The 72,089-nt window shown below is 40.7% G+C and overlaps 3 protein-coding genes across 5 annotated transcripts in view; 2 read left to right on the top strand and 1 right to left on the bottom strand.

The window, feature by feature from the left end:
- The window catches only part of LOC140186188 (spermatogenesis-associated protein 2-like), a 19,540-nt gene extending 8,428 nt beyond the window's left edge, over window positions 1–11,112 (bottom strand). The window contains exons 1-2 of one of the 3 annotated variants that reach the window (XM_072240151.1): window positions 11,030–11,112; window positions 8,841–9,266 (exon numbers count right to left, since the gene is read on the bottom strand). In XM_072240151.1, the coding sequence (XP_072096252.1) occupies window positions 8,841–9,149 (309 nt within the window). In that variant the 5' untranslated portion in view covers window positions 9,150–9,266; window positions 11,030–11,112. Of the gene's footprint in view, window positions 1–6,377; window positions 6,425–8,840; window positions 9,267–10,919 lie in introns of those variants that run through there. The other 2 variants (XM_072240143.1, XM_072240160.1) reach the window with 2 other exon arrangements.
- A 9,566-nt stretch (window positions 11,113–20,678) lies between these two features.
- Window positions 20,679–33,690, top strand: rnf114 (ring finger protein 114). The gene is made up of 6 exons (XM_072240128.1): window positions 20,679–20,849; window positions 23,435–23,585; window positions 26,484–26,590; window positions 27,551–27,662; window positions 32,091–32,198; window positions 33,278–33,690. The coding sequence occupies exons 1-6, from the start codon at window positions 20,722–20,724 to the stop codon at window positions 33,353–33,355; spliced, it is 684 nt and encodes a 227-aa protein (XP_072096229.1). The 5' UTR covers window positions 20,679–20,721; the 3' UTR covers window positions 33,356–33,690.
- A 10,192-nt stretch (window positions 33,691–43,882) lies between these two features.
- Window positions 43,883–47,890, top strand: LOC140208279 (protein snail homolog Sna-like). Its single transcript, XM_072276857.1, has 3 exons — window positions 43,883–44,760; window positions 45,049–45,585; window positions 46,994–47,890. Exons 1-3 carry the CDS (start codon window positions 44,682–44,684, stop codon window positions 47,173–47,175), a joined length of 798 nt encoding a protein of 265 aa, XP_072132958.1. The 5' UTR covers window positions 43,883–44,681; the 3' UTR covers window positions 47,176–47,890.
- The last annotated feature ends 24,199 nt before the right edge of the window (window positions 47,891–72,089 follow it).

Below are 72,089 nucleotides of genomic sequence, written 5' to 3'. Positions count from 1 at the left end.
CATAATAGTGAATAAGAGAATATTAAATTTGAGTAGAACTTGTAATTAGGATGTGTTACAAATACAGCTTCATACAAAATAAACTGATACCAACAAACTCAAACACGAGGAAATCTGCAGATGCTGGAAATTCAAGCAACACGCAGCAGGCCAGGCAGCATCTATAGGAAGAGGTACAGTCAACGTTTCGGGCCAAGACCCTTCATCAGGACTAACTGAAAGGAGAGGTAGTAAGAGATTTGAAAGTGGGAGGAGGAGAGGGAGATACAAAATGATAGGAGAAGACAGGAGGGGGAGGGATGGAGCTAAGAGCTGAAAAGTTGATTGGCAAAAGGGATACGAGAGGCTAGAGAAGGGAGAGGATCATGGGACGGGAGGCCTAGGATGAAAGAAAGGGGGGAGGGGGAATCCCAGAGGATGAGAGGGAGCGAGGGAGAAAAGAGTGAAAAAAAGGGGAAGGAAAGAAAGAAAAGTAGTAAATAAATAAATAAATAAGGGATGGGGTACAAAGGGGAGGTGGGGCATTAATGAAAGTTAGAGGATTCAATGTTCATGCCATCAGGTTGGAAGCAACCCAGACGGAATACAAGGTGTTGTTCCTCCAACCTGAGTGTGGCTTCATATTTAGTAGAGGCCATGGATAGACATATCAGAATGGGAATGGGATGTGGAATTAAAATGTGTGGCCGCTGGGAGATCCTGCTTTCTCTGGTGGACACAGCGTAGGTGTTCAGCGAAACGACCTCCCAGCCTACGTTGGGTCTCGCCAATATATAGAAGGCCGCATTGGGAGCACCGGATGCAGTATATCACCCCAGCCGACTCACAGGTGAAGTGTCGCCTCACCTGGAAGTACTGTCTGGGGCCCTGAATGGTGGTGAGGAAGCATAAGGGCATGTGTAGCATTTGTTCCACTTACAAGGATAAGTGCCAGGAGGGAGATCGGTGGGAAGGGATGGGGGGGGGGGGGGGGGGAAACGAATGGACAAAGGAGTCGCACAGGGAGCGATCCCTGCAGAAAGCAGAAAATGGGGGGGGGGGTGGAGAGAAGATGTGCTTAGTTGTGGGATCCCATTGGAGGTGGCAGAAGTTACGGAAAAAGGAGGACATCTCCTTCGTCCTGGAATGAAATGATCCACAAGATCATTTTGGAGAACAGTGCAATAGTTCACCCAAAAAAAGACAGAATACTTGGATGAGAAAGAGCTGAAGAAAGGGTTAAGCCAAACTTAAGAGATAAAGGAATGAGCTTCTGACATTTTTCAGTGAAGATTAACAAATCTATCATGGTCAGGTAGGATGATACGACTGCAAACAATGATTCTCAGTGAAACTAAAGGGCAAATTAGTAGCAATAGTAGTTGTAGTGCAGGTAAACCTTTACATATTGGTACCAATGACATAGGTAGGAAAAGGAAGGAGGTCCTGAAAACAGACTACAGGGAGTTAAGGAGTAAGTTGAGAAGCACAACCTCAAAGGTAATAATCTCTGGATTACTGCCTGTGCCACGCGACAGTGAGTATAGGGATAGAGTGAGGTGGAAGATAAATGCATGGCGGAGGTATTGGAGTAGGGGGCAGTTATTCAGGTTTCCGGATCATTGGGACCTCTTTTGGGGCAGACACAACCTGTACAAAAAGGACGGGTTACACTTGAATCCAAGGGGGACCAATATCCTGGCAGGGAAGTTTGCTAAGGCTATTGGGAAGAGTTTAAACTAGAATTGCTGGAAGGTGGGAACCGAACTGAAGAGACGGAGGAAGGGGCTGTTGGCTCACAAATCGAGAAAGCTTGGAGACAGTGCAAGAGGGAGGATAGGCAGGTGATAGAAAATATATACGCTCAGACTGATGGTTTGAGATTTGTCTATTTTAATGCAAGAAGCATCATGAACAAAGCAGATGAGCTTAGAGCCTGGATCAGTACTTGGAGCTAATATGCTGTGGCCATTACAGAGAATTGGATGGCTCAGGGGCAAGAATGGTTACTTAGAGTGCCAGGCTTTAGATGTTTCCGAAAGGACAGGGAGGAAGGCAAGAGATGGCACTGCTAATCAGAGATAGTGGCATGGCTGCAGAAAAGGAGGAAGTCATGAGGGGGATTGTCTACTGAGTCTCTGTGGGTGGAAGTTAGAAAACGGAAGAGACAAAAAGGTAATGGAGTAGCTATTGCATTGCTTTTGAGTTGTTGGACTGGGCCATGTTCAAGAACTCATTTGTAGATTTGAATGAATACACCATGATTATCACAGACTGTAACAGTTGTAGATGACTGTGTCCCCATAAAATCATTTAGAGTCTTTCTCAAACAGTAACCCTGGATGAACCATGAGATCAACAATCTGCTAATAGCCAGATCAGAGGATTTCAAGTCTGGTGACCAAGAAAGTTACAAGAGGTCCAGGTACGATCGCTGGAAAACCATCTCATGGGCGAAGTGGCAATCCTGGACTAAACTTGAATCAATGAAGGATGATCAACAGTTGTGGCAGGGGTTGAACCTCATACAAAGTGAAATCTAGTGATATAGGCAACAAAAGGGCTTCGCTTCCAGATGAGCTCAGTACTTGCTATGCTTGCTTTGACTGTCAAAACATGGAGGAATCGTCACAAACTGTGCAGGCACGTGGATGTCAGCGAGTTAGACAGGTGGGAAGAATTTAAAAAGACGACAGCTTTATGGAGTGGGTGTCAGAGAAGTGGATGACAGAGTACAGGGAGTCAGAGTAGGAGGGCTTTGGCTCAACGGAGCTCTGACAATAATGGGTCAAGGAGAGGTAAGTTACTTCCTGTTCTTAACAAATATGTCTGTGAGGCCGGTATTCTGTACCAGGTATCGGATGTGGGATGTCCAGGAGACTCCCAGCCTCCCAGATGGCCACATCTGTGCCAGGTGCATCGAGCTGCAGCTCCTTAGGGACGGTGTTAGGGAACAGGCGATGCAGCTCGATGACCTTCATCTGGTCAGGGAAAGTGAAGAAGTGATAGAGGGGAGCTATAGGCAAGTAGTCACACCGGGGCCTTGGGAGACAGATAAGTGGGTAACAATCAGAAGAGGGAAGGGGAAGAGTCAGGTACTAGAGAGTAACTCTGTGGCTGTCCGCCTCAACCATAAGTACTCCTGTTTGAGTACTGTTTGGGGTGGGGGACAGACGATTGACCTGGGAGAAGCAACAGCGGTCGTGCCTCTGGCACAGAGTCCGGCCCTGTGGCTCAGAAGGGTAGGGAAAGGAAGAGGAAGAGGATGGCAGCAGTGATACGGGACTCCATAGTTAGGGGGTCAGACATGCGATTCTGTGGACGCAGGAAAGAAACACAGATGGTAGTTTGCCTCCCAGGTGCCAGGGTCTGGGATGCTTCTGATCGCATCCACGATATCCTGAAGTAGGAAAGTGAACAGCCAGAGGTCCTGGTACATATTGGTACCAATGACATAGGCAGGAAAATGGAGGAGGTCCTGAAAACAGACTATAGGGAGTTAGGAAAGAAGCTGAGAAGCAGGACTGCAAAGGTAGTAATATCGGGATTACCGCCTGTGCCACACGACAGTGAATATAGGAATAGAGTGAGGTGGAGGATCTATGTGTGGCTGAGGGATTGGAGCAGGGGGCAGGGGTTCAGATTTCTGGATCATTGGGACCTATTTTCGGGCAAGTGTAACCTGTACAAAAAGGTCAGGTTGCACTTGAATCGGAAGGGGGACCAATATCCAAGCAGGGAGGTTTGCTAAGGTTATTGGGGAGAGTTTAAACAATAACAGAGTTGTCATGGTGGGAGATTTTAATTTCCCCAATATTGACTGGCATCTCCCTAAAGCAAGGGGTTTAGATGGGGCGGTGTTTGTTAGGTGTATTCAGGAAGATCTCCTGACACAATATGTGGATAAGCCTACAAGAGGAGAGGCTGTACTTGATCTGGTATTGAGAAATGAACCTGGTCAGGTGTCAGGTCTCAGTGGGAGAGCATGTTGGAGATAGTAATCACAATTCTATCTCCTTTACGATTGCATTGGAAAGGGATAGGAACAGACAAGTTAGGAAAGTGTTTAATTGGAGTGGGGGGAAATATGAAGCTATCAGGCAGTTACTTGGAAGCATAAATCGGGAACAAATATTCTCAGGGAAGTGCAAGGTAGAAATGTGGCAAACATTCAGGGGATATTTGTGTGACATTCTGCATAGGTACATTCCAATGAGACAGGGAAAGGATGGTAGGAAACAGGAACCATGGTGTACAAAGGCTGTTGAAAATCTAGTCAAGAAGAAAAGAAAACCTTACAAAAGGTTCAAAAAAAAAAAAAAAACTAGGTAATGATAGAGATCAAGAAAATTATAAGGCTAGCAGGAAGGAGCTTAAGAATGAAATTAAGAGAGCCAGAAGGGGACATGAGAAGGCCTTGGCAAGCAGGATTAAGGAAAACCCCAAGGCATTCTACAAGAATGTGAAGAGCAAGAGGATAAGATAAGTGTGTATGGAAATAGCAGAGGCACTTAATGAATACTTTGCTTCAGTATTCACCACAGAAAAGGACCTTGGCTATTGTAGGGATAACTTACAGTGGACTGAAAAGCTTCAGCATTTAGACATTAAGAAAGAGGATATGCTGGAGCTTTTGGAAAGCATCAAGTTGGATAAGTCGCTGGGACTGGATGAGAAAAACTCCAAGCTACTGCGGGAGGCGAGGGAGATTACTGAGCCTCTGGCAATTATCTTTCCATGATCAATGGGGACGGAAGAGGTTCTGGAGGATTAGCGGGTTGAAAACGTTGTTCCCGTATTCAAGAAAGGGAGTAGAGATAGCCCAGGAAATTATAGACCAGTGAGTCTTACTTCAGTGGTTGGTAAGTTGATGGAGAAGATCATGAGAGGCAGGATTTATGAACATTCGGAGAGGCATAATATGATCAGGAATAGTCAGCATGGCTTTGTCAAAGGCAGGCCTTACGAGCCTGACGGAATTTTTTGAGGATGTGACTAAACACATTGATGAAGGTAGAGAAGTAGATGTAGTGTACAGTGGCATCGGAAAGTTTGGGCATCCCAGTCAAAATTTCTGTTACTATGAATAGTTAAGTGAGTAGAACATGAACTGATCTCCAAAAGTCAAAGATGAAATATTCTTTTCAACATTTTAAGCAAGATTAGTATATTATTTTTGTTTTGTACAATTTTGGAGTAAAAAAAGGAAAGGCGCACCATGCAAAAGTTTGGGCACCCCAAGAGATTTGAGCTCTCAGATAACTTTTACCAAGGTCTCAGACCTTAATTAGCTTCTTAGGGCTATGGCTTGTTCACAATCATCATTAGGAAAGCCCAGGTGATGCAAATTTCAAAGCTTTCTAAATACCCTGACTCCTCAAACCTTGTCCCAACAATCAGCAGCCATGGGCTGCCTAGCACTCTGAAATTAAATAAATGATGCCCACAAAGCAGAAGACTAAGAAGATAGCAAAGCGTTTTCAGGTAGCCATTTCCTCAGTTCGTAATGTAATTAAGAAATGGCAGTTAACAGGAACGGTGGAGGTCAAGTTGAGGTCTGCAAGACCAAGAAAACTTTCCAAGAGAACTGCCCGTAGGATTGCTAGAAAGGCAAATCAACACCCCCATTTGACTGCAAAAGACCTTCAGGAAGATTTAGCAGACTCTGGAGTGGTGGTGCACTCTTCTACTGTGCAGCGACACCTGCACAAATATGACCTTCATGGAAGAGTCATCAGAAGAAAACCTTTCTCTCGTCCTCACCACAAAATTCAGCTTCAGAAGTTTGCAAAAGAACATCTAAACAAGCCTGATGCATTTTGGAAACAAGTCCTGTGGACTGACGTACTTAAAATAGAACTTTTTGGCCGCAATGTTTGGAGAAAAAAGGGTACAGGATTTCATGAAAAGAACACCTCTCCATCTGTTAAGCACGGGGGTGGATCGATCATGCTTTGGGCTTCTGTTGCAGCCAGTGGCACAGGGAACATTTCACTGGTAGAGGGAAGAATGAATTCAATTAAATAACAGCAAATTCTGGAAGCAAACATCACACCATCTGTAAAGAAAGCTGAAGATGAAAAGAGGATGGCTTCTACAACAGGATAATGATCCTAAACACACCTCAAAATCCACAATGGACTACCTCAAGAGGCGCAAGCCGAAGGTTTTGCCATGGCCCTCACAGTCCCCCGACCTAAACATCATTGAAAATCTGTGGATAGACCTCAAAAGAGCAGTGCATGCAAGACGGCCCAAGAATCTCACAGAACTAGAAGCCTTTTGCAAGAAAGAATGGGTGAAAATCCCCCAAACAAGAAGTGAAAGACTCTTAGCTGGCTACAGAAAGCGTTTACAAGCTGTGATACTTGCCAGAGGGGGTATTACTAAATACTGACCATGCAGGGTGCCCAACTTTTGCTTTGGGCCCTTTTCCTTTTCTGTTATTTTGAAACTGTAAAAGATGGAAATAAAAAAGTAATCTTGCTTAAAATATTAAAGAAATGTGTCATCTTTAACTTTATGCCTTTTGGAAATCAGGTCATCTTTTATTCGCTTAGCTATTCACAGTAACAGAAATTTTGACTAGGGTTGCCCAAACTTAAGCATGCCACTGTATATGGTTTTCAGCAAGGCATTTGAGAAGGTACCCCATGCAAGGCTTATTAAGAGGGCTGTCAGAGGTTACAGCAGGAAATCGATAGGATGCAAAACTGGGCTGAGAAGTAGTAGATGGAGTTCACCTCAGATAACTGTGAGGTGGTTCACTTTGGTAGGTCAAATATGATGGCAGAATATAGTATTAATGGTAAGACTCTTGGCAGTGTGGAGGATCAGAGGGATCCTGGGGCTCAAGTCCATAGGACACTCAAAGCTGCTGCGCAGGATGACGACATGGTTAAGAAGGCATACGGTGCATGGCCACCATCAACCGTGGGATTGCATTTAAGAGCCGAGAGGTAATGTTACAGCTATATAGAACCCTGGTCAGACCCCATTTGGAGTTCTGGTCACCTCACTACAGGAAGGATGTGGAAACTACAGAAAGGATGCAGAGGAGATTTACAAGGATGTTGCTTGGATTGGGGAGCATCCCTTATGAAAATAGGTTGAGTGAACTCGGCCTTTTCTCCTTAGAACGGTGGAGGATGAGAGGTGACCTGGTAGAGGTGTACAAGATGATGAGAGGCACTGATCATGTCGAGAGTCAGAGGCTTTTTCCCCAGGGTTGAAATGGCTAACCTGAGAGGGCACAGTCTTAAAGTGCTTCAAAGTCGGTATAGGGGTAAGTTGCTGTTGTTTTTTTTTAAAAAAACACAGAGAGTGGTGAGTGCTTGGAATAGGCTGCCAGCGACGGTGGTAGAGGCGGGTACGATAGGGTCTTTTAAGGGACTCCTGGATAGATACATGGAGCTTTAAAAAATAAGAGGGCTATGGGTAACCGTAGGTAATTTCTAAAGTAAAGATAGATAGATATATTTTATTGATCCCGAGGGAAATTGGGTTTCGTTACAGCCGCACCAACCAAGCACATGTCCGGCACAGCATTGTGGGCCAAAGGGCCTGTACTGTGCTGAAGGTTTTCTACGTTTCTATAAAAATCTTTTATACTGTTTAACTGGACGATTATACAGATGTTAAACAAACAAACTCACAGCATAGAAACAGTGATGGGATGTTGAACTCTGCCATTTGTACATATACAAATCCTTGCCCTATGTTTTTCTAGTTATGTTAACAAAGGGATATAGCAACAAAAGAAGAGGGATAGATCACTGGGAAATATAGAATAAAAAAATCACTGGGATGGAAGACATGATTGAATAGGTCATATGAAATTAAATTAAAGGAAGGCAGTTTCACCAAAACGGACAATGGAAAGAAGCATTAGAGACAACCAGTATGTTCGACAGTGCCAAAGGGCTTCAGCGGAGTAAGAAGAATGCTCGATGCACATGAAGTTGTCTTTTATGATTGAGGTGCATAATTCTAATCCTAAGAGAGATCAGAATACCCAGGGGTTTCAAACAAAGGCACGGAAAATCCGTGATGGATATTGGTTTTATCTAAGAGGTTAAAAGGGCTGATCTCAGGCAACAGTTTGTAGTGAACAGGAATGACCATAGGTTTTTCTGTGAAGACATGATACTTCAGGAATGAAAGAATTGTTTCACATTTTAGAAATATATTTTCTTAATTTATTCATGATAGCGTGGTGGTTAGCGTGTCACTTTACAGTGCCAGCGATCACCAATATTTAATTCCTGCTACAGCCTGTAAAGAGTTTGTACATTTTCCCTGTGATCACATGGGTTTCCTCAGGGTGCTGCTGTTTCCTCACATGTTCCAAAGACGTCAGGGTCAGTGAGTTGTGAGCATGCTATGTTGACATCAGAAGTGTGGCGATACTTACAGACTGCCCAGCAGTATTTTTTTTGTGTACATGTGACAACAAGCTAATCTTTAGATTTAGACATCATTGTATTCTCAATTGCCCCTGAGGCAGCCAGATCAAGGAGGCAATTTGAGTCAAACACACTGCTATAGGTTGGAGTTCTAAGTGGACCATTGTTATTATTATTATTATGGATGAGTTTGCCTTCTCTGATGAATAGAAACATAAAAAACCTACAGCACAATACAGGCCCTTGGTAACTAATTGGTTTTGTACCATTTCATAGATTAATAGTCTGAATTACTTACATTAGCTTTTTATTCAAGTTTTTATATACTATAATTTAAAACCCAAAATAGCCATCGTGGCATTTGAATTTTTTTTTTAAATGTAATTTGCAATTACAGAATTTATCCTACAATTAACCTGTCAAAACTATTTAGTGGCATGAAGTTTAATACTGTACCTTTATAGTTTTAAATTCCTTTTTCCAAGGATAAAGAAAGAGGTTAATACAGAAGGTTTCCAGAACTCCAAAGGCAGTAAGGAGTGCACTTAAGCTTGATGTTTTGACCATCTTCAAGGAATTCTCCACAATATCATAAAATCTGAATAACTTAAACCTTTCCGATGGCTCCTGGCGATATAAATCAAGTAAGGATGTAGCCATCTTCTTAAGGCTTGCATCCTCTACGAAATCACTTTCACTTAATTTCAATTCACAAATCTGTATGTATTTCCGAAACAGTGAGTCTCTGATTTTACTTGGATCCATTAGGAGCCGCTTGTGTGGTCTGAAGTTTCTTACAACTCATCCATGACTCAAGTTGTTCTCAGGCAAGGAGTGGATTCAATGTTATAATTCAAATACCAAGTATACTGATAGATCTACCTGCAACATGAAGGGATAATGAATTAAAAAAATACACTGCATACTATCATTCCAGATCAACAAATTTAAACAGAAACTGGTAAATAAAACAGTTAATTGCACTTTATAATGCAGACCATAAGATACAGGAGCAGAATTAGGTCATTTAGCCCATGGATTCTGCTCTGCCACTTTATCATGGCTGACCCATTTTCCCTCTCACATTTTCTCCACATATCCCTTCATGGCCTGACCAATCAAGGATCATGACAGGAAATATCAAAATATGAATTCTGCAGTTAAACTGCAATGCAGTTTTTTTTTGTCAAATTTCAAATTCAGATGCAATATGCTTTTGTTCCTGGGGTCCAATTGTTGTAATTATCCAAAATTAAGGAAATTAACACTTCTAAGAATCATCTATTAATATTTTTAATTATAAACCGTGCCACACTTGACAGTAAAATAAGAATTGAGCTAAGAGTCATAAGCACTACTGAAACTTAACATTTCTTAGATTCTAATACGTATCCAATCTGTTTGTATAACCAGTTATGAACTATGTACTTCTTAAGGTTTAATTTAATACCCTGAAAGTTAGACTTTGGGTCATTTACCGTCATACATTTCACCACCCATAAAGTAAACACGAATTCTTAAAGACCTTAATAGTTCATATATCTTCCAAACGCACAACTGAAATAAAACAGTACTGAAGAGTTGTACAGAAGATGAATATATCAATTATAATCTCTTTAAATAGGAAGTACCACGCAGGTTTATCACCCTTCAAAACTCAAGGGGTGTTGTCAAAAACTAAACTAGCTAATTACTGTTGGGTTTTGGTATCTACAGGTCCTTAGGTTGCATCTATTAAGCCACGACCCTAGGAAAGAGGTTCGACGTAATTGAAAAGGGTCACTTTAGATAGAGCACTACTAGGTTAAACATACAAATGTATTCTAGCAACACACACAAAATGCTGGAGGAGCTCAGCAGGCCAGACAGCATCTATGGAAAAGAGTACAGTCGACGTTTCAGACCAAGACCCTTCATCAGGACTGGAGAAAAAAGGTCAGAGTAAGAAGGTGGTGGGGGGAGAAGGTTGTGTTTGGAAATGTATTCTAGATCATCTAAGTATTCCCAACAGCAAAAATAAGTTTAAAATTGATTCTGAATGCCGCTGTACTGTAGCATAAGTCTACCCTTCCTGTTGATACTGTTCACCAAAACTGGATTCTTGGAACGACTGATTTTTAGCGTTTTCAACAGGTTAAATCCGAGCTGTTCTAATATCATGTTCGTCAAACAGTAGGGCTCGCTGTTTCGACATGAATTAAATGCCCCTATCTATTTAGAGTCCCCAAGATTAACATGATTTCATATTGAACGACTATATTATTTTTCGGCATCACATTACAGTCCACAACATTTTTATCCAGACTTCTAAATTGCACTGCTTAGTTAAGTTGGTTGGCGGCTTTTTAAGTTTAAGACACCAATTAGAGAGTAGAAATTCTCTTGCCCACAAGCAGAAATATAAGAGCAGCTACTGGAAGGCAACAAGCTCACGCAGAGTCACATCAATGTAACGCAGGCCCACTGCCATTTGAATCACTGAAAGCTGTCCTCTAACGTGACGGCGCCATCTTTGCCTCAGCCATCATCACTTACTCCTCAGTTCGATTCATTCCTGTCTTACGCGTAACAATCAGCCCTTTTCTTCCGCCGCAGTAAGAATGCGTGTGTGATACCGATGCAGGTAACACACGGTGCAGGCTCACCGATAAGTCACAGCCATTCGATTACCAACCGCTGGCAACAACACAGCAGACAAGTACCCGCACGCTCTCTAATTGGCTGGAAATCATTTCCGGCTCCGCGTGCTCGGAAGGAAACGCACAATGCGCCTGCGCAATGCGAGACGGACGCAACCCCCCCTCCCCCCGAATTTACATGGACTGTTCAGCGCGCCTGCGTAAGAGGTGACCGTCCGAATGATCCTCCTGCACTTGCGCACATCGTTTGCAAGGAATTCCTTAGAATTAGAAGTGCGAAATGGAAATGGAGCCCTATGGCTCCAGTATCTGATGTTCCTCCATGGCTCTTTACAATGCATACAGTAGATAAAAGCCTGCAACAACTTTTAAAAAAAGAAGTCTAACTATGGAATCAAACAGATAGTACAAGAATATGTAGAATTGCATTTTAGAAATTAACTTGTAATATTTACGGATGGATCAAAAGACCCTAGATCTGGCCGCACAGATATTGCAGTCTATATTCCTCAGTGCAAAACGAGTATCAGGAAAAGAACATCAAATCATTTATCAGTGTATACAACAGAATTAATGGCAGTATTGAGTGCATTATCTTGGATAGAAGAAAATAATATCAAAAAGGCTGTAACCTGTTCAGACAGTTTATCTGCATTAACCTCGATCAAATCAAGAAAGTCAGAAAGTAGACAGGATATTTTATTGGAGATTCAATGCAAGTTACATACACTGACCAAAAAATGGGGTAGAAGTAAGCTTTCTTTGGGTTCCTGCTCATTGTGGAGTGGAGGGTAATGAGAAAAGGTGAATAGCATAGCCAAACAGTCGCAGAAATTGTCTATAACAGAGGTCCAGATCCCTCCTAGCAAAGCGGACGTCAAGAGCATTATAAAAACACGTATTGAGGAAACATGGTAAAAGCATTGGGATGAGAGTAAAACGGAGACAACTGTACAAAATACAGAGGCAAGTCACATACAAAAGATTGTCAAGTGGATGTAGAAAGACAGAAGTGATCATCAGTCGTTTGAGAATTGGACACACTAATCTCAATTACACATTATACAAAATAGGGAAACATCCAACTGGGTTGTGTGAATACTGTAATCAACCAGAAACAGTTGAACATGTATTGATAAAATGTAAGAAATATCAAAAAGAGTGAAGATGATAGGAGCACTTAAGATAAACAAAAAAACTGGGTATAGAAGATATTTTAAGTGGGAATTCAAGAGAAATACAGATCTGTATCATGAAGTATCTGAAAGACTCAGGTTTATTATATAGAATATAGGGAATGCAATTCTTTTCCCTTCTGTTTATCCAACAATCCACACTCCAGTCTAGCAGGTGGCAGTAATGCACCTTAAAGCTGGTTTGCCAACCGCCATAAAACAACACAAGAAGAAGAATTAAGAGTGATACATATAGTCACTGTTAAGTTGATAACTTGCATCTTAACGTGGTTTGATGAAGACCTCAATATATTATTTTTACTGTAGAATCAGCCACTCCATTTGTACCCAACAATGAAGATGCTTCAGTCACCATGACATAGAACAGTGCAGCATAGGATTAGTAATTAGTAAACTAGTAGCTAACTAATCTCTTCTGCCTACACAATGTCCATATCCTTCCATTTTCCTCACATTCATGTGTCTATCTAAATGTCTCTTAAAACTCTTCAATGTTTCTGCATCTACCACAATTCCAGGCAGCGTATTCCAAACATCTACCACGCTCTGTGTAATAAAAAAAACTTGCCCCTCACATCTCTTTTGAAATTACTTCCTCGCACCTTAAATGCATGCCTTCTTTACAAGCAAGCTGTCCTACTGTATCTTCATTGAAAGATGTATGGGGTGTATGGGGTGTCAGGGAGGGGTAGCACCTCTGGTGGGGGAACATGTCGCGTCCTTCTCAGGGCGGTTAGTCCACCTTTGGTCCTCACCTGGCACTCAGCTCTCACCTGTGGCTCCCCGTAGCTGTTTGCATGCGACAGCGGCCACACCCCGGGCAACGGCTTCGACAAGCCGGCTAAACCAGGTGAGGGTAGCCGACGGGTCTCAAACCCTCGGTGAGATAGGGAGTTGTCTATCCCAGCATGTGAAGACAGACTCCGGCGGATTGAGCGGACGAGACCAATGGAAGGTCCAATGGTCAAGAAGGCGGTCTCTGCAAGCGTCGTGGAACGTGTAGAGCAGAACAAGACACAGAAGACATCCTGGTCATCCACTGCGCCTAGTCCCATCTCCAGCCATCTAGACTCTGTCTTGCCACTGGATCCAGATGGGAATTGGGAAGAGAGAGTGAGGCTGACGCTGCGCAACTCTCCCTCACTTAAATCCAAATCACGCGCTAGTCTCGACACCATCATAACGGTGTCGAGGTCCTCATCGACGTCAATGATGGACAAACAACTCATCGAAAGTAATCTTTTCCCCAAAATACATACATTATTCATGAAATGTACATTAAATATTTGTCATTATCTTCATTCACTATACCAAGCAATTCAATACATTCCTTTGCAATATATCAATGTCACTAATACTTTCTCCTTAGGCACTGCATTAGTGAAACATTTGATTGCCTTTTAGACCATAAAACATAGGAGCAGAATTAGACCATTCAGCCCATTGAGTCTGCTCCACAATTCCATCATGGCTGATCCTGGATTCCAGTCAAACCCATACACCTCCATTCTCACCATATCCTTTGATGCCCTGACCAATCAGGAAATGATCAACTTCTGCCTTAAATATACACACAGACTTGGCCTCCACCACAGTCTGTGGCAGAGCATTCCACAGATTTACTACTCTCTGACTAAAAAGCTTCTTCCTTACTTCTGTACTAAAGGGTTGCCCCTCAATTTTGAGGCTGTGCCCTCTAGTTCTGGATACCCCCACCATAGGAAACATCCTCTCCACATCCACTCTATCTAGTCCTTTCAACATTAAGTAGGTTTCAATAAGATCCCCCCCCCCACCAAACCCGCATTCTTCTAAATTCCAGTGATTACAGGCCCAAACCTGCCAAACGTTCTTCCTACGTTAAGCCGCCCTTCCTCATGAGCCTCCTCTGGACTCTCTCCAATGACAACACGTCCATTCTGAGACATGGGGCCCAAAACTGTTGACAATATTCCAAGTGCAAACTGACTGGTGTCTTATAAAGGCTCAACATTATCTCCTTGTTATTATATTTTATTCCCCTTGAATGCGAACATTGCATTTGCCTTCTTTACCACAGATTCAGCCTGTAAATTGACCTTCTGGGAGTCTTGCATGAGGACTCAGAAGTCCTTCTGCATTTCTGATGTTTGAACCTTCTCCCCATTTAGATAATAGTCCGCACTATTGTTCCTGTTACCAAAATGCATTATCATACATTTCCCAACACTACATTCCATCTGCCACTTTTTTGCCTATTCTTCCAATTTGCCTAAGTCCTGCTGCAATCGCATTGCTTCCTCAGCACTACCTACCCCTCCACCTATCTTGGTATTGTCCACAAACTTTCAATTCTATTATCCAAATTATTGACAAACAATGTGAAAAGCAGCGATTCTAATACTGACCGCTGAGGAGCACCACTGGTCACTGGCAGACAACCAGAAAAGGCTGCTTTTATTTCCACTCGCTGCCTCCTGCCTGTCAGCCATTCCTCTATCCATGCCAGTATCTTTCCTGTAACGCCATAGGATTTCATCTTGTTAAGCAGCCTCATGTGTGGTACCGAATCAAACCAAGTAAATGACATCCACTTCTTCTCCTTTGTCCACACTGCTTGTTACTTCCTCGAAGAACTCTAACAGATTTGTCAGGCAAGATTTCCCTTCACAGAAACCATGCTGACTTTGGCTTACTTTATAATTAGTCTCCAAGTACCTCGAAACCTCATCCTTAATAATAAACTCCAACACTTTCCCAACCACTGAGGTTAGTCTAACTGGCCTATAATTTCCCTTCTTAAAGAGTGGAGTGACATTTTACAAGGTGTCCGTCGGTAGCAGGATCTGAGAGTGTGGTTTTCTCCATTCAGCCTTTTCAGTAGTATCATTAAGCTTCTGTGCTTCGCTTGACAACACTTTTGCACATTGGAATGTGCCCTTTCACAACATTCACCTGGAGACATCACCTTGCACTGGAGGACCAAAAGGTTTCAGGCAGATCTAAATATGTCCTTCATTGAGTTGATTTTTATCTCACTTTGGGACTTTAGGACCACCCTACAGAGCACAGAGTCTTGTGTTATTCAGCTGCTTCCAACGAACTTTAACAAAGTATCTCAACAAAGACCCCTGCATCCTTTTCCAAACCTTGGCCATAATGAACAATCCACAAAGAGGTGAACAGTGCCTTATCTACATTACATCCATCTTGAGGGCAGTTCGTGGTGGGACTGAGGCTCCTGCATGAAGGATCTGACTGAGAGGGCTCTTGTCATCACCAACCAAGTTTTGTAAGTTCCATATATGAGGCATTTTACCAACTGATTTTGACAATAGTGTTGGGCAGCTATCCCACTAGGTCCATTATCTTCTTCTCCCGCAGGGTGTCCAAGATATTCCATATGGACCACAACCCTGATTGGCTTGTGATCTGCACAAACTTTAAGGGTCAGATTGTACAGCACAGTGCAACTGAACAGAATATTCCACCAGAAGGAAGTCAATCTCACACTTCACAACCCTGGGGACAAGTAGAACCTCAGCAATTAATGGCCCTTGAAGAATGCATACCTATCTTGATGCAGCCACACATAAATGTGACCTTCAGGATGAGAGCTATATTTAGTTATGTTTTTACACTATTTTGAGATCTGTGTGCCTCCTACTGACAGATGACATCCATTTTGGATTTCCAGATGAAATGGAAAATAATTCACATGATTGCAGCAGTACAGGAGCATGGAGTTATCCACATGTGTGCTGTAAGCAGTAATACTATGAGAATTTCATAGCTGAAGACTGTCTTTGAGATGGAACACTGTTCTTACATTCCCAACTTCTGCTTCACCTTGGCTCTAAACAATTCTCACTGCAAGCCCTCATTCCTTGAATCCAAATTTCTCAGCATCTTCCAGCAGTTGATGATCTGATTGATGGTGGTGGGAACAGTCAATCTGTGGGACCAGCTTCCAAAGGTTATGTCCCAGCTTGTGCTTCAATTGGCTGTGGCCCCTGAGGTCTGCTCAAAATGGTGGCAGATACCGATCAATCTGCAGAACGAGCAGAAGGCGGCAATTTACCAACGTAGATGGTGAGTTTGAATTGAATATTGGGATTGTCGCTCCTCTTTTGTGGGTGCCTTTACTGATGGATTTGGCAAAAAGCACAGTGCAACACCCAGGCAAGTTAGGGTACAGTGTTGCAGCCTTACACAATTCCATGTTTAGATTCTCTCCCCGAAGCCCATCTTGAAGACAATGTCTCTTGCGTGTCTGTTAAGTGGCTTTCTCCCAGTTCAAGCTGACCAGGCAGGTGTCTACCCTTCATCCACATTTTCGAAGGTGACCAGATCCCATGGTAGCATAGGACCATCAGATTTTATTGCTAGGTATACCACATGTCTGTTCTGGTGCACCTCTTACCTCAAGGCAGACTTGGCTTGATTGGCAGTAACTTAAATAGTATCATGTAATCCACATTCAACAGTGAGGTGGTCACCAATTTTTGATCTCCTTTCCACCTTCTGCTTATAGGTGAAAGTAATAATGTTCTTTGTCATTAATGCTGATTTGCTGCTAGATAGAAGCACAAGCACTCTAAATTGTAGCAAGTATGGGCCCATTCTATCTGAAGATCTGTTGTTTCCAGGAATTTTATTCTTATCAATGTAACAGATAAAACTTGTAAGTGCTCTAGGATTGAAGGCTGATCCAGACTCTCCTGCTTGTTTTCACTTCAAACCTCCCAGACAGAGCTCAGGACATTCCAGGAGGTTATGCTGTCTGCACCTTCCCATTGCACAGACTATTATAGAGGATTTGCAGAACCTCAGTATGTCCAACTCTGTGCACATATTAGGACATTAAGCTTAAGCCATCCTCTTCCTTAAGTTGCAGACCACACTGGGAGCTCTGTGAATCTTTTAGACGGAATGCTCACTCATCTGTAAATAATCTTGGTGGACTCTGATGCAAAGAGACAGGAGCCTTAGGTCCCACACCATCGGGTTCAGGAACAGTTATTACCCTTCAACTATCAAGGCCCTGAACCAGCGAGGATACTTTTACCCTAAATAGGTTCCGCAACCTATGGACTCACGTTCAAGGACTCTACAACTCAGTTCTCAGTATTATTTATTTGTTTTACTTGCACAGTTTTCCTCCTTTTTCACATTGTTTGTCAGTGCTTGTGTGTATTTCTTTCATTACATTTCTCCCTTCTACTGTGAATGTCTGAAAGAAAATGAATCTCAAGTTAATATATGGTGAAATATACGTACGTACTTACATAATACATTTACTTTGAGCTTTGAAGTTTGGGCTTGCTTGTTCTTTACCCCTTGGACTTCCTCCTTCACATCCATCCCCAGCGATTACAGCAGGAGTATATTCTCCATTGTTTAGGGACAAAGCAATTCCCTCAAGTGCTGTCTTGCTGTCTAAACATACTGATGATGAATAATCTCGTGATGTTTGCCTTAATTACTTCCCTCAGTGCACGGAAAAACAAAGAGGGGTTTTGTTGTTCCCACCCTCTGTGAGGCCTCCTATTTTCATGACAATCTTCAAGTGTTAAAATCTGTTATCTCCTCACCATCTATCTCTTCTTCTGTAATGTCCATTTTTGCATTGTTCATTCTTAATGCAAATATCCATATCATAGTCCTCTTCTATGAAGATAAGTGCCACACCAGAAATTATAAGATACCACATTGATACGTCTTCCACCTTCACATTCAAACCACTGCTTCGGTCCCTGATGGACACTATTATTTTATTATTGTCTTTCTCATTATATATTGATGAATCATCCTGATGTTTTCCTAGATTTTACCATCTGACATTTTCTCACAACTTTTACACATTATTGCTTGCAACCTTATTTATATAATTTAAAACGTAGAATGAATGGACATATTTTTCTGCCACAATTACGATGTATTATGGGTGTTCACTGTCTTTGCACCCTGATATTGAATTCAGGATTCTCATCAGTTAACCACAATATCCCAAAGTTGTTGTTACTGATTCAGTATTTTCCAAAAGGCGTGTGATAGCTGCACTACTGAAGTAATCAGACTACATGCAGCCAAACAGCACCTGTGGCCTAACTCATCCATGCCTACCTATGCTAAAACTATTTTCCAGCAATTGGCCTATATCCCTGTTTTTCTCTCCTATCCATGTACTTGTCCAAACAGTCTTTAAACACTGCTTTTCTGACAGCTTATTTTATCACCCTTTGCAAAAAAATTGCCCCCCAGGTTTCCTTAAACTATTATTCACCTCTCAGTCTAATCCCACAGCCTCTAGCTTTAGACTTCACTACCAATGGAAAACTTCCTAATCGCCAATTCAAAACAAAATATTTTCCATTTTTAAATCCATTATATTTTAAATGTAGTATATTTTAGTTTCTATCATAATCTTAAATTTCAACCCTATTTTTCACTGTGAAATTTGCTTCAGATATTGGATAAAAATAGTGCTTTGCGTTTTTCTGTCTGATCATTCTTCCGCGTGATTAACCAGCTTAACAACATCAAAATTGCTTTTCCCCCAAGACGATCCAAAAATAGAATACCCAGTAATGCAAATGAAATGCATTTTTTGAATAATTCAAATGACATTGTTGCTCTGAAGATGCCATTGGCTGACCTCGTTACCATGCAAACAGCAGCATAAGAGTGGGAAACAGGGAAATTTACATTTAATAATAAAACAGACAGAAGTTGGTTCATTGTACACCTGCGGACAGGAAAAGAGACTGAAGTTAACGTGTGATCTACAATATGTCAGTGACGTACGTACCTCAAAAGGCCACCATCTGTAAAATGTGCAATGATATCACTTTTTTTTGGTCACAATTTACGAAATTGCCTCCAGGTTGAAAATTAACACAATACAGTACAGAGATTTTCTAATTTTATTTTGCAGTTTTTATTTTATTTTTCAGGTTGTTTTTTTTTACCTTCCTTAAAAGCAATGTTCGTCACTCAGGCATTTGATAAGGTTCCCCATGTAAGGCTCATTCAGAAAGTAAGAGGCATGGGATCCAAGGAGACCTTGCTTTGTGGATCCAGAATTGGCTTGCCCACAGAAGGTAAAGGGTGGTTGTAGATGGTTTGTATTCTGCATGGAGGTGGTGACCAGTGGCATTCCACAAGGATATTTTCTGGGACCCCTCCCCTTTGTGATTTTTATAAATGACCTGGATGAGGAAGTAGAAGGGTGGGTTAGTAATTTTACTGATGACACAAAAGTTGGGGTGTTGTGGATAGCCTGGAGAGTTGTCCAGGACATTGATAGGATGCAGAACTGGGCTGAGAAGTGGCGGATGGACTTCAATCCAGACAAGTGTGCAGTGGTTCATTTTGGTAGGTCAAATTTGAAGACAAAATATAATATTAATGGTAAGACTCTTGGCAGTGTGGAGGACGTGAGAGATCTTGGGGTCCATGTCCAAAGGACACTCAAAGCTGCGGCACAGGTTGACAGTGTTAAGAAAGTGTATGGTGTGTTAACATTCATCAACCATGGGATTGAGTTCAAAAGCCACAAAGTAATGTTACAGCTTTATAAGACCTTGGTCAGACCCCACTTGGAGTGTTCACTTCTGGTCATCTCACTACAGGAAGGATATGGATACTATAGAAAGGGTGCAGAGGGGATCTACAAGGATGTTGACTGGATTGGGGAGCGTAACTTGTGAGAACAGATTGAGTGGACTCGGCCTTTTCTCCTTGGAGTGACGGAGGATGAGAGGTGATCTGATAGAGGTGTATAAGATGATGAGGGTCATTGATCATGTAGATAGTCAGAGGCTTTTTCCCAGAGCTGAGATGGCTAACACGAGAGGACACAGTTTTAAGGTGCTTGGAAGTAGGTACCAGGGGATGTCAGGGTTCAGTTTTTCCACAAAGAGAGTGGTGGGTGTGTGGAATGCACTGCCGCTGGTGGAAGTGGATACAATGGGGTCTTTTAAGATAGGTACATGGAGCTTAGAAAAATAGAGGGCTATGCGCTGGGGAAATCCTAGGCAGTTTCTAGAGTAGGTTACATGCTCGGCACAACATTGTGGGCCGAAGGGCCTGTAATGCGCTGTAGATTTCTATGTTCTATGTTCTAACGCTTTCTTGTCATTGTTCAGGACAAGAAAAAATTGCAGTCCCTCTTCATTCAGTGCAAACAGCATGTTGGCAATTCAGTTACTAAAAACACAATGGCTACTTTTAAAATAGGACTGAGTTATTTAGGGTGACATCTAAGTATGTTTGTTACAATCATGGACTCCCGAAGCTGGAACGTTCCCTTGCAAAAAGAGGTTGAATGCATACAGCAGGTGTTTGCTCTCATTCATCATATACGATCATATGAAATAACTACTGATCATTTGTAATCGATATTGTCCCCGTAGCTTGGCCGATTACAATTGCACGGTTTTGCTACTTTATCTCATATGTTGAAGACCCGCTCCGCCTCCAGTTGACGTCTGCCATTTGCGGAAACAGACCGCAGTAGAAATGGCGATGAATTTTGAGGAGGACGCATCACGTCCTAATGAAACAGGAGGGGATGACAAAGAAGCTTTAACCTGCCCCGTTTGCTTAGAAATTTTTGAAAATCCGATGCGAATTGAATGTAACCATATGTAAGTAACCATTTTATGTTTTTTTTCTCTCTTAAACACGTCTTGATTGGTAGCCAGCTTGGAGGTTCCTTTAAACTTGCCGAAATATATTTGTCTGTGGGAGAAAATTAACGACAGTCTGCTTTCTTCAGTGGATCTTTAAAGCTAAATATAACATTCAGTATGTTGCAGTGAGTGCGCTAATATGTCAGTATCGTTTTATGATCTATTAGGTTTACAAAGGATTCGGGGAACTGGAATTTCTTCTCTTTTTCTGTTTCCGCTCTGTAAATCCTAAAACAATATTATTTCTTCTTCTTCTTACAGAAACATCATTTAGTTACGGGTATACTAAATATTTAAAATTCGCTGCAGCCGGATCAATGATCTAGTTGATTTTGGTTTCGACGCATTTGAAACTATGGAATACTTCAATCGCATTTTCATTTTATCACGTAACATCCTGAAAGCTGGTGACTCATTTTAGTGGCTGTATTTTGCATATAAGGGTATAAGTAGGACTTGATTTTTCGACATTTTATTTTTGGATCAGTTCTGGATTGTTCCTTGGAAAATTTGTGTATATCTATTTTACTTTCACTTTCTGAGCTATCACGAGAGGCTGTTAGGTGGTTTCTCTGGAGCGTCGGGACTCGGGACTCTGAGGTGGAGAGCTCTGAGCAACACATACAAAATGCTGGAGGAACCCAGCAGGCCTGCCGAAGGGTTTCGGCCTGAAACGTCGACGGTACTCTTTTCCATAGGCACTCCCTGGCCTGCTGGAGTTCCTTCAGCATTTTGTGTGTGTGGCCCGGATTTCCAGCATCTGCAGATTTTCTCTTGTTTGTGATGGGAGATCTCTGATAGAGGTTTGCAAGATTATGAGAGGCATAGGTAGGGTGGATAACTCTGTTTCGCAGGGTTGAAATGTCTAATATCAGAGAGCATAGATTGAAGGTGGGGGGGGGGGTTATTTCCAGGGGTCGACCATACCTGGTATGGTGGGAGAGACAAATATACTAGAGGCTTTTAAGAGATGTTTGGATATGCAGATGGAGGGATTAGTGTTTGGGTGCTTTTGATTTGCTTTTTAGCTGGTTTGGCAAAACATTGTGGGCTGAATGGCCTATTCCTGTGCTGTACTGTTCTATATTCTATGTCACTTTCTGCTATTGAAACAAAATTGGTAATGACAGGAATGGGTGGAATAATGTTAGATCCACCAACCTGTCCACACTATCTGGGCTAGATGTGGATTGACCCTACTGAGCCTCCAGTCTCTGGAGGTATTTAAACAGGTATAAGAAATCATCATGAGGCATTCTACTGAGGCGTCACACCCAGAATGCCCTGACAACTTTTTACAGTAGGTGGAGGTGGGAGTAGAACATTATCTGTTTCGGTATCCATGTATTTGCAGTCAGGAATGAAAATGGGCATGAGCAAAATTGCAATGCCTAAATAGAACAAATCGTGTTATCATTGGGGTAGGGGCTCACATACACCAGACCAATGCAGGTTTAAAGGTGAAACTTACAGAAAACAGTATGGTAGCGTAGTGGCTGGCATAAAGCTTTACAGTACTAGCTATCCGGGTTCAATTCCCGCTGTTGTCTATAACGATTTTGTATGTTCTCCCCATGACCACGTGGGTTTCCTCTGAATGCTGTAGTTTTCTCCCACAGTCCAAAATCATACTGGCTGAAAGGTTAATTGGTCATTGTGATTTGTCCCATGATTAGGTTAGGGTTGTTGAGTGGCACACCTTGAAGGGCTGGAAAGGCCTACACCATGCTGTATCTCAATAAATAAATAAATCCTGTGTGACATTCTCATATCCCCTCACATGTTTTTTCCCATTTCCCAGTTTCTTACTGTCGATATCTTCTGCCTCCTATGCAAATCAGAATGCACCCTGTTCCAGAAAACCAAAATTTCTCTTCACCTCCCTACCTCACCATTTGTCCTTCATCCTGCCATCTCTCTTGCTCTCTATCCCTTTCCTTCCATCTCTTTTGCCAGTGAACTCTTCCCTCCAGCCCTCCTCTCTATCTACATTTCAACCTGACTTCCCTGGTTTTGTCCATCGAGCCCTTTGATTTATTGGTGGTTAAGATTATGTCTCAAAAGTAGTGGTGCCTTCTTCATGTCTTGCATTTATACAATTAATGCTATCCATTCTCCTTTGAATTGTTAATCTTTCGAAGATAATTTTGACTTTCATTGTCTACAATGCTATTTCGTGACTCACTTACTACTTGTATAGTTACTCAAAAAATACTTTTAACTAGCAACATATACAAAATGTTGGAATAACTCAGGAAGTCAGGCAACATCTACGAAGGGGACTAAGCAGTTGACATTCAGGCTGAGCTACTTCATCAGTACAGATCTGATGAAGGGTCTAGGCCCGAAATGTTGGCTGTTTATTTCCCTCCATAGATGGTGCCTGACTTGTTGCACGTTCCTCAGAATTCCCAGAATCTGCAGAATCTCTTGAGTGTATATCCTTTTAATTGACATTTTGGTGCCATTATTGAATAACTGATTCTGATTGTACATTAACTTTTCAAACTCAAATAAAATGCAATCTTGTTTATGTGTAGATTTTGCAGCAATTGCCTATCTGCACTACAGAAGCCAAAAAAGCCGATTTGTGCTGTATGTCGCTTTCCTCTGAAAGGTGCAACTCGGGCTATTGAAATTGAGAGGAAATTAGAAGTAACCCTTACAAGCTGCAGTGGTTGTGGAACGCAGGTCGGTGTTGTCTTTTTCGATGGTATAAACAGAGAGACTGGATGAATTGATTACTCTGGTTCACTTTATTGACTTGTGCATTTAATATTTTGGAAGTAATTATACCTCAGCGGGTTACAAGATGATTGTCATCTACTTTGAATACAGGATATGTTTTCTCATCATAAGGCCTAAAAGATAATGACACCATTCGTTTTTAAAAGGATTAATTTTTAAAAATAACAGGCCATAACATGTGTGTCTGGATGCCTCTAAGCATTTTATCCAAGAAGGGCTGGCAAACCCTCAAGAACCAGAGTCGTGTTTCACTAAAACTGAGCCACGCGGAAGCTATAACTGGGAAATATATATAAAAAAAACTTCATTTACACAACAAACCTACATGAGAGGAGGGGAGAGAGAGAGAGAAAACCAAGAGTATCTCAGTCTCCCGGCACAATGTTTTGTACCTTTTGAGCACAAAGATAAAAAATAAATGATTAACTGCAGTTTTAATTGCTATAATTAGCTACATAACTTTAACATTTGTGTTTTAGTCAGGTAGATTTACAGTTATATATTCATAATGGCAACACATCCCAACCAGCAGAAACCTTTTGAAATGTTTACTGCTGGTGTCTGTTCCAAAAGCCTCAGTGCAAACTGCAGATACCCAAAATATACCTCTTTTGTAGCAGACATCCCACATCTCCCGGAAATTCCGGGAGTCTCCCGCATATTATTAGTGACTCCCTGATGCCTGCAAATTATATACAATGTCATGGAAATCAATTTTTTTGAGAGCGAGCGACAGAGCCCGAGAGAGAAAGCAAAAGAGAAAGTGCAAGAGCGACCACAAGAGAAAGCGAGAGCAAGCAAGGGGGGAGGGACGGGGAGAGAGAGAGAGAAATAGGGAGAGCGCGAGAGCAAGCAAGCGAGAGCGCGCGAGCAAGAGAGAAAGCAAGTGAGAGAGAGAGAGTGAGCAAGAGCGTGCCATGGGAGAGTGTTCCAAAAAAAGAAAGTATAAATCGTATGTCACCCCAGACTACCCTAAAGTGAACCCCTGCCTAATAGGGGTCAAAAATAATGACAGTGTTGCTCGCTGCGCTGTTTGCAACAGTGACTTTTCTATTGCCCATGGTGGGTTAAGACTGTAAAAGACATGTTGAGGTGAGTTTAACAGGTGTCATTTGTTCATTAGCTTAGCTAACGTTATTTAAACTAGCTGGCTGGCTGCTAAGGAGCTACTCTATTGCAGACATTCCACCTCTCCCGGAAGTCTCCTGCAAATTGATGGTGCTACCTCCCTGAAATGAGTTTTTGCAGGGTGGGATGTCTGTGATAGTGTTGAAGAATGGCTAACCAGAAGGTTGAATGACAAAATAGATCTGTCCTGAACTGTGCCTTAAGTGGTAGAGATACATATTTAATACTGTGTTAATAGCAGGCACAGTCATCTATTATCTTTCTGTATTTAGTTTCAATGGGACTGTATCTGAATGCCCACACCCAATAATTGAGTTCACTAGCAAAAAGTATCAGAAGTTAAATTATGTGTAGTTTTTTTCCTCTGAAGGCTGATTCACATTTTAATTAATTTCATAACCTCAGAATGAGCCATGGCAGCCGAAAGATTATTAAATGGCAAGTACCTTTTTTAAAGGGTTAGCAACTTTGCATCCACTGTCTCATGCATCAGTTCTGATTTCAAAAATAATGATGAAGAATGGCTCCAGTTCCTACGCCTAATTTGTTCCATTAATGATCCAAAGAAATAAGCAAATTATCAGGCAACACACATAAAAAATGCTGGTGAACACAGCAGGCCAGGCAGCATCTATAGGAAGAGGTACAATCGACATTTCGGGCCGAGACCCTTCGTCAGGACTAACTGAAAGAAGAGATAGAAAGAGATTTGGAAGTGGGAGGGGGAGATCCGAAATGATAGGAGAAGACAGGAGGGGGAGGGATGGAGCTAAGAGCTGGAAAGTTGATTGGCAAAAGGGATACGAGGCTGGAGAAGGGAGAGGATCATGGGATCCTCTGGGCTCCCCTCTCCCTTTCTTTCTCCCTAGGCCTCCTGTCTCATGATCCTCTCCCTTCTCTAGCCTCTCGTATCCCTTTTGCCAATCAACTTTCCAGCTCTTAGCTCCATCCCTCCCCCTCCTGTCTTCTCCTATCATTTGGGATCTCCCCCTCCCCCTCCCGCTTTCAAATCTCTTACTATCTCTTCTTTCAGTTAGTCCTGACGAAGGGTCTCAGCCCGAAACGTCGATTGTACCTCTTCCTGTAGATGCTGCCTGGCCTGCTGCGTTCACCAGCATTTTTTATTTGTGTTGCTTGAATTTCCAGCATCTGCAGATTTCCTCATGTTTGCATAACCAAATTATCAGAGTACTCTGTGATCCACACTTCTGCTTTTATCCATATCATGGCAAATATAAGAGAAATATAACCATTGTAAGTCCAGAGAAATGTATATAACTTTGTTTAAGCCACCACACTTATATTTTCTAGCCAAACAGCAAATTTGTTGAATTATCTTGGCCATTGAGCTGGTGTTCATTCCCATTCAAGAAAATTGCAGGCGATTTGTGTCTTTTGATGCAGTATTTTAAAAATACTTTTGTGTGTTTGATTCATCTAGCACCTTGCACATCGTCAGAATATATCCAGTACAGCTAATAAAGTGGTTGTATAACCAGAAATAACTGTGCTTGAATTTACTGTAAATTTGCATTTATTGTAGATTTGGTATTTAGGTTTGCAAACTGACATAGTACAAAGGTATTATATGCAGCAGGATATGTCAATCTGAAGGTAGTGACATTCTTAGGTGATTTTTCCAGCATTCTTGCAGTTTAACTCTGTGACTGTTTTTTCTTTAATGTCATTATTTTTGTTTTCAAATTGATCCAGGTTTACATGAATAAGTTGCGATCCCATAATGCATCATGTCCAAAATATCAGGACTTTATTTCGGAGGGAGTGAAAGCATCCATGAAAGATCAGCATCCCAGTCTTAGGTGACTATTTTCAAGTATTATGGCTTCTTTTTCATTCTAAGTCACGACTATTAAACTATAATCTTATTTTGTTCTGTTTTGTTTTTTCAGAGGCAATATTTTAAAGATAATTTAAGCAAATGGACTGCAGTGTTTATTAGACTGAATTTTATGTTTGTTGCTTGATTGTTGGGCAATTGTCTTTTCATTGTTTAAAGAGGCCAAGAGTCCTTATAGTTATAAAGAAGATGATCCATTCAGTATTAAAATAGATTTTGCTTGTCATGAAAAACTGCACTTCCAACATGGTCTACACTAGCTGTGAGCCATTGGGGTGGTAAAATAGAATGGGAATTGCATTTAAGCAGGCATGGGATGCCAGTGAACACATTTGACCATCTCCATGCATTATTGTGTCAGGTGCACAGAGAAGCCAAAAAGAAAATCACAAGACTTCTATCCTTATGGCAAATAGCCTTCAGTTTAAGCAAAGTTTTTATATATAAAAATTATACTGTGCCTCATATAAGCATTGTGCTATGTCAAAAGTTCTGTTGAGGTAGAGCATTGTTATTAACACAAATACCGATTAAATTGAAATATAGATGGTACTGCTGAGAATACTTATGAAATTTCACTTAATGTATTGAACACACTAGAACTGGAATTAGTTGGAATTGAGAGAGTGATCATGATAATAAGAGACTGGGCGGAGGTTGCATTGGAGCCAAGTCTATGCACTTTTTTTAGATTCACATCCAGGAATATAAAGCTGGGGTTATTCTGTGATTATTGAGTGGCACAAGGTGCTCTACCCATTTTCCACCCCTTCAGACAATAAAAGCATCTAATGCTCTAACTACTACAGCAGTGGAAATCATTTAATTCTGTACAGGTTGTAAATGAAGACTATAGTTTTCCTCTGCTGGATTTTGTTATATGGTTTTTATAACTACATACATTTTGCCTTTTTTTTTATAGCATGCCCAATCGATTTACTTTTACTTGTCCATTCTGCAATGCAAAAAACTTGGACCAAGATAGCTTGGTTGAACATTGTATTTCAAGCCATACTGGAGAATATGCAAAACGGGTAAGATTTAACAAAGAAAACTTACTGAATGGGTTGACCCAAGATACTTTATTGCTATAATATCGCTCTTCCTTGAAGAAACAATTTAATTTTGGAGTATATAGTTTAATTATAATATTCAAATTTAACACAAAACTGCCCTTAGCTTGAGGTATGATGTAATTGGTGGCAATATATTTGTCCTCTAAGTCACCATGATATGATAAACTATTTTTAAGTGTCTTTATCTAAATATTGATGATGATTGAGTTCAGTTTGTAAAAACAAAAGTTACATTTTAATTGATTTAATAAATGTAAGACATTTTTTTGTAATCAATTCACTCAGGATTATTTAGAGCTCAGATCTATCCTGTTCTTGAATTGACAGCTGAAAATTGAGTACAACATTGTAGTGCATTTTTTAAATCCATGCTCTTAAAAGTATAATTTTTCCATTGGCTACATAAGAATCAATTTAATCCATTTCATTTGTGAGCATGTGGCCAAGTGGTTAAGGCATTGGACTAGCAATCTGAAGGTCGTGAGTTCGATCCCCAGCCGAGGCAGCGTGTTGAGTCCTTCAGCAAGGCACTTAACCACACAGTGCTCTGCGACGACACCGGTGCCAAGCTGTATTGGCCCTAGTGCCCTTCCCTTGGACAACATTGGTGTCATGGAGAGGGGAGACTTGCGGCATGGGCAACTGCCTGTCTTCCATACAACTTTTGCCCAGGCCTGCTCCCTGGAGAGTGAAGACTTTCCAGATGCAGATCCATCGTCTCGCAAAACTAACGGATGCCTTTATTTATTTATTTAATCCATTTCATACAAATTTTATGCTGTATTTCACCCGTTCTAAATGTTGACAAGATTATTATTTTAGTTGTGCCTTTTGTGTTAATATACATAATTCAGTGCCTACATGTAGAAACCATAGAAACTACAGCACACAAACAGGCCTCTTGGCCCTTCTTGGCTGTGCCGAACCATTTTCTGCCTAGTCCCACTGACCTGCACACGGACCATATCCCTCCATACACCTCCCATCCATGTATCTGTCCAATTTATTCATAAATGTTAAAAAAGAACCTGCATTTACCACCTCAACTGGCAGTTCATTCCATACTCCCACCACTCTCTGTGAAGAAACCCCCCCTAATGTTCCCTTTAAACTTTTCCCCCCTCACCCTAAACCCATGTCCTCTGGTTTTTTTCTCCCCTTGCCTGAGTGGAAAAAGCCTGTTTGCATTCACTTTATCTATACCCATCATAATTTTATATACCCCTATCAAATCTCCCCTCATTCTTCTACGCTCCAGGGAATAAAGTCCCAACCTATTCAACCTTTCTCTGTAACTGAGTTTCTCAAGTCCCGGCAACATCCTTGTAAACCTTCTCTGCACTCTTTCAACCTTATTTATATCCTTCCTGTAATTTGGTGACCAAAACTGAACACAATACTCCAGATTCGGCTTCACCAATGCCTTATACAACCTCATCATAACATTCCAGCTCTTATACTCAATACTTCGATTAATAAAGGCCAATGTACCAAAAGCTGTCTTTACGACCCTATCTACCTGTGACGCCACTCTTAGGGAATTTTGTATCTGTATTCCCAGATCCCTCTGTTCCACTGCACTCCTTGGTTTGTCCTTCCAACGCACAATACCTCACACTTGTCAGTATTAAACTCCCTCTGCCATTTTTCAGCCCATTTTTCCAGCTGGTCCAAGTCCCTCTGCAGGATCTGAAAACCTTTCTCACTGTCTACTACACCTCCAATCTTTGTATCATCAGCAAACTTGCTGATCCAATTTACCACATTATGATCCAGATCATTGATATAGATAACAAATAACAATGGACCCAGCACTGATCCCTGTGGCACACCACTAGTCACAGGCCTCCACTCAGAGAAGCAATTCTCTACCACCACTCTCTGGCTTCTTCAATCGAGCCAATGTCTAATCCAATTTACCACCTCTCCATGTATACCTAGCGACTGAATTTTCCTAACTAACCTCCCATGCGGGACCTTGTCAAAGGCCTTACTGAAGTCCATGTAGACAATATCCACTGCCTTCCCTTCATCCACTTTCCTGGTAACCTCCTCGAAAAACTCCAATAGATTGGTCAAACATGACCTACCACGCACAAAGCCATGTTGACTCTCCCTAATAAGTCCCAGTCTATCCAAATGCTTGTAGATTCTGTCTCTTAGTACTCCCTCCAATAACTTACCTACTACCGACGTTAAACTTACTAGCCTATAATTTCCCGGATTACTTTTTGATCCTTTTTTAAACAACGGAACAACATGAGCCACTCTCCAATCCTCCAGCACCTCACCTGTAGACAGCGACATTTTAAAAATTTCTGCCAGGGCCCCTACAATTTCAACACTAGTCTCCTTCAAGGTCCGAGAGAACACCCTGTCAGGTCCCGGGGAATTATCCACTTTAATTTTCCTCAAGACAGCAAGGACCTCCCCCTTTTCGATCTGTACAGTTTCCATGATCTCACTACTTGTTTCCCTTAATTCCATAGACTGTATGTTGAGCTAGTAGCTGTTCAGATAAAAGTTAATGAAAAAATACAAAGCTGAGTATAGAACAGAAGAGGTTTCCTGTTGGGATGAAAGTTTCCAAGGGTTATTATTGGTGCCCACAATTATAGTTCAGATTTACCTGGATTTGGGTGATGGATTGAATTTAATTTAAGGCAATAATGACCTTCAAAAGGTCTAAGACACCGGGGCTACAACGTAATGTAGTGAAGTCGTATAGTTTAGTAAGGAGAATGGGAAAAGCATTATGTGATGATACCATTTTCTAGGATCTAAGAAATATGGGAATATTTGGGATGCACATGCACCTTGTATTGCAGATACTGTTTAAGAGGTACACGGGATTGAGAATTTCTAAAGGGTATTTTGTTTACAGAAAGCATGGAAATTGTGAAAAACCTTAATATAAAAGATTAGTCATGATACATCTGGAGTATTGTGTGCAATGTTTGCTGTTGTACTCTTGAAAGAATGACAAGGCCTTAGAGGGTCTCTAGTGGAGACCTCCCAGAATGATGGCAGGTTTTAGAAATTTTAGTTAGATAGGGGGAAAATATGAGTAACTGAGGTTGTTTTTCTTCATGCAGAAAAGGATAGCAAAAGTTTGATAGAATTGCATCAGAATTTTTGGATTTAAAAATGGATTAAAAAGGGGAAACTTTCTGCAGGCAGATGGACATGATCTTATTGAATAGCATAGCAAACTCCAAGGACGGAATGGCCTATTTCTCAATGGTTCTTGACGTGGATTTTAATTACTAATAGACATACAAATAGGTAACTAGTTGATTAACCCAAGAATCATTTCTTGGCCCCATTAGTTGAAAACCTGGAAGAACGAACAATAATCAATGTTTCCAGATTTGTAGATAATACGAAAATGGGTGTTTTGAGAGATGTACTGTGATTCTGCATTGGAATATGGTTTGAGTGTGTGAGCAAAAGACTGACAAATGGAGTTTAACAGATAGAAGTGTGAGGTCATACATTATGGTAAGAATTAAAAGGCAGATTATTATCTGGATTGAGAGAAGCTACAAGTGAGTGAAATACAGAGGAATCTAAATGTTCTGGTAAGTTAATTGTAAAAAGTTAGCAGACAGGTCCAACAGGTACTTGAGCCAAATGACACTCTGGTCTTTATTGCATAGAGGTTGGAGTTTAAAAATAAGAGGGGTATTGTTACAGTTGTATAGCTGGAATACTGTGCAGATATTTAGTCCTCTTGCCTAAATGAAACGATACGGTAACATTGGAAGCTGTACAGAAGGGATTCGCACTGCTAATTCCTGGGCTGTGAGGGTTGTCCTATCAAAAGAGTCTACAGTAAATAGCTTGGACCTGTATTCTTTGCAGTTAGAAGAATGAAGGGTGGCCTTATTCACACATATGAGATCTTGTGTGTGATCTTATCGAGGAAACATATCCTTGCCGATATTCCAGCAGAATACTTATCTTTGCATGTCTCTAATTTTGCAGGAAATTGCTGGAAGTTATCAACTTCAGTGTATTGGAACTTAAACTGATCCTTTGCTCTTCACACATATTTGCAATTGACTTTTTTAAAGATCTCTGAAAAAGACTACTGTGCAATTCCTGTGTCTTTGGTTTTTGGTTAAGTTGAAAGGGGAAAGTTTAAAAGGACCCAAGGAGAAATTTCCTCACCCAGAGGGTGGTGGGTAGACGGAACAAGGTGCTAGAGGAAGTTGTAAAGGTGGGTACAATTATAATGTTTGATATATCTTGGCAAGTATATGGATGGAAAAGGTTGTGAGGGATATGGGCCAAACATGGTATATGAGACTAGCATGGGTGAGTTGGGCTGAAGGACCTGGTTGCCTGCTGTATAGCTACTATTGTGCTCTTATTTCTTCCAAGGTTTGCCCTATTTGCTCTTCCATGCCGTGGGGTGACCCAAACTTCAAAAGTGCAGACTTGATACAACACTTGAAAATTCGTCATAGATTTTCATATGACACTTTTGTGGTATGTACTTTCTAGTTTCAAATAACTTAAGTGTAAATAATAATAAAGGAAAGCCCTCTTACAGTGAGCTACGTTTACAAGCCACTAATCTTGGTGAAATGTCTTGGCTGTGAGGGTCCCTTTACATTCAGGTGATACTTGTGCCATCCAAGGGTACACCTGGGAAATTGGTCATTTGGAGAGGCTGTAAACTCCAATGGAAGATTTGAGGCTGGAACGAAGGCCGGGAAGTGTTTGCCCTTCCCTTTGTAGTAGAGATCAGAGGATATAATTGTGACCTCTTTTTGAGGTTGCTAATGATCTATTTCTCATAACTTGGTTTGTTTCTTTTTGAGATCCTTATGCTAATCAAAAATGCTCCAATGTGTCTCTGTAGCAGGAGATCTGGAATTTCCCATAGGAAGTTCCATGTGGATCCCTTAAGTGTAGCAGGTGTGGAGTATTATCTTTCCGAAACCTCACACTTCAGTACAGTGTAATACTTCTTCACAGTGCTGCACTTTAGGATACCACCTTTCAAAAGAAATGTTAAATAGAGATTCTGCCTGGCTTCTCAACGAACTAAGATAGTTAAACACTGATATTTTGCTGGAATTTGTCCATAATCAACAGCCTAACTAATGATGTAGATATCTAAACAGAAAATAATCTGCAGATGCTGGGATCAAAGCAACACTCACAACACGCTGGAGGAACTCAGTGGACTGCCCGACCTGCTGAGTTCCTCCAGCGTGTTGTGAGTGATGTAGATATCTAGTTGTTTGCTATATTCCTTACATAATTATAAATGCAGTTGAGAGGTACTTAATTGGTTTTAAACTACTTGGGTGTAGTCCTGTGTGAATGGCACAATTTAAACACAAGTTTCTTTGGGTGTGGTACTGTGTGAATGGCACAATTTAAACACAACCTGGTTTATAAATTGTTTTTAAATTAGATTTGGTTTTCATCTTGCCTTTCATCCAAAGAATTTCTCGAACCAAAGCCCTCATCAATAGCTGTGCGATCTGTACCTCTCAATAGCTACCAAGTTGTTAAGCAAATGATTGTATATAATATACTCCTTTTTTGTTTTACAGGATTATAATGTGGATGAAGATGAAATGCTCCAGGAAGCCATTGAACTATCACTTCAAGATAGAAGTATGAGATATTAGGGAACTAATTTTTCTCATGAATTAACAGTTGAAGTTCATCGAATGAGTACTGCTCTATAGGTTTTATATGTAATTAAATCTTTCCTGTGCACTTTTGATGATTCTTCAGTTACACGTAAAAATATGTTGGGGTGGGAATTATATTAGCAGATCTAACATACTAAGGTACCCATTATATCAAATAAATATTTATCTGAAGGTTATTACAGCACTTTAATCTTTGATGTTTGGTAATGGATATAATTACTTTTGATTAAATCCCCATTATAATGCCTTGTAATTTGTATTAATGCCCAGCTTGAAATAGCTTTTGAAAAGATCAATAAAATATTGGTTGGATTTCAGGTATGGACTGAATTGGCTAATGCTTCTTTATTACTACTAATAAGTTAATGTTTTTTTCTATTTATATGTGTAAAATTCACTCTTCCATGACTTAATTGGTACTTTTATAAAACATCTTCACTGGGACAATGTCAGCATCTGAGTAGAAAGAAATTTGTCATTCTATCCTCAGGAATGCAACACTACCATAGGAATAAACAATGACAACTTCCAGTCCCACAGCCAAACCATGCCAGAACTTATGCACTGTTCAAACTTTCTCCTATTTATGCACATCTGATTCTAATCTTTTATTCTCCATTTCCTCAAGTGATAAGCTGATTTTTCACATAAATTTATTTACATTGATTTTCTCAAATACTCTCTTTCAGTGGTTTCCTCAAGTAAACATGATTTACTTCCACTTGGTTTTGTGGTGGCAGATGAGACCCACAGATGTTATTACCAGGGCCTCAATATCCCTTAATAACCAAGGTTCCTTAAACCTGTTAGCTTTGCCTTTCATTCAAACAAGAATATACAGACAATGTACTCTCAGTGTTTCTCTTTTGAAAGCTTCCCATTTAAGCAAGCATCTCTTTGCTGGTAAACAACCTATCCCAATCCATGCCTGCCAGATCTGATGCTATCAAGACTGGTCTTATTCCAACTTAAGATCTCAACCAGAGGACCAATTCTCCATAATTATCTTGAAACCTCTGAGTTCAGGGGTTCAGCACGGGTCTAACAACCCTGACTGGATCTTAGAAAATAGTTCTTCCACCAATGCCGACTGAGGAAGATTTCCTCAGAAACGTCATTCCTTCCAGAACCCAAGTTTTAAACTGAATGTAATTGCCCTAAACAGCACAGCAGAGGGAGCTGGATGTAAGTGATTTTGAGCTCAGACTGTGACTCCAGCTGTGCATCACTAAATTGATGAGTAGCCTTTGGTTATCTCTACTTCATGGAGATACTGTTGTGTTCAGCACCACTGTCTGCATCTCTTCCCCCCCCCCCGCCCACCCGGGTGCAAATGTCAAAGATGCACTGGAAGAGCTACTGGGGCCTGTACAAAACCAGCTTTGGAATGGTCTCTTCATATTTGCAGGAGCCTTAAATCAAGTTAACCTTTTTAAAATTTATTTAGGGATACAGCACAGAGTAGGCCCTACGCCACCCCAGCAACCCCACAACCCCGATTAACCCTAACCTAATCACAGCACTATTTACAATGAATCACTAACATGCCTGATCTGCCTTTGGACTGTGGGAGGAAACTGGAGCACCCAGGGAAAACCCACACATAACTTGGAGAGGACGTACAGAGACTCCTTATAGAACGGTGTCATAGTTGAACTCGGAACTCTGGAATACTGTCACACTAATCACTAGCTGTGCTACTGTGGCACCAAGCTGGACATTTTACCCAAACTCCACCAATACCTCGTGATTGCCACAAGGGGAATAAACAGACTGGACCATGATTACACAAACAGACGTGGTACTCATCAAAGTCACCCCACACCCTCATCCCTGGCCAGATGTTGGTAACGTTAATCCCAGCATACCAACCGCTGCTGAAAACGGGTAAACCAGTCAAGAGCACCATCACTATTTGGCTTAATGAAGCAATCTCTATGCTTCAGGACTGTTTTGAACAGACCAACTGGCAGATGTTCAAGGAGGTACTACAAACGGACTAGGCACAGAGCTCAAGGAATAAGCTTCATCTGTCATCAGCTGCATCAGTAAGCGTGTAGACAACGTTGGTACTTCAAGAATAGTCATCTCACGGCCCAACCAGAAAACCAAGCTGAATGTAGAGGTGTGCTCCTTACTAACAGCCTGGAAACTCTGGTAATAGAACAGCTCTCAGAATAGCCAGGAGAAATCTTAACTTAGGCATCAAGAGGGCAAAGAAAGCCTCTGCCCAAAACAAAATATGAATGCTCTCCAGTGTACGTGGCTGGGCATCAAGGGAATTACAGACTACACAAGGAGAAGCAGCATCGACTGTACCAGCGATACCTCCCTCCCTGACGCCCTAAACAACTTTTATGTGTGCTTCAAGGCACACAACACAATGCTGGCCACAAAAACTATAACCCCTTCCTAGAGGAGCAGCCACTACCTTATCAGCAGCAGGCGTGAGAAGGACTCCGCAAAGAGCCAACACCCTTAAGGTAGCTGGGAGAGACAACATCCCAGGCCGAGTACTCAGGGAACGTGCACACAAGCAACCTGACTGTTTCATGGGCATCTTCAACACTTCATTCATCTAGGCAGCTGTCCCCACATGCTTCAAATCAGCCACCATCATCCCCATAGCAAAGAACTCCACACTTCTGAACTATTGCCCAGTGGCACTTATGGCAATCATGATAAAGTGCTTGTAATAGCTGCTAATGGCACGCATCAAAATCTCCATTCATTCCACACTGGACACTCATCAATATGTTTACTGTTAGAATCACTCTACAGCAGATGCAGCTGGTCTGACACGCCTAGAAAAAAAGGACAGATGTCAGAATGCTGTTTCTGGACACCTACTCCTACTCTTCGGTCTAAAAACATCTCCGTGCATCTGGGTGTTGGACTTCCTTACCAACAGACCTCAGATAGTCGGGATGCACAACTGCTCCTCCCTCCCCATCATCCTCAACACGGGTGCCCCCAGGGCTGTGTGCCGAGCCTACTGCTGTACATGGTCTACAGAGAGGAGGTGGAAGAGCTTGAGGCCTAGTGCCAGGCAAAAGAACCTCTTCCTCAATGTCAACAAAGGAAAATGTTTATCAACTTGAGGAGAACTCACACCACTTACCCCCTTTTTCATTGGTGGCTCAGCAATGAAAACTCCTGTGAGTGCACATCACACACGACCCCTCAGTCCCAGAACACACTATACACAATTAGGAAAGCTCACCATGCCTCAGCTTTCTGAGAAGGCTGAAGAGAACTGGACTTTGCACATCTATATTCACGTATACTCATTCTACAGATGCACAGTGGAGAGCATCCTAACAAGCTGTATCACTGCCTGGTACTGAAACTGCACTGCGGCAGACAGGGAGGCTCTACAACGGGTAGTCAAGACTGCACAACACATCACCAGCACCAGCTTACCTACCATCGAGGACAAATATACAGAAAGGTGCCAGAAAAGGGCCAGTTACAGCACAAAGGATCCTATCCACTCTGCTCATGTACTGTTTGTTTGACTCCTATCAGTGAGGAGACTATGTAGCATCCTTGCTAGGACCACCAGGCTCAAAAATAGTTACTCTCCCCAAGCAGTAAGACTGATCAACACCTAAACCTACTAGTTCAACCACTGACTTATTATTTCCCATTTGTCACCTTATGTACTTCCTGGTGTCACTTTATGGACATACAATCAATCTATGTATATAAGCTGTTTTTATTTATATTTATTATGTATTTTTATTATAATTAAAGTGTGCTTTTGTGGTTTTTTTGTGTAGATCAGATCTGTAGTAACAATTATTTCAGTCTCCTTACACTTGTGTGCAAGAAATGACATTAAACAATCATAGATCTTAAATCTTGAATGTTCTTCCTTCCTGGAAAGGTAATCACAAAGACAAGAAAGTCTGCAGATGCTGGAAATCCAAAGCAAATCACACAAAATGCTGGAGGAACTGAGTAGGTCCGGCAGTATCTATGGAAAAGATTAAACAGTTGACGTTTCGGGTCAAGACCCTTCTTCAGGACTGAGAAGGAAGGGGGTTGATACCAAAATAAAAAGGTGGAAGAGTGGAAACAGGTGCTAGCTGAGAGGTGATGAGTGAAGCCAGGTGGGTGGAAAAGGTCAAGGACTGGAGAAGGAAGAATCTGATAGGTTTTGACTGTTCCTCCACAGTTCCCTGTGGCAAAGATGTCCAAATAAATCTCTGAATGCAGGAATTCTTCCTCATCTTAATTGGATAGCCCATATGCTAAGACCATTCAGCTATAGTTCTGGACTCTCCTATTGGAGGAAAGATCCTCAAAGCTTTTACTTTGTCTGCTTTTATATGTAACATGTTCATTAAAATTCACCTCGCAGTATTCAAAATTTCAGTGAGTAGGTTGTGAGCCTGTTTAACCTTTCCTGAAAAAACAACCCGTCTAAACTCCAATGAAATATTCTTAATATGTTCTCATCAACCAGTTTTGGTCTCCCATAACTTTATGTGTACCCCACACAAATACTTAAAAATACAATGGATTTTATATTTATCTTTTGACTTCAACTGTAAATATAATGAAGTTTTGACTTTATAATTAAATCTGAAATATTTCAACTTCAATTATAAGATATTGGAGCAGAATTAGGCCATTTAGCCCATCATGTCTGCTCCACGATTTCATCGTGGCTGATCCATTTCCCTCTCAGCCCCAAACTTCTGCCTTCTTCCCGTATCCCTTCATGTCTGGATTAATTAAGCATTTATTCTCCTCTGCCTTAAATATAGCCAACTGGCCTCCACAGCCATCTATGGCAACAAATTCCACAGATTCACCCCGATAAAGAAATTCCTCCTCGTCTCTATTTTAAATGGACATCCTTTATTCTGAGGTTCTGTGCTCTGGTCTTAGACTCCCCAACCATAGGAAATATCCTCTCCACATCTACCCTTTCAAGTCCTTTCAACAATTGATAAATTTCAGTGAGATCACCCTCATTCTTGTGAATTCCAGTGAGTACAGGCCCAGAGCCATCAAATGCTCCTCATATGATAAGCCTTTCAATCCCAGAATCATGGCAGAATCTATTAATTCTTGAAAAATAATTTATAATGCTTCCACAATCGCTTCAGCCACCTCTTTCAAAACCCTGGGGTGTAGACCATCCTGTCCAGGTGATTTATCTACCTTCAGACTTCTCAGTTTCCCAAGCACCTTCTCCCTAGTAATGGCAACTTCATTCACTTCTGCTGCTGACACTCTTGAACTTCCAATATACTGCTAGTGGCTTCCACAGTAAGGCTGATGCAAAATACCTATTCAGTTCACCTGCTATTTCCTTCTTCCCCCATTACTACCTCTCCAGCATCATTTTTCAGTGGACCAGTATCTACTATCACCTCTCTTTTACACTTTATATATCTGAAAAAAACTTTTAGTATCTTTAATATTATTGGCTTGCTTACCTTCATATTCCATCTTTTCCTTCTTTATGACTTTTTAGTTGCCTTTTGTTTTTTTTTAAAGCTTCCCAATCCTCTAACTTCCCACTAATTTTTGCTCTATTATATGCCCTCTCTTTGGCTTTTATGCTGGCTTTGACTTCTCTTGTCAGCCATCGTGGCATCCACCTGCCTTTAGAATGCTTCTTCTTCTTTGGGATATAAATATACTTGGTGCCAAAATTAAAGGAACTTTGAAGGAAATGCTTGCAATCTTCCAGCATGGATTTGAGCATCATTGAAGGTGTGGACCAAGTTGCATGCTTGTTATTTATTTAATAAACTGTGTGTGAAAAGTGACTAAGACGATCAAGTTTGGAACAAGAAAACTAAAGAAAGGTTAAACAAGTTGGGTCTTTATTCTTTGGACCGTAGAAGGTTGAGGGGGGACTTGATAGAGGTATTTAAAATTATGAGGGGGATAGGTATAGTTGACGTGGATAGGTTTTTTCCATTGAGAGTGGGGGAGATTCAAACAAGAGGACATGAGTTGAGAGTTAAAGGGCAAAAGTTTAGGGGTAACATGAGGGGGAACTTCTTTACTCAGAGAGTGGTAGCTGTGTGGAACGAGCTTTCAGCAGAAGTGGTTGAAGCAGGTTCAATGTTGTCATTAAATTGGATAGCTATATGGACAGGAAAGGAATGGAGGGTTATGGGCTGAGTGCAGGTCAGTGGGACCAGGTGAGAGTAAGTATTCGGCACGGACTAGAAGGGCCAAGATGGCCTGTTTCCGTGCTGTAATTGTTATATGGTTATATATGGATATAACTGTCCTGTGCCTTCTGGATTGTTTAGCATAGAATATTTAAAAATAATTAATTTTTTCTTCCTCATTTGCTGTATGTGAGAAATATTTAATATGTTAAGAACAGAAAAGACTGGAAGTAATCAGTTGAGTAAGTAGCACTTATGTAGAGACACTGGTCAAAAGCCTTTCACCATATCTAGTATAAATTATAAACATGTTTTGAATTGCAGAGAAGGGGCAGGGTTGGGGAAAACAAAAGGAACAACTGTAGAATGAGATCAAGCAAGACCAATTGACAGAGTACTAAATTCTAGATAACTGGTGATGATTTGTTTAGAGGAGGTGTAAATGGATGGAGGTGAATGAGATTAGAGAAGGTGGTGGTGGGGGTGGTTAAAACACACAGCATTTACGAGAACACTGAAACAAAAGCAAATGTTGGGAATATTTGATGAGTCAGGTAGCAATTGTGGAGTGAGGAAAAACAGAATTTATACAACATGTTGAGGCCTTTCGTCTAAATTGGCATGGTTGGTTACCTAAAATTGTTGCTGTTACTGTTGAGTTCTGAGGACTACAGATTAGATGGATGAAAAAAGACTGCTCCTCATTCTTTAGCCAGAGGCAGAGATCAGAGTAGGAATGGGGTAGAAAATCAAAGTGATGGGAAACTGGAAACACAGGATCAGTAATATGATTTATTATGATCATTAATAATGTTATTTACACCAACTGCAGTTGGTATTAGAGAACATGGTCTCATGATTTTTCATGACATGTTCTCGACCTTTAAGGATACCTTTTATGGGCTCAATGGGAAATCCTGTTGCTTTGAGTCTGATTGCAGATTTTAAACCATGTTCAAGAACTGTATTAAATACCAGTAATGCATTTATCCAGATGCTGTCTTGAAAGTTTTGCCTTGCTTCATCATGATATAGAAACTAATCATGATATTTTCATCATTTTTATATGGGAGAATGTTTAATTGGACTATTGGGTTCATTAACAGCAAGATTACATTAATAGCTATTCAAACTGAAATTATTAATGGAGAGATGTTATACTAAATTTAACCAGCAGATGTCAGCCTTGGCAGTCTTTGAAATACAACCCTACAACCTGTAAAATGCATGCTTCACCATAAATTCTTAGAATTTTATTAAATAATCAATGTTGACATCCTAAAATTATTTTGTTAGTACAAGAAAATCTTCATCAATTAGTTCATTCTGTGAATGTCCCTAATATTGCATTTCAAAAATATCTACCACAATCTGGATCCATAGTTATGGAAATAACTACCTACTTGCAAAACAATAGATTGGTTTATTTCAGTATTTCAGAATAACATTTTATTGGTTCAGTGCCTGGTATTCTGGAAAACATTTCATAACTTTAGAGGAATTCACATAGTATAATCTCAGACTAAAGGGAAGCCGGTTCTTCTTTCTAACAACATACCAGTAACTCAGAATCCTGATTCACTGTAACAATGAAAAAGATGCTGAGCTCAGCACAGTACAGCAAGGCCCTACCTCAGGTACCAGTATTTGGTACTCCAATTGAATGGCCATTCTTTGCATGTGGGACTGAACACTGACTAAGGCTGGTTCTGTTCTTCCATTCAACTTCTCATAGAGTTCTAACATTGATTGTGTATCTGGTTGCCATTTTCCCATATCACCACCCCAGTATTCCCCACCCCTTCCACACAGCCCAAGTATTAATCTATAGAGCACAATTGGGTTTGAAACAAACAGTGAAGATACATGATAAAGAAAGCTGTGCAGAGGGAAACATTTAATGACAAAAAATTAATAGATTTAGTGAAGTGTCAAATTCATTGCAAGTGTATTTCAATACAAACAAATAAACTCATCCCCATTGAATCGAGAACAGTTAGAAGAATGTACTAATGTACTTATAAATTGGTGAAACTAGGAAGGGCTGACCAAGAGAGTCACGAAAAGTGCTTAGTTCATTAAAATATCATGGAAAAGTACAAAAACATGTTGGATTTACACTCAATTATTGAGATACAGTCCAGAATGGGCCCTTCTGGCCCTTCGAGCTGTACTGAGCAGCAATCCCAGATTTAGCCCTAGTTTAATCACAGGGCAACTTACAATGACCAATTACTGGTAACCTACCAAAAAGTACATCTTTGGACTCTGGGAGGAAACCAGAGCAACCGGAGGAAACCCATGCGGTCACACAGAGGACGTACAGAGGCGGCAGGAACTGAACTGTCACTGATACTGTAAAACTTTGTACCATTGTACTAACCATCTAACCACTACACCGGCATACTGCCCAGGTGTATAGAGAGAGAGGGGAGAGTGTGTGTGAGAGAGAGAGAGAGAGAAGGAGAGAAAGAGAGAGAGAGGGGGGGGGAGTGTGTGTGTGAGAGAGAGAGAGAGAGGAGAGAGAGAGAGAGAGAGAGAGAGGATTAGATTTCAAAACTATACAAATCTCCTTGTTAGGCTACAGTACAATACTGCACACAGTTCTTGGCCTCACACCACAAAACAGCATAATGGCCTTGAAGGAAGTATACCTGAGACCAAAAGACCATGAGGAAAGATTCTACGAATTAGGAATGAGTTTTCTGGAATTTAAGAAGCTGTGTAGTGAATTCATTAAAATTTTTTCCAAGATACTGTATGAAAGAGAACCAATACTATTGGTAGACAGAAACTACTTTTGTTGATTGAGGAGTTGAGGTAAAGGGATTGTGGGCTGAAAATTAAGGTGAAAATCAAGAAGTTGATCCTGAAATGCACTTAAAAGTTTAGAACTTCCTTCCACAAATATACTATGTTAATTTAAATCTGATATAACAGGTTTAGTTTAGATACGAAGTGAAGTTATGTGAAGTTAAAGATGAACCTTGATGGCAAAAGATGAGTCTCATGGGATGTATTGTGCTGGTGCGTTAGGAGGTTGACCTTCAACGGCTGATTCTATCCTAGACTAAATACTGAAAATAATTTTGTTAACAAATGCAAAATACACAATTACCTTGGTCTTTTCAGTGTTATCAATTTTATTTTTGGAAACTACTTCGACCATAAATCGGGAAAATTGAGGGGGAAAATCATTAAACATTTCCCTTTTAACTATTGTAACCCAAGGCGATGTCTGAAAAAATGTTGTTGCTCAATATGAATGTTATTCTAACCACAGAATTAAAAAAAAATCGATGCGTTGCTTCATATTAAAGTGCTAATATTGCCCGCTTTCCAAATATGGGCAACATGCCTCGAAAGTGTCGCCGAAGGTGTCTGCAGACGCATGCCTTTTAAACATGTTTTGCTTTATGCTACCATAGCGTCAAACTCTGTCATTAGCCGAATGGAAAACAAAGAGCTTCTCTAATATTTTTGCGTTGCTGATTCGATGAATCAGTGCGCAATCTCTTCAACCATCTGCCCCGTAGGCAGGGACTTCCTCTGCACTTGTACCGACTCCCGACAAAAGAACCCCCGACTCGGAATACTTTTCGCAGTCTGCACCTGTACTGAGACGCCTGCCCTACCTGCCCTCACACCTGAATGACATCAACAGCGGAACGCCAGGCAGGTGCATCCTGTCCTGACACGTGGCTCGAAGCCTGAGGGGACAATGTCTGAGGAAATCTGAGTCACAAGCCAATGTTTTGTTTGCATGGATTTTGTTCTACGTGCCAGTGACTCCAAATAAGAATCAAGCTGTCTTTAAACAAGCAAGATGTGACTTGCATGGCATCCGTGGTATTGCGCGCATTTTGCTATTAGCACGCTGCAAATCGACAAGACTTTAGTTTGAACGACAAATGCACTGTCTTGAGTTCAGAATTCCGATTCCATGTTTTCAGGAAAGTGACCCCTTAAATTTTACAACGTATCACGTGAAATAAACTTCAGCGTTAGACTTTCGCGAAAAGGGGCTTCATCCCAACAGATCAGCCTTAAAATAAAGAAAGGTCTTTCATCTATCACTTTATATTAACAGTGATAAAGTTTGGAACTCTGTTTCCAACCGTTAAACATTAAGTAGTCGCAACATCTAGCGAGTGTTTGAGATGCGTTTCAAAACGGAATAACCAACAAGTACCTGAGAATATTATATTTAACAGGGAATGTTTATTTCTATTTGTATTCGAGTGAAGCCCAGTTACGCATCAGGATTCGCTCTTGAGTTCTCTTCCTGCAAGAAGTGTCCTGTCTAACGTAGGCGTCTTGTCTTTAGATCTGTAACTTTGTACAGCTGCCAAATGGAGGGAGGGGTGGAGGCGCAGTTACCCAACTCTCGGTGGAGTACCAGCGCTTAGTTTGTACGGGACGCGAAGGCACCATTCTCAGCCCGACGAGTTAATGGCGCTAGAATGAAGAGTATATTTGACAAAACTGACAAGATACACAGAACTGCAGTTCCGCTCCAAACTCAACAATTAGCCCAAGGCAGAAGGGTGGTTAATCCGCGAACCGATTTAAAGACAGACCACTTATCTCTTGACTCATTAAACGCTCCAAGGCTTAAATGGAAGAGATCCCTCAAAAATGTTTTTAAAGTATTTGCAGCTATTCTTTGCATCATTTGCTCCTATACAGTATCTATAAAGATGCACTTCACTTTTATTGAGACTTACTGAAGTGCTTATCTATAATACATTGTGGTGTGAGCAGCAATTTGAAACTCATTTACTCCTAAGCGGCTGTGAACCGTTGCCCTGGCGCACAACAATGGACTTCGATCGGTCTTTCTCGGGCAGTCTGTATAGTGAAATCCTGAGGTTTTAGAGCTTTGTACAGACACCTGTTGGAAGCAAATCCTGACGCCGAAGCCCCTCCTCGTCTCTCGCTTCCCCCTGGTGCCTCTATCCTATTGGACAGCAGTGGGACAAATGTGTGTTCTCTCTCCTCCTCCAACCGGCTCCAGAACCCAATATTTACACCAGTTCGCGCACATTTTCCACAAGTGAACTCACTGCATTAAAAGGGAGGACGTTGTAGTTTCCGTCAAGGCAGTCGTTGTTTAAACTGGACTTGGGAGTCTACAGGCAGCCCGCAATCTCAAGATGCCTAGGTCTTTTCTTATTAAGAAGCATTTCTCAACCAGTAAGAAACCCAATTACGGTGAACTGGACAGTCAAACAGGTAAGGGAAGACGCTACCCAGTATTAAGGGTGTCCATGACTGACGAGATAGGAAGGATAATTATCAAAGTCAGGATTAGTAAAAAAAATCGCTTAAGATTTAGCTTGAGGGCGTTGGGGTAGCATCAATACTATTTGCACGTGTTTGCGGTTTCCGATAAATTAAACGGTATTTTTGCTGGTGGCATGTACGGTATAAATGTAGGACAGAAATTAGATTAACTGATGTGTGATGGCTTTTCTATGAACGGCCCTGAAATGTTTAAGGATATTTCGCTCTGTCTTTCAGTGATCATCTCCCCGTTTCTTTATGAGAAGTACCCTGTCCCCGCCATCCCTCAGCCTGAAATCCTCAGCTCGGCCGCCTATTACCCCACCATCGTCTGGGACACAGGGTTGATCTCGAGCTTCTGCTCGGCTGATATCGAAGCCAACCTTTCAAGCAAGAAAATCGATTCGCCAACAGCGGACAACGTGAAACGACGCAAATCTCACGACCTCGCATCCTTATCGAGCGAGGAAGAGGACGGGAAGACATCGGACCCTCCCAGTCCCGACTCCTCGGCGACAGAAGCAGAGAAATTTCAGTGCAATCAGTGCACCAAGTCCTACTCCACTTTTGCCGGACTGTCCAAGCACAAACAGCTACACTGCGAGGTCCAGGCCAGGAAATCCTTTAACTGCAAGTACTGTGAGAAGGAGTATGTGAGTTTGGGAGCCCTGAAGATGCACATCAGGAGCCACACGCTTCCGTGTGTTTGCAAAATATGTGGCAAAGCTTTCTCCAGACCCTGGCTGCTTCAGGGGCACATCCGCACACACACTGGTGAGTAGAGGAACCTTCCCTGTTCATAGACTTTTAATCCGCAGTCCAAGTGGAATTTTCTAAATCCTGCTCCTCCTAGTATCGCGTAGACTCGCTTACTCGATATTAGACCACGTTACAGTTGAAATCTGTGCCTGGTGACCTTTCTTAGCCTTGTCTTCTAAAGTCCCATTCCGGGATATTTACCGCCGTTATAAAGAAATGTACGGTTATGCGCATGGGGGCCGAAAAATCTGCCCATAGTTCCCAATTTTAACATGCAGTTGAGAGAATATTTACCATTCCTACTTTTGTTCTACATAGTCGTTCTAATACGTGAAGGTAACTCGCTCTTCCTGAATGTTTATGTGCATAACATTTATCACATTCTGATATACAAGTTATTCTCTATTGAATCAGTACAAAAGGGACACATGGTGCAATAAAGCCACCTTTCAGCCAAAACATTGTTGGTGGCTTTCCAGACTGCGTTTTTGTTCCGTACATTGTCTCCACCAGCTAAAAGAGGATGTTCTTAGTGGGAAACAAAAAGACCCTGTTGTGATTCTTCGTTTCACCACTATTGCATTTAATTCTTTCTGAGTGGTGGTGTTGTCCTGCGAAGGGCCATGTATGTGAATGACTGACAGACATGGGGCAGGTGCATTGATGTAGCAATGCAATTTGTACAGTGCACCTGTTACAGTGCACTGCAGGCACAGCTATAGGCTCCAGCTGTCACCTTTTGGACCATCAGTTTTAAATACAAGAATTATCACTTTTCACAATGCAGCCTCTCCAGATCTATTTATCAGCCTTTGGCATGGGTTAGTTCTGACTTTGTTGTTGATTTCACACCTTCTTAAGTAACGCAAGTGCTCTCAAAGGAATTAATTAAAATTTTTAAAAAAATTTTGATTGTAAATTGTTTCTTAATCACAGTTGCTTTAGAAATTGATTTCTTAAAATTTAGCTGCAACATTTTCATCTTCACCTGTGGTTGAAGACCTTAGACTTCCTATGTGCAGCAGACTCAATATTGTTTTATTTGATAGCTGGTTCACCAATGTGCTGTTAAATTCTCTTCGCAAAACCATCTAGTATTTCGCACAACCTAGCACATACTGAGAACAGGGTGCTTTAAATCCCTTTTCTGTGTTTTTTAACAGTGTGAATATATTCCACTATCTACTTCTTCTCTTTAACTGTGTGGCTGCACTGATCACATAGGATTTAACAGCATTTCAAAGCTTAATTGATTTGTTTTAACTTGTTTTGACTTTCAGCCTTTTCCATTTGAATAAAAAACTTAATTATAAGCTATGTAATTAAAGTAAATGAGTCTTTACCGTATGTTGTTATAAGAGACACTTGAAAGCACTAATTTCCTATGAAAATTCACCCAGATTTTTTTCCTCTGCTCTTTTAGGAGAGAAGCCTTTTTCCTGCCCTCATTGCAACAGAGCATTTGCAGATCGATCCAACCTCAGAGCCCATCTTCAGACTCATTCTGATGTGAAAAAGTACCAGTGCAAAAACTGCTCCAAGACTTTCTCCAGAATGTCTCTTCTTCACAAACACGAAGAAACAGGATGCTGTGCAGCTCGCTGAGAAAGATGGTCGTTTAACTTCTGTGTGCATTTCAGCCCATTGGTACAGACTGAACCTTCTTATGTTGGACTAATGCTGACTTTTATTTATTTTGTGATTAGAACATGAATATTAACATTCCACTTTTGTAAATCGCAGCTACCACCTTTTTTGGAGGGAGGACAGAACAAACTGGCTAAGGTGTCTCAAAATCATTTCAGTGTTTGATTCAGTATAAACCACCAAACAGGGAGATTTTTTTTATGGTGTAACTATGCAATAAAATGGTAAATGAGGGCTGCTGACATAAAATGTTCTCAGTGGAACAATGAAGCCCTGCAATGTGTAAAGATTTGTGCAATGGGTTTAACAGACATGGCTTGCTATTTGAAACAAAATTCCTGTTTACAGGCAAGCTGTGTGCTGAAGCACCTGTTAATATGAACCTTAACAACTGCTTTTCAGTGGAAGTGTAACTAATGGTAAGCAGTTGTCACATGCTACAATGCAGGGCTTAGATAAATGCCTGACTATTGACAGGTGTGTGCCAAAAGACTTTTTATGGCTATTGACAGGTGCCTGGTGAATGCATCTTTTTCTATACAGTGTACACAATCATCACAATATATATTTGTTTACATTACAAGGGTACACTGGTAATGCTCTTTGTATACTGTAATTTTTTACGTGACAGTTTTGTATTGCTAAGACTTTAACATGTACATTATATAAAGAATATGTAATAAAAATTTTTACATTCAATGGACTGTGAAATAATTCCTTGCCTGTAAAAAAAAATATGAATCAACTATGTTAACTTTTTTGATAATACCACAGTCAAGCTAGAATCAAATTAATTTTTTCTAATTTAATTTTACCAACTAATACTATCATTATATTTCAGTGCTGTGCTGTTGAGTTTACTGCAGTGATGATTAGAAAATCCAATATAGCTGCTAAGAAGATTGCAGTGACTAATTTCAATCATTCCCATTGGAAAAGATTGAAGGGAATTTTTAAAAAAATCACTTTCTATTCTTCCCTATCTTCACTCTCCTCCTTCTCCAGCCCCAGAAGTAGCTCTGTCTTTAGTATCCTCTCTTTCCTCAGTCACAGAATAGCTGCATTGTATACCACCTTCCCTCAGGAATTCTGACACCCAATCCAATCTCACTCACCATTAGACTCCCTTTAAGAAATAAGTTTCAGTCATTGCACCGAATTTCTTTCCCATCAGTTGTTTCTCTCACACCTCGAGGAAGTGTGAGTCGTAGTCATCAGAATAATGTTGCCTACTAAATGATGAAAGGACTGGATAAGGAGGATGTTTCCTCCAGTGGGGGTATCCAGAACAAGAGGGCACAGTCTCAAAATTGAGCGGTGTCCTTTTAGAACAGAAGTAAGGAGGAATTTTTTTAGCCAAAGAGTTGTGACTCTGGAATGCTCTGCCACAGAGTGGCAGAGGCCAACTCTGTTAGCATATTCAAAGCGGAATTTGATAGATTCTTGATTGGTCGGTGCATAAAGGGATATGGTGAGAGGGCAGGTGTATGGAGTTGAATGGGATCTGGGATCAGCCATAATGATGGAGTGGACCTGATGGGCTGAATGGCCTAATTCTGCTCCTATGTCGTATGGTCTAATGTAATTACACCCAAAAATACTACCTCTCTTATCAAACCATTTTACCCATTATTTGATTTAAACTAAATACTCATGTCAGTGCATGTTTCTGTAGGCCCTTCAAATCCTATTAAAGCACCAAAATGTCACCTGTGGTACTGGAGACAGACATCATTTAATAATGGAGTTGGTGTGCACACAAAAACATCCCTTGAAGTATGCAGAATGGGTAGCCATTTTGGGCTGCTTGCTGATTTGATGTCAATACTGCAGCTCCTCTCTAACCAATGTCTGCTTTTAGCTAAATCCTCACACTGTCTAAAATGATCGTCTACTACTTGCAATTAGCTGCTGATAAATTTCTTTTCTAGCTCCTGCTAGTGTATTGTGCTCCAAATTGTTTCCAATGTCTACTGGGCCTAATGTGAATGAAGGCTTAAATAAATCAGTTGAGATGACCTTCTGCGTACTACACCATCTCACTATCTGGCAGGAGAGTTCTTGCCATTTGCTTTACGGTGAATAATATATGAGATGGAGGTGCAAAAAGAGGAGGGGAAAGAAACAGAAACCCGAACAGTCACTCGGGCGGCTCATGAAGATACCTACTGACTAACAACCCCGTAATCACCAACAGTTTTATGGATTTCCTTCCGCCTGTCACATTGCAATAGTGATGGTCATTCCAACTTAACCTTTCTAAAGCCAACAATTACTTTGACCATTGCTAGAGCCTAATTTCTCCTATGCTTTGATATTTCTAATATGGAATAGTGCTGGAATATGATTTTAAGCAGCCTCAAGCCTGGAGACCCTGGGGCTTTATCTGATCTCAGCTATGGCTGTAGTAGCTTGTGCAAACTTGACTGCCAGGTGCTGGGCAGGGCACTGCTATCTAAACTGCTGAGTTCCTCCAGCACTTCGTTTGTCATTATAGAAAGATAAATGCTGTTTCCTGACAGGACTGCAAATCTAAGCTCCATGGAGCTACTGCTGGTGGCTCAGAAGTCCTAATAAACTTTTGGAGGACCAATCTATGGGGTGCTGCAATACTCTACATATCAGTTGACGCATTGAAAAGTGCTGCAATCCAAAACTGTATGACAGCAAGTGCTTGGGTGATGTAGATCCAAGTTTTCAAGACAGGGGTCTGAGCTTGCACTCTGGCACTCAAACTGCTCCTACAAGAGACTGCCTGTTTATTGTCCTTTCTACCTATCGTGCCTGAAAGCCGCCAGCCTAATGTCTCAGTATGTGCAGAAGTTGTCTCATTCTACCTAGTGACAGCAGCTGTGATCATGGAATTATGCAACACCTTGTCTTTGTCATCACTGCCTATTTTGTGCCCCAGCTACCTGTTCTGGCTGCACTTTGGTTCCTGAAAGGACAAAGGCTAGGAGAAGGTGGGTTCTGATGATTGTAAGTCAGAAAACATTGTGAACTTAACCTCTCTGTGTGGAGTTTCCATATTCTTACTGTAACTCTGTGGGTGACCCCCAGGTGATCAGAGTATTCCGGTTTCCTCCTACATCCCAAAGACATGCTGATTGGTAGCTTAATTGGGATTGTAAATTGCCCCTAGTATAGAGGTGTGGTAGAAGAATTAGGGTGAAGTTGATAGGCATGTAGGAGGGAGGAGTGAATAGGCTACATGGGAATAAGTGAGGGAATTGGTTTGATGGAACTGCTCTGTGATCCCTAACAAAATGCATAGAAACACTGCAGCCAATGTCCCTACGATATTATTTTTTAAATACCTATAAGATTATAAAATTATAAAACATTGATTAATGTTGCCCAGAAAATTAAAATAATTCCTGCTCTTGTTTGACAAATATTATGTTCAACTGAGAGGACAGAGAATGTTTGTGTTATCACTTCATTTCAAAGCTATACTTTGTGGTTTATAAATAGCTCCACCACTTTCCTAGTTGGCAAACTCCTCACAAAGAGGTGGGCTGCATTGAATAGGCCAGAATGATTTTGTGTCTCTTCATATTCTGTATTGACCAAAAGACTGGGCAGGTTCACCTGATTTCCTGATGAGTGGTTTTGTATTAAATCACCTAAACCCAGTAAAATAAATGGGTTATTGGATACCTGGCAGATTCCTTTCTACGATTGTGGCAGTTGCTACACGTCATTGCTTGCTAAATGCAAAAAGATCTGCATTTTTACATAGTCACATTCATTCTTCAATGTACATGGAAATTAATTTCATGGCTTCAACTTTTCAAAAATTGTGCTCCAAGAGTACAATAATATAATTTAATAGAAAAGAAAAAACAAAAAGGGCATATTCTAAACCCAACTCTCTAATGAATGCATATAAGTTGAAAAGGTATGTTTCTCCATTCTTTATTCATAACCTGGACCTCCGATACCGAGCATCAGTCTTCTCCACATTTGCTCTACTATCTGTATATCTCTCTTGCCTTGGTGATCAGATCAGTATCCAAGGCTTGGTCTGATGACACAACACAATTTGCTCATGACCTTCCCTATAACTGTTCATCATCCAATCCCTTTTACCACTGCTCTGCAATACTTGGAAGGGTTACAAAAGGCATCTGCTAAGACTTGAATGTTGCTTTGTCCTTAGTTGTTTTGCCGCACATTGAGTACATGTCATCGATTCCTGATTCTTATGTTTTCATGTAAAGCTATAGTGGTTTGCTTTCATTTATTAACTCTGGATGTGTGAGGCCTGCACAGGCAGGCACCTCCCAGTCTCCAGCCAGCCAAAGGGATCACCTACAATTTGTTATCACCTCATCACCTGCAGCCTATTTAAACTCAGCTCTTATCCACAGTCGTTGTTCACCCATCAAACTAGCCAGCCTCCATCAGTTGCTCCTAGTCTTCATTTACCTTGTTACCTGTGGTGTTTAGTATCTTTTCTTTCTTGTTTCGTGGCCCCTCCTGGCTTATTGTTTTGCAGATTATTATTAAAGTTACTGTTCATCGCTGAATCATCTCCACTGCTCTATTTTTGGGTTAAGCCTCCTCGACATTTCCTGCCAGGATGGGTAAACCAATGATTGACCTAGCAGAATTTGCTCACCTAAAGGAAGTGCTCACCAACACAAACACATAATCCTGAAGCAGCAGGAAACCATTGACCATCTACTCGTCACTCTCAACCAACTCTCTGTCTCAGTCAACCTCCTTCCTTGAAGCCCCAGATTCCGATGCCCGAACACATCGATGGATCCCCAACCCAATGCCTCAACCTCCTGTCCCAGTGTGTTTTCTACGTCAGGCTCTAGCCAGCTCTGCATTCTATGGACTGAGCCAAGATTGCCATCTCCCTCCTGACTGAGCGAGCTTTAACCTCAGACACCAATAACTGGTATGATAAAACCACCATTTGGAATAAATATGAGGAATTCACCATTGAGATGTGTTGGATTTTTGGCTACCCAGGTATTGGAAGAGAAGCAGTGCATTGGATACTTCACCTGTATCAAGGTTCATATTTGGTGCCAGGGTACCCCATGGAATTGAAGACCCTTGCAGCTGGAATGCAGAAGCACTGATGGCCCATTTTCATCAAGGCCTCTCAAAGTGGAGTGCAGCTGGGAAGCCTCATCACTCTGGCCATCTGCATGGACAAACATCCTCTGGAATGAACCTCCAGATCACCAGCCAGAGCCCCAGTTCCATTCCCAGAACTATTTCAGGTTGCAGGACTCTCATCTCCAGAACCAATACAAATAGAGAGAGCATCAGCGGAGGTCCAACTCGTGTGCTTATTGTGAAGTAGCCGATCACCTACGCATCAAATACCCACTGCGTCCAGGAAACATCACCATCTTGTAGAGACGAGGAGCCTTCTACCTGGTAAGTGCCCCCTTGGGCTACTCATTCCAGCACCATACCCCAACTCACACTCCCTGTCCTCCTCCGCACCCTGACGGTTTTACGTGAACAGGAGGCTCTGGTGGATCTGGCCAGCATGCAGTTTTCTGGACTGGACACTGTGTGTGCATCTTGGATTCCATACTGAGCCTATCTTTCACCCCTTCTGCATTATGGGTGTCTCTTGGAGTCGGGGATGGTCAGAGTGTGCACACAGCCTGTGCACATGGGCGTCAGAGAGAACCGTGAGTTTCTCTTTATCAACTTACCCAACCCTCCTCTCATCTTGAGTTGCCTCTGGATCTCCACTCACAATCCCCACCCAGTTCACTGCTGTTTGGGCCTTGGATGGGGGTGGGGGGGGGGTGATGGAGGCAATGGCTGATGGGAAACTTCCTGATCTGGCCTGATGACCAGAACCTCATATCCATACAATAGACCCACCAAATCAACCCATGTCAGACTCACCGGGCCATCTTCTTCAAGTAATTTAACTTCATCATTTCCTACCAACCCAGCTCCGAGAACACTAAGGTGGATGCCTTGTCACGACAGTTCAACCTTCAGCCTATCATTGCATCCTTGCAAATCCTTGCAATGATTGTATTGGTTATTGAGAAGCAGATCTGTCAGGCACTCCAGTGGGCCCACTCCTCACCACCCTTCGGCCATCCAGGAGCACGATGGACTCATGACCTCATCCACTGTCCTTGTTCACCTATCGAACCAGCCAGCCTCAACTAGTTGCTCCTAGCCTTCAGTTACCTTGTAGTCTGGGGTGGTTAGTATCTGTTCTCTCTTGTATTGTGGGCCCTTGTGGCTTGTTATATTTCAGTCTATTACTACATTACAAAAATCACTGAATTGTCTCCATTGGTCTGCTTTTGCGTTAAGCTCCTCTACGTTTCCTGGCAGGATGTGCATTGACTCTTTGAGACCAAATTTAATAAATTATCTATATCAGTGCCACAGTGATATGAAAGCATTCATTGATAATTTCAACCTTAAAATTCACAAATTCTTTTCCTCAATGGGTGGTGGAAGAAGATCTTCTAAGGCAGAGGAGAAGAGATTCTTAATACACAAGGGAGTGAAAGGTCACTGCAGGTAGAAGGGAATGCAGAGGTAAGGTTATAAGCAGATCAGCCATGATCTCATTCAAAGGCGGAACATGCTCAAAGGGCCAAATGGCCTATTCAAGCTTCCAATTTGTATGCTCGTATATTCCAAGTACTTTTCTTCACCAGCACAATTGCAATTGAATAGATCGCGAGTGCAGTATTTTATGCAATTATGCAGAAAGATATTCTTGCATTTTTAGCTACATTGGATATTTAATTTACTATTGCTCATGTTTCCCTTGGGTAATCCAAATGCTTTTTTTAATAAGTAACTTTTGAAAATGTCTATACACAACAGCATGTTTGTCAAATATAATAACCCATGTATTTTCAAATGTCAATTTATTTTTCTTATTATGTTGGAAGTTTTGTCTATAACCATCATAATATTAACTGGACTGCAGTCCCACATTTAGCACTTGCTCCAGTTTCTTGCATTTGAGTTATCATCTGTATTACTCTAGTGTCTTTGAAGGATTTGGCAGAAAGACCATTATATATGGTTTTCTTGCCAATGGACATTGAGGGGCTGGGCTTGCCATAATAGCTACTCAGATTTATCTCTGACAAACTGATTGGGACTGAAAATTGGTGACAACTTAACATTTTGTAAATGTTAAAAAGTAAAAGAAATGATATAATTGATCCTGTGAATGAAGCTGAAATGCCCCATTGATTAAATATGTATTATATGAAGAAAGGGTACTGTTGGAAAAAGTTACTTTCTTTGGAAGATTATGGAAAAAGCCTTTAACTCTACTTCCTTCACAGCAGAGCTACTAGGACTTGATGTTTCAATCCCTATGGTAAGCCGGCATTCTCGATGTTGGCAGTGGGCTTGAAGTGGTGACAAGGAGGGAGGGTATGCACATCATCTGGGTCATCAGGTGGGCACCCTCCTTCTTTGACATTTCGTTGATAAGCCTACGACGTCTCCAGAGGGCTCACTGGTTCTACTTAGCGTCCCAGATACACTCCCCTCAGTTCCATACCCTCCTGTCTTCATCTTGCAGCCCAGTTGTTGTCTTTCCTTTTAATCCAAATCCAATTGCTGCTTTCTTCTGCTACATTTAACAAGGACTTGATTGCTTGTTGGAGGGAGTGACCCTCACCCCCATCTTCTTCAATAGACTGGTTGTAGATGTAGCAACGAATCCCCTGCATCCCACTTCTACAGGGAAAATCTTAGTCTTCCAGCCATTCTGGGCAGCTTCAGTTGCCAGTTCAGAGTACTTGGTCTTTTTCCTCTCATAAGCTTCTTCGACACCATCTTCCCATGGTAAATCTTAGGTACATCCTTTCCTACTTGGTTGCTTTTGTGGACCTCCAGTCTCTTAAATAATTTCTCTTCTCTGCACTTTTACTTTTTGTTTTGATACTAATTATATTCCTGAGAAATGCACAAACTTCAAAATAAAGTTCACCTATTCGGCTCATAGTAGCCCTTACCCTCCTCCTCACTTGATTAACCTTTCATTAAATTCATGTTTCCATTTATACTCAGTGGCCACTTTATTAGCTACACAAGCTGATAAATTTTAAACATTTTCTTGTCCCAGATAACAGAAAATCCCTTGAATTGCTGGTGGTCTGCAGTTTGAATGAAATTCATTTGTTTGAACAGTTGTTGTTGATGTCCTTAACAAAGGACTTGATAAAATTATCATCATTCACAGTCGAAGACAATGCAAACTAACATAGATTTGAGCTAATATAATTATCGAACAGGTTTATCTCCTCTTAATTAGTTTACTTCTAATGGCTGTGAACCATATCAAGTCAATCTAAATAAAACCAAGTGATAAGCACAAAATCAGTCAGAGTAATAAAGGCTGGTGGAAGCAGAGAGAATAGTTAAATATCAAATAGTCATCCAATTAATAAACACACATGTTCAGCTTACAAAACACTGCTATGTGATTTTTTCAACTAAGGGAAATTATCTCAACCAGATGAATGTTAAAATCTTTCAGTGTGAATCTTTCATTCATGATAATAAGATCATTCCTTCTTATTTATCTTGTGGCACAAATTGTGGGTCTTAGTCATTAATGAATAATTAATAGTGTAAACAGCAATGATATTCATTTATTCCAAAGCGGATCTTCTTCTGGAAGGAATTTAAATTTGAACTTTCTTTAAAAAAGCCTAGTTCTCTATTCCCATCTGTTCTTAAAGGAATGATAGTCCCATTTTGATGTTGATCCTTCCATTGTCCCTAGTTTTTGGGAATCAAGGACTGATAAATATTCTTGTTAATATTTATCAAAGTTCTTTCCTACTATCTGGTTCATTTCATGAGAAAGACCCTTTCTTTGTAGTTTTCATGCTGTTTCCTCCCTGTGGTTTTCACTGCCTGATACATCATTTGGTTTCCATTAAATCTTATATGTTATATCAGCTAATTTTTGGGGGACATCTATACCTACAATAGAAAATTGGCAGCATCAGCAGTGAGCAGGTAATTATGGAGAGTTTGACAATGTGAGAATGCGGAATTAAAATGCACAGCTGAGGTAACACGAAGATCGAAACTTCTTGGTAGACATACAGACTTTTCCTGATACCAGTTTAATTCTTTCATTTGGTCAGATTCAATACCCCTCAGGATATTATCAGTACTTCTTTTTAAACAAAAACCACCAAGGGAGTAACAAAAGATTAGAAAATGTTGGGAAAACTCAGCAGATTACAGTATATTTGTGGGAAGAAAAACAATTAATGTTAGCAGTTAACATTTCTGTGGAGGAGTGTCCCAGACATGAGACCTTTCCACAGATGCTGCCTGAGCAGCTAAGTGTTTCAGAGTTCAGATTTTCAGAATCTATAGTTTGGTGTTATTTTATTTATGCTTTTATTTGCTTATTTAGAGATCGAGCATGGGACAGGCCCTTCCAGCCCAACAAGCCATGCTGCCTAGCAAGCCACCTATTTAACTCTAGCCTGGACAATTTATAATGACCAGTTAACCTACTGACCAGTACGCCTTTGGACAGTGGGAGAAAATGGGAGTACCCAGAGGAAACCTACACGGTCTCGAGGAGAACATACAAACTCCTTACTGATGGTGCCAGAACTAGTAACAAAAGAATGCTGGATTTACACCTACGCTCCCTCCCTGTAAAATAAATCTATATTTGATTGCAATAGTGATTCTCTGTTGAGAAAGGCGATGCTTTAATAAAAAAAATACCATTGTCCTATGAATCTTTTAATCTTTATCAACAGCATGCATTCGTTGTCTTGGAATTGCAAGGAGCTAGAATTAATTACAGAATAAGGGGAAAATGTAGTCAGCTCACATGTTTTGATCAGATAAGCATTGTTTTAATATAGGAAATCATCTTGCACATTATGATGTTGTGATTTGCTCAGACAGATGTTCTGTGGGAAGACAAATTTCAGGGCTGTATACTGCATACATATTTTGATAATAAATGTACTTTGAATCCTCAATTGTGTTTACTTCATTCAGAAACAAAGATATATTTTATTAAAATATTTTTGTAAAGGTTCTGTGATGGAAAGAATAGTAAACCAAAAGAAAGGTAGTATCTCTACAAGACCAGAAATTGCTCTAGATCAGTTGTTCGCAACATGGCGGATATCATTCACCGCCCCCCCGCCCCCATCCCAGGGGCCGAGAGAGTTCTTAAGGAGGCAGTAAGGATAAAGGGAGCGGTGGGGGCTTGGAAGCAAGGGGGCAGTTAGGGAGTTACAGGTTTAATTTAACAAATTACTTTCTTATTATAAGCATTTGATCTTCGGTGCCTCATAACGTATTGCAATGATCATGTAATCACGTCATCTCTTGGTAACCCAATGTTTGTTTGGACTTTGCTTAAAGTGTGTTGTAGTCATTGAAAAGCAAAGTGATATTTCTGTATTTGGTAGATCATGAGAAATCTGGACTGAATAAATCGCATTATTTCCGGGCCCTGCTCATGCAATATTGCCGTTCACTACTGCAGTACAGTGTTAGCTATTATAATTCCCAAACTTTTAAACACACTGTGACACATTTCCTGTGAATTAAGGTATGTCATTCAATGGGGTAGAGTTCAGTATTTGCCCTTTCGAATGATCTTGACCACATTTCTCTAGCCCGTTGTCCAACCAAGATATCGTTGCTCTACCTTATGTACCTTCAGACAGAGCGTCAGGTTTTGCCTGAGCAATAATGACATAACTTTCCCCTTTACTGATTGCAGTGCTTGAGTTAAGATTTAAACAATAGATGATTGACCGTGGTTGCTAATCCATTATGAAAATGGCAGAAGCAGACCAAACGTAAAAGAAGTGTAGATATAAGGGTGTGGAGTATCTGTATCTGAATTTATATTAGAAACAAGCAATCTGCAGATGCTGGAATTTCAAGCAACATACATAAAAGTTGCTGGTGAACGCAGCAGGCCAGGCAGCATCTCTAGGAAGAGGAACAGTCGACATTTCGGGCCGACACCCTTCAGGGGTCCTGATGAAGGGTCTCGGCACGAAACGTCAACTGTACCTCTTCCTAGAGATGCTGCCTGGCCTGCTGCGTTCACCAGCAACTTTTATGTGTGTTGCTGCAAACAACAGCAGTTAATGTGTCTGTTATGTGAAAAAGATTTTTGAAATGAGACAATGAAGTTGTCCAGGCTCCTTGAAAATTTGAAGAGAATACACTCTGATAAAGCAAACGAGAACTTGGCTTATTTTCAATCACTGCATGAAAACTTTCAGAAACAGAAAACACTTCAAAGCATGTTTGCCAACTCTTCACAACGATGGCTTGTGTGCTTCATACAAAGTTTTATTGCTCATTGTTAAATCTGGAAAGCCTCATACAATTGGAGAAGAACTGATTCTATCAGCAGTAAGGGAGGTTCTGAGTACGGTTCTGTTCAATAATGAATGGATGAAATGCCTGAGAATGTGGAAGGCACATTCTGAGTTGGATCATCAGCCATGATCATACTGAATGGTGGTGCAGGCTCGAAGGGCTGAATGGCCTACTCCTGCACCTATTTTCTATGTTTCTATGCACATTCTGCAAAATTAGGGCAACAGAATTTGCTCTGCAGTTGGATGAGTCAACTTTGCCAGGCAACAAATTTTTTCTTCTTGGTTATGTTTGCTTCATAAGAGATGAAAGCATGGGTCAAGAATTGTTATTTGCAACGTGACTGGAAACAGATGCAAACTATATTCAATGAAGTTGATATAAAGAGATATAGTCAATATTTCAGGTTGTTGAGCAATTTTTCAAAGAGAGGAACATTCTGTTCACCAGCATCTTGCTTGACAGGACACCACTGTGGAGCTATTACTTTCATGAAAAAATCTGCACTTAACTTACTTACCCTTCACAGAAAACATAATGTTGCGAAAATCCTAAGTGGTCGGCTGCACAAAACATTAAACACTGTTATCACAGCAGTAAATAAAGTCAAGTCTCATGCTTTCAATTCGACTATTTCGAGAGCTTTGCATTGAGAATGATGAAGAGTTTGAATACTTACCCTTCCACACAGATGTCAGACGGCTCACAAAAGGAAACTGCCTGAGACAGTTTAAAACACATTTTGAATCTGTGATAAAATTCTTTGAAGACTTCAATGCTTCATTCTGTAATCATCTCAAGAATATTAGGCATGACATTGCTAATTTGTCGGAATTATTCACAAAGTTGAATGAATTCAGCCTTCAATTGCAAGGAAATTATGTAAATCTTATCAAAATTAAATGTCATCTCCTCATTTCTGTCCAAGTTAATCCTATTTTAGTACAATGTGGGCTGTTATGGCCTTCTCCAATTTCTGAGTTGGAAATTAAAGAAGTAATACCAGATGATGATTTTGAAGTATACTGTTGCTCATCTTGATGAGCTGCAGAAAGACATGTCAGAGAGATTTCAGGATCCTCTCTTGATCCAAATTCCAGACTGGGTAACAAATCCATTTCTATACACTTGTAATGTGGAATTAACAGGAAGGATTTAGGAAGATTTAAGAAGAAGGTCACTACTTTGAGCTGATGTCGAGGTTCAAAAAAAATCATTTCAAAACTTTTGGTTGCAGTCTCTGAACACAATCCTCCTCTGTGGAAAAAGGTCAAGATGTTCTTTATTGCCTTTCCAACTTCATATTTAGTGGAGTGCGGTTTCAAAGCAGTCGCCAACTTCTTTCAAAGCAATGAAACAGAGCAAATGACTGAACATGGGGATCTGAGACTCCTAAGTGACACTCAACCTGATGTTAAGAAACTGATTATCACTGCACCAAGCCCATCCATCACTTTGAAAGCTGAAAAAACAATGAAGTAGTGAATAGTTGGACTACTAAAGTGTACTCTAAAATTGTTGATGAAAATTGTTTTTACTGTAATTAAGTAAAGAAACCATTTTATTTGTAGCTTTAAATAGATTTGAATATTTTTTGCAATTATTTGTCACAGCTTTGAATTTGCAGTTCCTATTTTCTCTCACTGTGCATCGTAAATTAAAATTCTTTGAAGTTTTTATGCAAAGGCCAGAAAGGGAGAGGGGGCACTGAGGATGTGATCTGGGAGATAATGAGGTGGTAAACCCAAAGAGGTTTGGGAAACACTGCTCTAGATGCTCGCTACTACTGGAGAAGAGCTGAATTTACATTATTCTTCATTAGATTGGGAAAAACCAAAATGTTTTAGATTGGGGGAAGGGTAGAATGGGGCATGGGGTAATGAGAATAAAGGTCAATGCCTCTGAAAGGTGGAGACCAAGTTGGTGCAGGTTAAACTGCTGGTGTTTATGCAGTTTATGAGAGGGTGCTAAATATTTGTTAATTGCAACTGGTCTGCTTGGAGAGGTATAAAGACAGATAAATGAGTTAAGTGGAGAGAATAGAAATACAATGCTGGAACTCTGTGACACAGCTGTTGCTATAAACTGAAATAAAAGAGAATGCCAGAAATATTCAGCGGATCAAGCCACATTTATAAAGAGGGAAAACGGAGCTAACTTAAATAGTGAATAACTTCACATCTAGTTCTGGCGTTAGCATGACAGGCGAGTAACCTGTAACCATTGAAATGGGTTCTGGCGTCAATGTCTGTATCAATGGCTGACCCAGTTTGAGCAAGCTGATTTGCCTCTGTCTGCAGCTGACCCAGCATGAGATGAGGAACTGCTGTGTACTTGCTCTTGCAGAAATGTGGCTTTAAGCCAACATCCTAAACACCATCAATATTCAGGCCATGCCACTCAGGGACTTGTGCTAATGTTATTTTGAGACAGTATGTGTATTAGTAACTATATGTGCTACATGCCTTGTTTTGCACGTTGGAGCCGGAGGAATGCTGTTTTGTTTAACTGCTTATGGTTGAATGACAATCAGACTTGAAGACAGAAGCTAAGGTGCAACTCTTCAGGATTATATTGAGTTTAGCTGGAATAGCATAGGAGGCAAATATCAGCAAAGTCATATGAGAGATAAGTCTGTTGGAAGCTCCTGTAGACTTATAGATGTGCGAACTGGAATGCAAATTAAAATGCAGATATTAGAATTCTGAAATAAAATCAGAAATTGCTCAGTCAATTTCCATGGAGAACAAAGCAGAATCTGGACAATGGAGAATAAGTGCATTTTAAGATGCAGAGGAGGAAAGGTGGAACGAATACAGGGAACGTCTGTTTGTTTTAATGGGAGACCAAGATTTACCAGGTAACACAATCAGAATCAGAATCAGTTTTATTATCATCAGCATGTGACGTGAAATTTGATAACTTAGCAGCAGCAGCACAATGCAATACAGAATACAGAAGAAAAAAACACAAAATAAAATAATAATGATAATAAATAAATGACTAAATTAATTACAATATACATATATTGAATAGATTAAAAATTGTGCAAAAGCAGAAATACTATATATTAAAAAAGCGAGGTAGTGTCCAAGGGTTCAATGGACATTTAGGAATCAGATGGCAGAGGGGAAGAAGCTGTTCCTGAATTGCTGAGTGTGTGCCTTCAGGCTTCTGTACCTCCTACCTGATGGTAACAGTGAGAAAAGGGCATGCCCTGCATGCTGGAGGTTCTTAATAATGGACACTGTCTTTCTGAGACTCCACTCCTTGAAGATGTCTTGGGTGCTTTGTAGACTAGTACCCAAGATGGAGCCGACTAAATTTACAACCCTCTGCAGTTTCTTTCAGTCCTGGTTGGTAGCCCCTCCATACCAGATAGTGATGCAGTCTGTCAGAATTCTTTTCACGGTACATCTTTAGAAGTTTTTGAGTGTATTTGTTGACATACAAGTGCATATAGATGCCATCAAAGGGAAAATGATGAATACTTGTTCAACATTATTGATCTAGAAGACAATAAAACATTATAAAAATTTGCTATCTCATATCAAGGAGGTGCTAAATGAAATAAAATTAAAATGCAGTAGATAGTGGTCACGAAAAGTAAATACATACTAATAAATTATTTTCTAATTACAAACTTTCTTGGAGTGTCTTTTTAGAGTTAGTTCTTTCTGTTAAATGCAATATGAAATTATAAAACATTGTGATAGACTAATTTTTGGTAATGCTATAGGGTCATTTACATTTCCTTTTAAATTTAAATGCTATATATATATTGCAGATACAGTATATCAGTGCCATCAGACACTGATTTTACAAACCACAGGAAGGAAGGAATTGTAATTTCCAACTTTGTATATAATTTACATTGAAGGATATAATTTTAGAGAATGATTTCTCATTTCCTATAAATATAATTTGTGGGGGGGGGTTGTTAATTTGAAAGAGTTTTTTAAAATTTGATAATTGATATACTTTCTGAATTACATCCAAATCACTACCTAATCACCGAAGGACTGATTATTGTATCTCCAGTTCTAAAATTACATACAGAATGTTGAGAGTTTTGAAGATTTGTTTCCATAAATAGTCATTTCCTTTCAATATGTATCAGTAATTCTTGTTGCAATATAATAGACCTGGAATTAAACTTCAGCATGCTTTTTCTGTTTTTAACAGAGGAGTTAATCAATTTATTTTAAAAAAGTAATCTTCTCAAAGACCAAACAAAATCATTTCAGACAATGTGTTGAGCATTGATACATTGGAATTCTGGGTAACCAGTTTATACATTTATACAAGATGCTTTTCAATTCAGAATAAATAGCATATTAGGTTAAATTTAAGGCTCAGATTCAGAGAATCCCTGAGGTTTGTTTGTGGACAAAGAACGATCAGTTTATTATACAGTAAGATTATCAACCGTCCTCCATAGATATATCTGCTCACATTTACAATTGGTCCCTCAACACCATCTCCATAGCCAAGAAAGCACAGCACGTCTCTACTTTCTGTGAAGGCTGAGAAAAGCCCATCTCCCACCCCCCATCCTCACCACATTCTACAGAGGATGTATCGAGAGCATCCTGAGCAGCTGCATCACTGCCTGGTTCAGAAATTGCACCATCTCGGATCGCAAGACCCTGAAGCGGATAGTGAGGCCAGCCGAGAAGATCATCAGGGTCTCTCTTCCCGCCATTACAGACATTTACACCACATACTGCACCCGTAAAGCCAACAGCATTGTGAAGGACCGCACGCACCCCTCATACAAACTCTTCTCCCTCCTGCCATCTGGCAAAAAGTACTGAAGCATTCGGGCTCTCACGACCAGACTGTGCAACAGTTTCTTCCCCCAAGCCATCAGACTCCTTAATACCCAGAGACTAGACTGACATCTACATCATTTGTTATCATATTGTAATTTGTTCTTTACTATGCCTATTGTCCTGTTTATTATTTATTGTACTACCCTGCACTGTTTTGTGCACTTTATGTAGTCCTGTGTAGGTCTGTAGTCTAGTGTAGTTTTTGTGTTGTCTTACGTAGTCTAGTGTAGCCTTGTGTTGTCTCACTTAGTCTAGTGTAGTTTTGTGTTGTTTCATGTAGCACCATGGTCCTGGAGGAACGTTGTTTCGTTTTTACTGTGTACTGTACCAGCAGCTTATGGTCAAAATGACAATAAAAAGCGACTTGACTTGAAAAAGGCAAAGAGGAGGTGATTAGACAGAGAATTGGAATATTAACCAGTCTAGTGCACAATAGTGAAATGGAATCAGAATAAGGTTTATAATCACTGAGACAGGGAATGAAATTTGTTGTTCTGTGCCAACAGTACGGTGCAAGACATAAAAATTATTAGAAGTTATAAAAGTAGACAAAAAAGGAGAATAATGAGGTATTGTTCATGGGTTCAAGGAGCTTTCAGAAATCTGATGGCTGAGGGGTCAAAAATGTTCCTGAAAGATTGAGCAACACACACAGAACGATGGAGGAATGCAGCAGGCCAGGCAGCAACTCTGGAAAAAATTACAGTCGGCGTTTCTGCGCGTTGTAGCCTCTACACTAAATGGTGATGTAACGAGTCAGAAAACTAATAAACTCTTCTCAGGCTTCCAGCCAGTTACAGGTATCAATCTTAATGATGTTTCAATGACAAACTCTGCCATCTTCATCAAGAACGATGCCTGGGCATGTCTAGTCCGAGGGTATTTATGGTGATGGAAGCCATTAAATAAAACTCGAGGAAAAGAATTTTAACAAAGATTTCGGTCTTGCTTTAAGTAAGAACTGGAATTCGACTGTAAGCAAGGTGGGACAGCGGAAACCTGATTGGATGAGAACTAATCAATCAAGAGGGATGGATGACGGGAGTATAAATTCCACCTTACAAGGGTTCTCCCTCTTAAAGTATGCTCTGACGTTGGTCTCTGGGACAGAGGGCATAGAGTCTCCAGATGTTATTCCCTCTTTTGAAGTGTGCAACAGGGAGTGAAGCATCTCTGCCAATTATACTGTTAGGTTTTTGTCCTGTAGGAAGTATTGGCCAACTCTGCCATAGTTGTGCATCCCATTGTGTCTCTAACTTAAAATGGAATTGCTGTTTTGCTCTCATGATGGCCTTCTATAAGTCATAGCTGGACTTCTTGTAGGGCTCTGAGATGTGACTCTTGAATGCCATAGATCTATACCTCAGCGGACTGTGACTCAGCTGGTTCATCCAGAACTTCTGTTTTGGAAAAACTCGATATGTTCTCAAAGGCTTTGATGAGGTCGGTGACAGCTGTGGCATATTCCCTCAGATCTGAAGATGAACCTCTGAATTTTTCCAGTCCACTGATTCAAAGCCTCTGCCTCCCTTGGCCAAACCTTTGCAGTCCTCGGTCTTTCTATATTCTGGGGGTAAATGTTACAGTCCGGTGATTGGAGTCACCAAAATACGAATGCGGATGACACAGTAAGCGTTCCTGATGGTGGTGTAAAAGTGATTGAGTATGTCATCTCCTCTGGTTCTGTAGTTGATATGTTGGTGGTAGTTTGTTAGAAACTTCGAGCTAGCTTGGCTGGAGTCTCCCACAATGATCAGGAAGGCATCAAGGTGCACTGTCTCATGACTTATCACAGTGCTCAGATCCTCTAGTGCCAGCTTGACGTTTGTCAGGAGTGAAATGTGGACGGCTGCCAGGACGATGCCAGACAGCACCCTTGACAGATAAAACAGATGACACTTGACAGCCAGGAGTTTCAGGTTAGGGGAGCAGGGCTGAGATAGAACTGCCATGACTGTGCACTATGATGAATTAACCTCGAAGCATATGCCACCACTGCTATCCCTACATGATGTCGCTGTCCTGTTCATGCAGCGGGTGGTGAAGCTCTTGAGATGGAGCAAATTTTGAACATGATTCTGTGTGCTAGTTAGCATACTTTAAACTCACATTTTCTTTATTATCTGCATACTAATTTTGAAAATATATTTCCTGTAATGCAATCAGCTAAACTCAACATTTTCCCTTTTCATCACTAATGATGTTCTGAATTGCAAAGATTGAATGTAATAGCAATCATATTCAGAAATGAGTTCTTGTTCGATTAAAATATTCTGGATTTATTCAACTATTACATCAGGATTGTTTATGAGCTCTCTGTTATTCAGTGGATAAATGAATCATTCAGTGTGATTCTGAGCCAGTGCAACTTGCAAATCCTGCATTGGTGCCTGGTTTGTGCTAAATTAGGTGCGTTTAGGCAGAGTGGGATTTACCTCAGCGAGGACCCCAATATGCAATCCTATGCAATGATTGGTTCCTAAGGTTGTCATAGCCGGGGTGGTAGTGGGAATAAACTCCCACTACCTATAAAGTGCTCCAAATGATGTGCATCTCTAACAGCTTCTGACAACCAAGTCCAATTCTTGGCCTTCACGTGTGGCTTAGCTACTAGGCCTGGCGGAACTGTTTCTACTGACAAGAGAAGGGGCAAAGGTGGACCACTGGCACCTCAAAATCAGTTGCTTTGGGCAGGTGCGGCTCATCAGCCTTGGACAGCAACCCGCCTAGGAGAAGGAAAACTCTGATTTTAAACCTCCACTGTCTTATGGCCATACCCACCCATGGGAAAGGCTTCAGGAGTAAAGCCCGAGGAAGAAATCTGGAGCCAGGGTCCCTAAGGCAGTTTGATGTTGTGTACAACTTCACTCTGGTAACCTCTGCGATGACACTCGTGCCAAGCTGTATCAGCGCTTGCCCTTCCATTGGACTACATCAGTGACGTGGAGAGGGGGAACCCGCTGCATGGGCAAGAACCGGTTCTTCAAATCTTCCCACCCAGGCTTGCGCCCTGGGGAGGACACAGTCCACCACAGGCACATACTCATGATCCCCTGGGATCAACGGCTGTTTACTACTATCAAATGATTATATATGCAGATGTTAAACAAGATCCCAAAAATAATGCCTCACGGATGACTACATAGAAGCAATGGCAGGTTGATTATAATACCAAAGTTTTACAGACACATGGAATTGTACTTAAAAGGGGAGATAGGGAAAAAATGGGAACATTGTTTAGGATCATATTGGATGTAAAATTTGCTTTTCTGGATATTTCATGTTGCAGTGAAGTATCCTTGCTGTAATAAGGTCTCAGTGTGAGAAAGTATTTTAACACAATTGGCATGGTAATGAATTTCCTTATGGATATGTTTTACTCTTTGTATAAGTCTAGAGGAAGATTTATTCCTTTAGGAATCTAAAGGAAAATTTGTTCCTTGAACGGTCAGTGAAAACCTCCCTAAGCTCAGTAAAATCACGTTGCTTTAACACATCTAAAATAATTAATATGTACTCCTGAACTCTTTCTTTATCTTTAAGAAAAATTTCTATCCCAAATTCTGTGTACAAACAAAGTAAGTGAAACATCCTTTTAGTTTCATTCGCAATTGCATTATGTATCAGCTGCAAACCATCTCACTGGTGTTGTTTACAGCTTAGCTCTGTGTTTGGAAATTCAAACTGAATGGAAGGCACATAAATCTAAAATTTGGCTTCATTGCAAACTCTAAGAAGCATGACCTGCAAAAGGAAATAACCTCTTTTAAAGCAAGGGCATGGTGCCTTAAAATTGCATTCAGACTAAAGACAGATTGTGTGCGGTACTTAACTCTTTTATTACATCCACTTTCAGTTCACTTCTGCTAAAGTAGGAAATTTTACTCTTACCTTGAAAATTGCTGCTCTCTAATGGCTGTGACTTGTTGATATTGCTTCTCTTCCTTGCATTTAGCAATGCTTAAAGGAGAAATTTAATTTCTAGATGTACTGAGAGAGGAGCTGCTCAGGCAGACGGGAGACCTAGCACTTTTTAGCACCAACTTTTAACATAGTCATTCATAACCAAAAACAGGAAATGAAGACAATGTACATTTGTCAATTTCAATGCATCTCTAAAGGGACATTCAAAGCACAAGGTTTGTTGCCCTTAATGTCAATGAAAAGAAAGAACTAGACTGCACAGATGAACAAAAGCTACTGTTGAATTAATAACTAGCCGGACATCACAATGCAATAGTCAAGTCAATGTACTCAAGCAAAACATATTCCCTGATGACAGGAGGAAGAAACCTATGTACTCACCAAGAATATGTGACTGAAGGGGTTGTCAGAAGAGTCAGCAGCAGGATTAAAGTCTTTGAATTCAATGAAGCTAGGTCAGGGGATCTCAACACAACAGTAAATATCCCAGACCAGGGATGGCCAACCTATGGCGCATGCACCAAAAGTGGCGCATTGCACCCCAATGATAATAATAAAAAAGTAAGCCACTTGACGCGTGGCCAAGAGGTTAAGGCGTGCGTCTAGTGATTTGAAGGTTGCTAGTTCGAGCCTTGGCTGAGGCAGCGTGTGCATCCTTGAGCAAGGCACTTAACAACACATTGCTCTGCGACGACACCGATGCCAAGTCGTATGGGTCCTAATGCCCTTGGACAACATCGATGGTGTGGAGAGGGGAGACTTGCAGCATGGGCAATTACTGGTCTTCCATACAACCTTGCCCAGCGCTGCGCCCTGGAAACCTTCCAAGGCACAAATCCATGGTCTCATGAGACTAACAGATGCCTATAAAAAAGCCTACTCATGCAAAAAGTATTAACCAAAACCCGATTTGTAGAAAAAAATCTATAACAGGAATTCAAGTAGCTTAGAGCTAGAATTGGGTTTTACTGAGAATAAATCTAAAATTTAGTAATTATTTTTAGTGATTTTATTATTTCATGCTCATCTTTTGGTGAATGTTATCTTCTTTCACATTAATCTGTTTTCAATTTTTAAAAATGTTCAATGAGTCAAACTAGGAAAGAAGGACTTTTGTTCTGCAGTCGTTTCATAACTGTTCAATACACGTTTGATACTTGTTTGATCCTGAGGCGCCAGGCGTCTGCATCAGCAGCGCGTCGCAGGTTTTTGCCAGTCAGTTTACAATTGACACTCGTGCGATATGGAGTTGTGCTTTGTTCGTTCTTTGTGAACATTTGCAGTTTTGTACTTTTTCAAAAATTAAGCCTTGTTTTTACATTCACTTACCCATCACAGTGCAAAAGAAAATGAGCAAAAGAAAAGCAGAAAGTGATAGTAAGCGTGAATTCAATAAAGAGTGGGAAAACGAATTCTTATTTATAGTGGGTCCGTCGGGAAAACCGTTGTGCATTGTTTGTGAAAACACTTCCTCACATAATAGAAGGCATGATCTTAATAGACACTGTAAAACACAACATCAGACTGAAATAGAAGGAAAACTGAAGCTAGTGCTTGGGTCTGAGTTACGGAAAGAATATGTGATTAAGAAAAAGGAAGAAATCAAAAGAAGACAAAATATATTTGTTAAATTAAGGTAAGTAATGATTATCTTGTTTTTATATTAAATCAATATATCATGTAAAAATGCTAAATATGTCTATATTAACATATCTTTACAAGAATTGAAGGGGATACAAGAGTTGTATGGTGCATCTGAACTCATGCGTGAAAAAGATGATGCATGGATGGCCACCCCTGCACTAGACCACTTATTTCCACTCCTCATAATGACCTATTTTGTACCAATCCTCTCTGAAAGCATGTCCACACATCTTCACATGGGGTGGCATGGTAGCCTTGCGGTTGACATAATGCTTTGCAGTGCCAGTGACCTGGGTTCAATTCCCGCCGCTGCCAGCAAAGAGTTTGTATATTCTCCTAGTGACTGGGTGGATTTCCTCTGGGTGCTTCAGTTTCATCCCACATTCCAAAGATATATGAGTTAGTGGTTTAGCTGGCCACATGGGTGTAATTGGGTGGCACAGGCTTGTTGGGCTGGAATGGCCTATTATCATGCTGAATCTCGAAATCTTGATGAGCTATCAGTAGATACACATACTTTTCCTTTACATTCATCAATAAATGGTTTTATATCTAATATTTCAAGTGTCCGCTCAAGATTGCAGGTGCTTTGTTTCCACTCCAGTTTTTTTTTATGTTTTGCAATGACTGATGAGGCCAACGTTAAACCCACAAACACACCTGACAGAGAACGTGGTTGGATATTCTTAGAGGTGATGTGCTTCTTCCACCATTTGTGATGGGCTTTTGTGTGCTTCCAGCACTTTGGGTTCTCAGTATCATCCTTAAAGATTCTTGCCCACTCTGATTCATTAGTGGTTCCTATTTTTCAAGAAAGCTTTGAGCACAGCACATCCTCAGACTTCTCTTCTGTACATCATATAATTATATCCCATAATAAAGCTTTGAACGGAGTGTCTGTTTCAGGAGCTTAATGTCAAGTGGATAATGTGACTGACCAGTACAGACACCAAGTATAAACGGGACTAGGGATATTTTATATTAATAGGATATTAACTCCCTCTCATCAATACTCACAACCTATGTATGGCTCATTGGTCCTTTCATTCCCTCCTCACAGGGAAAAACAATGATTCGGAGCATGTTCTCTAGCAGTCACCCTATTATCAGTTGCAGAGGTGAACACACATATTGGGACAACACACATCAAGGTTGCTGGTGAACGCAGCAGGCCAGGCAGCATCTGTAGGAAGAGGTGCAGTCGACGTTTCAGGCCGAGACCCTTCGTCAGGTCAGAAAAGATGGGGGATCTGGGGACTTTCAGCAACCTGATGACCAAATCCTTCCTCATCCAAACAATTTGTATACACCAATGATCTGGATTGGATGTCAATGATGTGAAGTGTCAATTGTCAAAAAATGATTGATATGTTTAAAGACATCATTTGGAATTTGTGCTTTCACTATGACATCCAGCCCATTGGCTTCAATGGAATTAATTTTGGAGGCAGAACATAGCCTGCTGATATTCTCATATTATGCATTCAGTTCCATTGATTGGAGCTGTATTTCCAAAGATTCTTATTCTGTAATTCTAAATTATGGCTTTAGGCATGCATTCCTCTTTCCAGCAAGATGTTTAACAGGAGGGTAATGATTATAATCCCATGGATGTGATCATTTACTCTTGGGACTTGTCTCACAGGATTCATGCCCATCACCCATCTATAATGATCTGCATGGTGGGAGCTGGGTTTACACACTGTGAACTAGAACGAAGTATTTAGATGTGAACAACAGCAAAAGATTGACTTCAGATATTATGATGATAATCACTTGGATGTGATCACTTACCTACTTGCTTTTATTTGTCACATATACTTCAAAACATTGAAACATTTAATGAAATCTGTTGTTTGTGTCAACGACCAACACAGTCAAAGGATGTGATGGGGCAGCCAGCAAGTGTAACTATGCTTCCTTTGCCAACATAGTATTGTGTAAAAGGTGGAAGCAATGGACTGAAACTGAATTGGATAAGGCAGGGCTGTAAGGTTGAGGGTTTTCTTTGTTGGTTGAAGGGGTTTCTATTCACAATGAGCTTTGCTAGCGAGCAACTGAATGTCATATCCTGCATATCAGAGGAGTAACATACTGCCATTCTAACAGTTACTGCACCTTTCTCATCTGTCCCATTTTCCTCCTTCTACCCCTTCACACACTCAATGATTCAGGAATAGCTTCTTCCCCTCTGCCATCTGATTTCTGAATGGACATTGAACCCGTGAACACTTCCTCACTACTTTTTAATTTCTGTTTTTGCAGAACTTATTAAATTTAACTATTTAATACATATACTTCCTGTAATTCACATTTTGTTCTATGATTATGCATTGCATTGTACTGCTGCTGCGAAGACAATCAATTTCACAGTGTACACCGGTGATACTAAAACCTGATTCTGATTCTGATTCTTTGGCACTTCTCCTGATTTTTTTTCCAAAGCACCTACAGTATATATTCCTTGGCTGACGAGTCTACCTCTTGATGCTTTGTAGAGTGTTACAATGGAGCACCACAGGACGAGGGAATCACTGCAGCTCCTTGGACATACACTCAGTGAAGCATACTCCCGAGTTTGGAAACTGGTTGCTAGTTGGTGGAGTGCATTGATCCCACTTTCTCTCAGCTAAGACAAGCCATTTTTCAGCTATGTATCCCATGTTGGCAAATTATCAATGCCATTCTTAAAGTACTCATTGTCACTTCCAGACTGATTTGAATATTTCCTGATAATGTAATAAATGGTAAAGGTAATTCTGACTCTTGGTTGTTAGGAAGGATAAAATAAGTGACAAACGGCAATTATTTGTTATCTTTTGCATCCAGCAAATTTCTGATGTATTCAGCTGAGTGACAGGTGCATTATCTTCAGATGCCCACTTCAACTCTTCTTTAGTGGAGTTCAATTATTATTACAGTAATATTCTGGGATATGCCAAGCAATTTAGGGTCAATTTCCAAAATATACTTAAATTTAGATTATTGATTTGATTTTACATTTTCTAATGATATTTTCATCATAAAATTTCTCTTGGTTTCTGCTTTTCATTGTGACCTATTCCCTGGTTAGGGACGGAAGTAGGTTTTTAAATGAAAAGT

This window comes from Mobula birostris, chromosome 2 (assembly GCF_030028105.1).
Source record: "Mobula birostris isolate sMobBir1 chromosome 2, sMobBir1.hap1, whole genome shotgun sequence".
NCBI lineage: Eukaryota > Metazoa > Chordata > Chondrichthyes > Myliobatiformes > Myliobatidae > Mobula > Mobula birostris.
This window is presented reverse-complemented; position numbering and strand designations above follow the sequence as displayed.

Bases quoted from the DNA above. Each gene is read 5' to 3' on its own strand.
- rnf114 (XM_072240128.1), top strand. From the start codon at position 20,722: ATGGCGATGAATTTTGAGGAGGACGCATCACGTCCTAATGAAACAGGA. The intron at 23,586-26,483 runs GTCGGTGTTGTC...AAATTGATCCAG, and splicing joins GCAGTGGTTGTGGAACGCAG to GTTTACATGAATAAGTTGCG. The intron at 26,591-27,550 runs GTGACTATTTTC...TTTTTTTTATAG, and splicing joins GATCAGCATCCCAGTCTTAG to CATGCCCAATCGATTTACTT.
- LOC140208279 (XM_072276857.1), top strand. From the start codon at position 44,682: ATGCCTAGGTCTTTTCTTATTAAGAAGCATTTCTCAACCAGTAAGAAA. The intron at 44,761-45,048 runs GTAAGGGAAGAC...TCTGTCTTTCAG, and splicing joins TGAACTGGACAGTCAAACAG to TGATCATCTCCCCGTTTCTT. The intron at 45,586-46,993 runs GTGAGTAGAGGA...CTGCTCTTTTAG, and splicing joins GCACATCCGCACACACACTG to GAGAGAAGCCTTTTTCCTGC.